This window comes from Sesamum indicum, linkage group LG2, assembly GCF_026168435.1.
Source record: "Sesamum indicum cultivar Baizhima isolate 11 linkage group LG2, ASM2616843v1, whole genome shotgun sequence".
Lineage (NCBI taxonomy): Eukaryota > Viridiplantae > Streptophyta > Magnoliopsida > Lamiales > Pedaliaceae > Sesamum > Sesamum indicum.
Genome location: NC_142658.1, coordinates 11,157,733 through 11,229,821, shown reverse-complemented (window position 1 = coordinate 11,229,821; position 72,089 = coordinate 11,157,733). Strand labels below are relative to the sequence as shown.

Here is a 72,089-nt window from a genome sequence, read left to right as displayed (position 1 = left end):
TGCAGTTTCACAGGATCGAAATTTTCCTTTCCCTACAATCGGTGAGCATTGTAATATATAAATTAAATTCCACCAACCTCTAGTTTAAGGACCAATTACGTGGCACTAGCGGTTCTCTTTATGATGATACCTTGTGACAATGCAGGTAAGTATTATTTGGTAGACGCAGATTTCGCAAACTACCAATGTTTCCTAGCTCCTTATCGAGGAACAAGGTATCACCTACCTGAGTGGAAGGGACAAGGTCGTCGATATCATACCCCACAGGACATGTTTCACCATGCACATTCAAAGTTGAGAAATGTATTGAACGATGCTTCGGTGTACTGAAGAAATATTTTCTAATACTACAGTGGGGGATGCCGAGCTACCTTCAGAACCACCAGGTCGATATAGTAATTGCCTATTGCGCCCTTCATAACTTCATCCATAAGTTTAGCAACGATGACATCATTTTCAACGAACCAGATGAAGATATTCAAACTGACATGGACTCATTCTACCATAGGAGACATCCAACCACTTATGAGATAGAAGCCCAGCGCAACCTTCGAGATAGCATGCTAATGCAAATGTGGGCAGCCAACCATCGAAACTAGCATTGAACGTAGTGGACAGTGTTGATTCATATGTAAACTATCGAAACTTTGTCTTGGAATGTTACGCTATAATATCGTTTAGTACTATTTGCATGAAGAATTATAGAGTGTGTTTGATTGTTCACAATTGTAAAACTGTTTAGATAGTAGTTTTAAACAAATTGATATTTTTTTTACATTTTTCAACTGTACACGTGGTGCGGATTTGCACAATAATTATTTTGCTGACCGTAATTCTTTGCAGTCATGGCATACCGCAGATATCTGGAGAGTGCTGGATTTCCACAGGACGACCATTGGAGTTTAAATATTGAGCAGCGCTTCATGTGGATGATACTTGATGACAACACTCAAGCGCCTATGAGAGACGATGCACTTGCGGAGGCGCAGATGGGTCACTGGGCACGTGGATTACGTAGACATTTTGGATATCCTTACACCCGAGACCAAGTCCGTGATAAATTCTACGAGTTTAAAAATTGATTTCAACAATTCCACGGCATCACTCAGATACCAGGGATTTATTATGATATTGAAACATTTATTATGGTGTTTTCAGTAGAGCTACGACCACGTGCATTACGGGTACGTCATTTTAGTTCCAATTTGATTACAGCTACTTAACAATCATCGTTTGAAAATACTATTGTAATTTTCAACGCTAAAAAATTTATAATTGGACCCTTTTTACAACGTTTTTCATTGGCTAGACGGTACTATGAGTACCCAGAGCCACATTATCCCAGCATATTAGAGGTGTGGGGGTCCATCAGGTTGTCAGGTGTTCCTATTGAGGCACAAAGCGAAGCAGGAAATAACGAAAGTGGTAACACTGTGCGTAATCTGGTGGGAGAAAGCGTGGATGCACATATTGTTATATCGGATTCTACTGCCCCATCGTTACAGTCACATACGCACATCGCCAGTTGGGATGCAGTAGACAATGTAGCTCGTGGAGATGGTGGCCCGATGCTAGCACGTAATACCTCAGTAGCTGCACGACGCAGTATCGACATGGGCTCGGAAGTGGGGGGGATTGGATCGTGGACTGATTACATTTGTCGGATTGGTGTGCAGTCTGATCGGGGTGCCCAGACATACAGTGAGGGAGACAGCAAGCGCGCTCGCCGCGACCACGAAGACTACCACCACACCGTCGTGACAGTCCTTAGGCATACAATGCCATATGGGAAACTTTCAAGTCGAATATTGATTTAATCATTAAAAAGAAAACAACTAATCGAGCAGTTTGTGAGTTTCAAATACATTCATTTCTTATATATCATGCAGTTGTGTAATTACATTTTCATCATTCCCTAAAATTTGACAGCCTTGTATGTCATGATTAAAAATAATTTTAATTATTTTGTTTTTAACTAATCAATGCTAATTGATTCAACTTTGATTGTTTACATATTTTGGAATCAATATAGTTTTCTATTTGAACGAAATTTTTTTTTCAAAATTTGAACCGTGTGGACACTGTATAATTACTGCATGCGTAAAGAAAGTACTTATTATTTGATTTATCAATTAAATATTTTCACCGCAAATATAAAGGCGGATGAAATTATTTTCAACATAATACTGTAGTGCATGTAATTATTTATTTAATTTTTAATTATTATTTAATATAAAGTAATAAACTCCACACCAAAGCAGATGAGATATAGTGAATTTTTCTAAATTATCTATATAATGTATATTATATATTATTTAATATATATGCTATATATTAAATCTAAGCAACAATTATATATAAAAATAATTTTTAACTTACAAGATATTAAAAATATTTACTATCAATGCTACTGACTAAAAATATTTTAAAATTTTCTACCTCAATAAATTACTTAGTTTTGTATATTGCGGATAATACACCAGTACTATATACGAAATTCATATTTTTTATTACTTTAATTATCTATTATAATTAATCAATCAATGTATTTTCATCACATTACTATACTTCAAATTACTAAATATTAATTACAAATTTTTTGAACTTACACTATTTTAATATTTCGAACTCAAAATTTTTAATACTTATGTGAAATATTTGAGAAATTTGAAAATTGAGAAAAATATACCAATAATACATACTTAATTAAAAATATCTATTATTCAAATGTTTATGTATTATATTTTTCCAGTCCAAATTGTAGGTGTAACAAGATCATTTTCGAGACAATACTACAGTGCAATAAATTATTCATTAAATTTGTAATTATTATTTAAAATGTTAAAAAAAAGTATTTAACAAAGATAATTACTTAATTTAAATATATATACTATATTTCACTAACAAACAAACTATTATATACATTCACAATTATATTAATAAATATATACAAAAAAGACATGATTTGACATCCAACAGTAATTTGTCTCCTATATCCCAACATCAAACATACACCACTTATTTTAAACTATTTTATTTTATATCAAAATATAAATCCAAACATACCATCTATCTCAAACACATACTTATTTATCTCTATTTTTCTCTCTCTATCTCCAAAATACAAAACCAAAACACCCACATTACAAATCCAAACACAATCTATATATTTCTGTAATTTCTGGCCCTAGCGTTAGTTTTGAGGGATTTTAATGGAAGAAACATATTTGATAGAATTTTTAAACATGAAAACTTAACATGACAAGTCTAAACTTTGATGGATTAAATTCAGATAAAAGGCGTAGTTAAGAGACCAGAAGTGATTTTTCTTATGTATATTTGTACGATTAATTGTATTTTACTCCCCTATGTACGTATATTCATATGATTAATTGTATTTTGCTCCCGTATAATAATGCTTTTGAACAAAAAAAACCCTCTATACGAAAAAAAAGGCAATCGATCCTCTCAATTTTTTAAAAGAAGTTCATTGCATCCAATGTGAAGGGATCCCGTTGCTAATTTCTTAAAAGTTCAAGGGACTATACTGCAATTTTTGCAAGAATATTTTTGACCTATTATTATTTTCCTTGTTACATTTAGCCTTATTATAAAGAAAACGATAGGGGTCATGATTATGATATGGGAGAGTGATGGATTGGTATCATTTTCAGGTACATACAGTGTGCCACTAAGTGAACTCATTATTTATTTTCTCCATCTATATATTATTTATTGGACAAAGAAAGATTGCAATATTTTGAAGTGGACATTTTCCCTTTTATAAGTTGGGGAAATTGAGTAGTGGTCGTTTACTATTTTCTTCTGTGTCATGATTATATAAATACCTCTATAAATTGAATAATATATGGGATCGAGTAATATATAAATATAAAAAATTAATTAAAAGAATTATAATAGATTCATTTAAATTAAAATAAATATTATATGCATGATGAAATTTAAATTTATAATTTCAAACTTATTCATAAGATTTCAGTTTAAGCCACTAGATTAAGATATTATAGATGGTTATCGTCACGGGCTATTGGCAATAATTAAGAATACGGCTTAATATGATTTACCCCCTGTGATATTTCTTGCACTATTGTTCATGATCGGTATTGCGGTGGTCTTGGACCTTTAAATGGCCTTTAAATGGGCCCTAATTGGGTCCTTTTATAAACCCATGCCTAGCGCAGACCAGGCCAATTCAGGTTTGAATGTGCCTATTTTTTTCTATTTTTATTTATAAAATAAAGGTTTTTTGTTGAATAATTACTTTAATTTATGGTAGTATTATGAAATAAAATAAATAAAAAATTAAATCACACAAAAAATTATACCTAGAACAATAGTAGTTAAGATTATATAATGAACTTAGATGGTAATAAATTCGAAAAGGATTTACAATAAACCTTAAAAAAAACAAATAAAATGTATTGAAGAAAAATTAAAGTACTAAAAATTTAGAAGTAAAACAATAATAATAATAATTTTTAGAGTTTCAAAAGTATAAAAAAAACTACAACAATAATTAGTTTAGAAGAATAAAATGAAATTTATATGTCATGCATTATTATAAAAAAATAGCACAACAAGCCACAGCGCAGGACCAGGTGGTCCTGGGCTACTAGAAACCTGGGATTGGCCCAGTCGCAAGAGGGTTTGGGCCAACCTAGCCCATTTTTTTATTAGTTCAATTGTTTGTGGGCGGGACTAGCCTAACTCGGCCACTACGCATATGCACTTATTAGTTGAATTGAATATATATTTATTTTAGTTTGCTTTTATTTTTCTCATCTTTTTGCTTAATCAATAAAAAAATATAATATATTGATGTATTATGTATATAAATACATATATATAATAGTGTTCGCATCAATCAATTTTTTTGATACGATTCGACTGGTCGGACTAATAACTTGATTTTGTTTGGTTCCAAAAACATTGAAACAAAGTGTTTTTTTTTAAGAGACTCATACTCCAACTAAAGCAAATAATACCTTACATTACGAGACTCCAATTGCATCTAACATCGTTTACAGTTGTTTGTGGGAACAAGGCAATGTGCTTGTTCCAAACCCCTCGATGCTGCCATGTACTCCAAATAAGGCATTTTTGTCTTAGCAATGCATTTTCAGAGATAAATGAGTGATGTTTTTTGAAAGCGAATAATACAAAGCTCATCACAAGTCACCAATGATAACACAATTGAAGTGATCCAAGTCAAACCGTAACCAATTGATAAGAAATGATCCATAAAGCAGTAGGAAAAAGGTAGGTAATTGCTCCACTATTTGATGAGCCATGTGATGGATTATATTATCCAGCTCCGAGTGATAGAAACCCATATTCCCTGGTGGCTGGTGCTCTCAAAGTCCAGTTCAGGCGTGCAGGAAAACCCCTCATCTTCTTCTTGTTGTATTCAGGAGAATGAGATGGGTCCATACCACTATACTAAGATTGGGAGATCTATAAAAGTTCAGAAAATATTGAAGTCTGAATATCCATTTAATTATTTCATAGTGGTGCTCTAAAGTTAGTTTTGATTTGGATAGACGATAGCTCCATGCAATATCCTCATTCCCCTACAATATTATTATATATATTTCACTTAAATGTCGTTATAATATGTGAGGTATTATCTGTTTTAATTGAGGTATTATTTGTTTTAATTGGAGTCGCAAGGTTTTGTCATGAAAAAATACCGCAAGGTTGTTGGGACTTATAAGACAAGTAAATTCTCTGAAAAAATACAATTTTAGTTGTGTAATTTATGGGGGGGGGGCATTTTTAGTCTTGCACGAATTGATTTTCGCAATTTAGTCCTGTAATTTTAAAGATTTGGTAAATTTCATCATTTCTCTGTCATTTTGGCTGGAAAATTGCATGTGACTTGCACATGATCCAATTAAATTGCAATTTTAGTCTTGTAACCAATGTTCTGAAACCCAGACCGTTCATCGAACCAAAAAATGAAGTGGGTGCGGGTCACTGGTTCAACCATTGGGTCAACTGTGGTTGAACCAGTGACGTCATATTAAGTAATAAATAATATTAATATACTTGATAACGTAACCCACTCTTTTTTTTTTTAATTTCACTCTTTTTCTTTGATATTAACATTTCGGTAGAATATATAATATTTTAATATATTATATATTTGAGAATTAAGGATATATATAATATAATAATATATTATATACTTGAGAGTTAGAGATGTGTTAGGTTTGTTGAAGGAATATTTGAAAATTAAGAGAGAGTGAGAAGATGGAGACGAAGGGGTCTGCGAAGAAGAGAAGCAGAGAACAAAGAGAAACAACTATAGATGATGAAAAAATTAGGGAGTTTGACATGTATTTATACTTGACTCCAACCCGCCCAGTTCATTAAACCCAATATTAGGTCAACAGGTTTAACGGTTGTACCACTAGGTTGGGCAGTTTTTGCAAAAAAAGGCAGCTTTTGAGCTCATTCGATTTTTAGGTTTTATCTGACCCATTTTGGGACACGGGTGGTGGTCCGGATGGTCCGACCGTTCGAGCTGGGTTGGGTTTCAAAATATTGCCTGTAACCAATATTTTAAAATCCAGCCCTGTTCGGACGGTCGGACTGTCCGAACCGCCACCCAACCCCCCAAAAAGGGCCGGTTCACCCTAGAAAATCGGAGGAGCCAAAAAAACTATTTTTTCTTTTTTTTGTAAAAATCGTTTGGCCTAGTGGTTCAACCGGTGAATCGTGTGACCTGGTACTGGATTGATTGAATCGGTCGATCAGGCCAACAATCAAGTGTAAATACATGATAAACTTTTTAATTTTTCTTTTAAAATGTGTATTATTTTTTGTTAAGTACCATAATTTTATGTTAATTTTGAAAAGATAATAGATTATTTCTAAAACTATGCACTATTTTTTAAATTGGGATAATTTCTGTTAAGTTAACTGTTTTATGTTATTTCCAGGGATAATTTTATTTTTTGTACCCAAAATATACCTGTTTTTTAAATTTAGTACCCCAAATTTATAAGTCATCAAACTTGGTACCCAAAGCTTTTAATTCAGCCATCTGAGTACTTTCTGCTAGGTTGACCGTCAAAACAAACGGTCAATCCAATTTCGGAGAGAAAATTAGGTGGCTCTTGTCTATATAAGCGCATGTTTGCCTATCATTTTATACAATATAAAAAAATTTCTATTTTAATTTTAATTTTATAATTGAAGACAATAATGTAAAAATAAATAAATAAACTAATTTCTACAAAAAAAATTCTAATTCAAATCGTTTTATAGAAATACCAATTCAAATATTTCCTCCCAATTAAAATTATTATGGAAATAAAATGCATGTTGAATACGGAGTAATGTAGAGATAATCGCCTAATAATAATTTAAGAAAACTAACAGAGTCTTACATGTTTAATCACCACAAGCATTGTTCGCAAAAAATAAACAGTGAAAATTGATAAGTCACTCAAAGGATGTCAATGTACTTTTGAGTCAAATAAAATTTAATATTCATACTTTGATATATTATACCGTTGTTTGTGCACAAAATAAAAATTATATTTTAATTTTTGTTTTTTACTGAGAGAATTTTATTTATATATTTTAATAAATTTTCTATTTCACTAGTAACAAAAAAAGCCAAAAAAATCATTTGTTAAAATAATTAAAAGAAAGTATGAAAAATTATAGCATAAACCCTCGATAAATAGAGTATGATAACATTTGCATTGTGGCCAAGGAAAAAGAAAGAAAAAAGTGTTTTTCCAGTAAAATTGATATTTTTTTTATAGAAATCGAATTAAATAAGTATTTTTTTAAAAAAAATTATTGTCCTTAACTATGAAATTAAAATTGAAAAGAATCAAAATAGAATTATTTTTGTGTGTCGAATAAATTGAAAGCCAAACATGCCCTTACACAGATAAATTCCCACCTAATTTTTCCTCCAAAATTAGATTGACCGTTAGTTTGAACGGTCAACTTTTTTTTCGGGTAAAGGTAAATTTCATAGATAAAAATAAAGTGAGTAAAGTACAACAGTGCTCATATGGTATGCTCTCCCTCAGCAGGCCAAGGTATACGCCACAATTTATATAGTGCATTAGTACTAACACAGCTAGACAAATTTATGCTGAGAATCCGTAGTCTAACGTCCTCTATGATTAATCTTGCTAAGATGATTGGTGTCCTAGCGGTGTGTTCGAACCGCCTCCTGTTGCGTTCCCTCCAGATGTGATAGACGTATGATACAAGTAATGCACGGTAAGCCATATTAATAATGTGTTTGCCCCTCCACTTCCTAGAAGCCCATTCTATGTCTAGCCGCCACTCTCTGTTTGGCCATAGGAATCGTATAATACGTTTGACAGCTGCCAAGCACCTTCAACTATATTGAGAGTGAAAGAACAAATGTGTGTGAGTCTCCAAGTTCTCCTCATCGCAGAGGATGCATCCTCCTAAATGTGATAGTCATTGCTTGTCCGTCGTAGCAAGCTTCTCTTGTATGGCGAGCCAGAGGATAAACATGTGCCGCGTAACTTTTAGAGGCCCAGACAGTAGTGAAGACCAACCTACTTTTGGGCCAGGGAGATCAAATAAGCGATAGAGGGCTTGTGTGGTGATAACATTGCCAAGGAAGCGCCACATAATCCAGTCATTGCCCCCGTGAATAATAGGTAATGCGTGCAAGATCTCCATATATTCAATATCAGTGATGGTAGGCCATTGCCACTGGCCCTCATGAATGTCACGAAGAACCTTCTTAATAGGAGCTAGAGAAAAAGAGGGAGATTTCTTAGTCAGGGTTATCTTCATCTAAAAATATTTTGAGATTGGAGATAGAGACATCCAGTGAGAATCAATGAAGAAAACGAGCAGTCAGGTTAAATGAATTAAAGTTAGGGTTTAGAGATTAAAAAAAAAAAAAGACACAAATCGGTTCGCGTCAATGGGTCGGCTAATAGGTCAAGCCATCCAAAGGATAGTGGGCTTAGGGGCTGTGGATCATGGGCCACAATGTCCCACCAATTGCAAATAAGGCCAATATCTTCCTCAAGGGGGACTCCTCGCAAATGTATGACTAGAATCTTTTTCCTTCCCACTTCATCTGGTTCGCTCACATACACCTTTCTTGAGAACCGGCCAGGCCGACACAGAGCTGGATCCAAGGCTTCTGGTCTATTTGTTGCAGCAATAACAACCACATTTATATCCGACTCGAAGTCATCCATTTCTGTCAGCAACTGGTTCGTCATTGAAACTTCTTCCCCGCTTTCCACCAACAGCATCAAGTTCATCAATGAAAATGATCGATGGCGCATTCTTCCTTGCAACGCTGAAAAGGTCCCTAATGCGAGCATCCCCTCTTCCGACGAATAATTCCACAAATTCACTAGCAGAAACCGAAACAAATGGAACTCGGGCTTCACCAGCAATAGCACGGGCCAATCAAGTTTATTCTCTTGAATTTATTTTTTTTAATATTGGTTTGGTTATCAGAAAAATAATTATGGAGGGGACATGCATTCATTAACACAATTATTTTATATACATTTTTCATGATATCTTTACACACTTTATAAATTTTATTTTTTAAATATGGAGGGGACATGCATTCCTTAACACGATTATTTTACATAAAATTTTCATGATATCTTTACACACTTCATAAATTTTATTTTTTAAATATGGAGGAGACATGCATTCATTAACACAATTATTTTACCTACAATTTTCATGATATCTTTATATACTTCATAAAATTTAAATCTTATTTAGAAAGGATACTAATACAAGGATCAATGATTTCATGTATTTCAAACCAAGAAAAGAAAAAAAAATTAAATAAATTGGCACAAAAATACAATTTTTGATTTTTACAATTAATTTGTCAACTCTGAAAAATCTCGACCACATATTAGACGGGGCCGCGGTGGTTCCCGCTTAATGTGGTGTGAATTCTTTAAAACTAGCAAGTCCTAAGATGTGTCAAATCTTGTAAAATATTGAAAAATATTTTATATAACTTTTTCTTTAAAGAAAAGGAGCATAGAGGGTTCAAAAATAAAATGTAAGGATCTTATGAACTCTTTATAAAAAAATAAGGAGTTCTCATCTTATTTTAAAAATCTTAATAGAGTTATTCAATATTGATTATATTAGCTACAAAATTATCATTACCAACATTATAAGTTTTATAATCTTATTAATTATTTTTAAATATTTTAAGAGTTTATTTAAAATAAAATCTAACACTTTATTATAAAATATTTTAAATAAATTTAACCAAGCACTCTCTTAATCGTTGGACCCCAATGCCCTTTGACTTCGTAATGTTTGATTTGCTGAATTGATATCCAACTTGGTCTATCCAATCATAACTATGTAGGTATGTTTACTTCACATGATTAAGTCTGAAATTATGGATATCAGGCTTAATCTCCCAGTTACTTGCACCCAGGTCGGCCCATGACAATTATGGACAAATGCCTAGTTTGTGTTCCATCCCACCAGGCCGAAGTGGGGTGGATAAGACTGAAAAAGTCCGTATTGACCTTGATCAGTCAAGAAACATGCGCATTTTATCTATTTTGCTTCATGTTACTGTAAAATTGCCACAATGAATTAAATTGCTCACTCCTTATACTGTTTGTCTTCTCCAAGATATTTCGTTCCATAGAAGTGGGCATATGAGCATGTCAAAAATTTGAGTATTGGTGTTTGATGTCTTTGTTTTCTGTTGAGTATAGAATCATCGACGAGGAGTTTTGATGGTGGGGAAAGATGGAGGCTAAATTTGCTGGAAAGGGTGAATTCAGGAGGATAATTTGGAAAATTGCTAAGTTGACTTATTTTGTTCCAAATACAAGTAAACATAAAATTAATTTTATCTAAAATTTTACAAAATAAAATAGATAATATGATATAATTTCATTCCACATTTTGTCCATTAATTTATCTCAACCTAATTCCATCCATCAAAGTAGATGAGATCTATATGTTTTTGAACGACAATATCAACGATTTCATTAAAGATTAACACACAACACACCAATTAGGATACATATGATACTAAGGTCCTGTTTATTTTGAGTATCATATTAAATGAATAGTAGGATTATTTTTTACTAAATAAATGATAGAAAAAAGTCCTGTATAATTAGTCATGTATTTATTTATATATATTATCAAAACAGAATAAATTTTATCAAGGGTTTACTTTAATATATTTCCATGCTTTTGTTAGAAAAATTAATTTGATGTATTCATTCGCATAATTGCTTCATATTATTATATTTTGAGGCGAGAAAATAAAATCAGGTGCTAATTGAATGATTGAGCTTCTATATATAATTAAATTGAATGATGTATACGGTGTGTGTATAGTAATGAAATACAAGACATAATAAATTTGAATTAAAAAATTTCAATCCATAATTTTTGAATTGTATATAATTAGATAGGCTTAAATGTATTTTTGATTCGTAATTTAGGTTATTTAGTATTTTCTTCCTTTTAACTGTCTAGTTTAAAAATGCATGGTTTCTCACGTGATATTTTAAAATTCAGAGTTTTGTTCTTATTGATCCATTTCTATCAGCATTTGACTTTTTAAGTTATATTTTGGTCCTACATCTTTTTAATTTTTACGATTTCATCATTTTTTTCGCTTGAATTTAACTTTCTCTCGGGTGAAGGTGAACACCAACGAACAAAAGGGACTAAAATTACAAAAATTAAAAAATTAGAGGACCGAAGTATTGCTTTTTAAAGTTAAAAAAACAAACAGACCAAATAACTTATATTACGGAGGCCAAAAGTACATTCATGAGGAAAGATTTCGAAGTTGAAAATTCCAATTGATTTCAACATTACCTGAATTTGCGATTAATTAGCTGTAATATTCAAAATATTATATTCATCATAAGTAAGAAATTTATATTTGCTCTCATTCAAAATTGTATATTCACCGTTGAGTTCCCAGCCGATGTGCGTCTAAGTTCTCTCACATTAGAGTTTTCCAATCCTTGGATACTTCCTTTTCTTGCGTCTTCAACTGTCTTCTTCATTTGGCCGGTGACGCCTAATGAGGTTTTGTGCTCCTTCCTAGTTGGCTACGGCTTCGCTGATCGACTGGCTTTGTGGAGACAACTTGCAGCGTTCCTCTTACTTTCTATTCTTGTTCTTTTTTCTCGTACTTTGTTCTGTTATTTTCTTTACATGAGTGTTGTTTGATTTTGTCTCTTTTCTTGATTGTGTGTAGCTTTTTTGGGCCTTTTCTCGTATTTCTTCTGCTTGTTCAGATTCATCTTTTCCCTCTTCGTTTGCTTGTCGTTTTCATTGTTGCTTTTTAGTTTATGTTGGTTCTCCGATCAGGGCGTGTTTGAGTGATGGACAAGGAGTGAGGACGGAGGCTCATCTGACTGGGTGTGCGACTCCGTTGGTCTCTGTTTTGTGGCAATCTTTAGTTCTATCACACTCGTCTTCTGGTGATAATGGAGTCGGAGTTGCATCAGTTTCGTAGTGCGACTCCGTTGGTCTCTGTTTTGTGGCAATCTTCAGTTCTATCACATTCATTTTCTGGTGATAATGGAGTCAGAGTTGCATTAGTTGCGCAGTGCCCTCTCATTGACTGAGAATGAGGATGGTGGCATGGTCATTCCGGATGAGCTTTGGCATACAGGGTCGAAGAGGCACTAGTTTTGTTTGGTGGGCCGTGTGCCAACACAAATTGTTAAGTTTGAAACTCTGAGTACTTTAGTTCGGAGAATGCTCAACCCTGTTCAAGGATTGGAAATTAAACAGTTGGAGGGGGGCCGATTTCTAGTGAAATTGAACCATACCATTGATCGAAATCGAGCCCTAAAGGGAAGTCTGTGGAGTTTCAAGAAGAATGTTTTGGTCCTTAGTGGGGTTTAGGAGAATGAGAACCCGATGAATGTAGACCTGAACTGGTTTGACTTCTTTGTAAATGTCCATGATCTTCCGCTCAATATGATGAATCTAAGGGTTGCAACTATGATCAGGAATCACCTAGGATGCTTCCGGGATTTGGAGAAGGACAAGTGGGGCTGTTCTTGGGAGTCTACATTGTGGGTTCGGGTTAGCCTTGATGTGAACCTACCGCTGAAGAGGGCGCTCAAGATCCGTTCTACGGCAGGGGAAGAACTATTAGTGCATTTTTCATATGAGAGACTCCCCAACTCCTGTTACCTTTATGGCTGCCTGGGGCATATTGCGAGATCTTGTGTGATGCAATTTGCAAAGAACTTTGTTGATCCAGGGACGAATAAGCCCTACGGGACATGGTTGAGAGCAGCGTTCCCATTACGGGTTCAGGGTTCTGCGCCTACGTCTGCCACAGTCAAGGGTGGTGCTGGGGTGTCAGCCTGCCCATATGAGCGCAGGAGGGGAGCAACAGTTTTGGGGACTTCATGTGGATTCATCCAGGTAGGTCGGTGGATAGTCCAGGGGACCCGAGGTTCAAGGTAAGGAAGATAGTGGTTGGGGGTCTTTCTTAGGAGGGTCGATGAATAGTCCAAGGGACCCAAGGTTTCAACAGTCCGGGCTCTCGTTAGCGTGGGAAGAGGGTGCTGAGGTGGAGGGACGATGGTCTGTGGCAAATTCGGAGGAGCTAATGGTGTCAGACCTTTCGAGGCAAGCTATCTCTACTAGAAGGGGAGGCCGAAGTCCGTGATTTTGGAGGAGGGGGTGGAAGAAGTGTCCCTTCGACTTTCAAGACCACTGAGGAACTGATAGTTGGACACCAGCTAGGAGAAGAGAAAACGTTAGGGTAAGTGGTTTGGTTAACCTACCGCCCATTTGTTTCCTTAAAGGACAATTGTCCATAGAGGTTCGGGACGACGGGGCCCAAGCGGGGTCCCGTGGTGCGGGGGCTACATCTAAAAAATGAGTTGGGGCTCCAATCTCATTCAGTGGTTGGAGGTGGCCCTAGTTTGAGCAAACGACGACTACATTTGGTGAACGAGGATTCAAACACTTCCATCAGGAGCCATGAAACTCATTGCTCGAAACTATCAGGGGTTAGGGTCCCATTGAACAGTTCGCTCACTTAGGGAACTGATACGACTTCACAACCGCGGCTTGATTTTAATCTTCAAAACCAAGTTAAAATCTAGGAGATAAGAGTTGATCAAGTAGCAGTTGAACTACTTTGGCCTAGGGGTGTATGCTAAGGGGAAGGGTGGAGGTCTTATTCTATTATGGAGAACAGATGTTGACGTCTGGATTCAGTCTTTCTCTGACCATCACATAGATGTTACAGTTGAGGTAGAAGGTTCTCTTAAGAGGTGGCATTTTATAGGTTTTTATGGGCATCCGATGAGTTTAAAAGAAAGGATTCCTGGCGTCTGCTTTGGCCTCTTAAGTCTATCTCAGTTCACCTGTGGCTCTGTACGGGGAACTTCAATTAGATCTTGGATAGTCACGAGAAACAGGGTGATTGGGGGTAGGGCTCATTAGCAGATGAAGGATTTTTGTAACTATCTGGATGAGTGTGGTTTGAGTGATTTGGGTTTCACAGGGTACCGCTTTACATGGTGAAATAATCATGCACACCCGACCATAGTTAGGGCAAGGTTAGATAGAGCATGTACTGATAAGCGTTGGTCAGCGCTTTTTCCAAATGCTTTAGTTGCTCACAAGGGTGTCTCTTGTTCTGATCGTGCCATGCTGGTGATGGATCTGGGTGCATTGGCGCAACGAGAGGTCCACCATCGCCGTGTTATGTTCATTTTGAGGCAGTCTGGTTCCGATTGGAGGAAGTGGCTGAGGTGGTGGGGCAAAGTTGGGGATCATCAGAAGGAGACAATCCAGGGTCGGCATTTTGCAATAAGGTGGCGGCTTGTGGTGCTCGGCTGATGAAGTGGAATCGTCTCTCCTTCAGAAACGTCATGCGGTGCATTCGTGACCTTAATTAACACCTTTCCAAACTAAAGGAGGGTCCAGTTATTGAGTCATCGAAAGAGCGGGCTAGAAAGCTACAGGGGGAATTAGAGGACTTGTTATGTAAGAAAGAAATTTTATGGAAGTAGCGGGGCAAGGCACTTTAGCTTAAAGAGGGAGATCGAAATACGTCATTCTTCATGTGCAGGCTACCGAAAATCAGCACCGGAATTCTATCAAAATTTTGAAAGATGAGGAGGGTCGTAGTTGTACCGCTCCAGTGGTAATTCAAGGATTAATAGAGGATTACTTCAATCGTATCTTTAGCTCCACACACCCCGACTCGAGTGTGATAGATGACTGTCTTGCAAGAATGGATCCCGCGGTTAGTGCAATACTCCGTAGACTAGGTCAAACTGGCTCTTAATCAAATGCATCCTCTCAAATTTCCGTGACTAGACGATATATCTCCTATTTTCTATCAAAAATTCTGGAACATTGTACGGTTTGATACGTCTAGGTGTATTCTACATATTCTTAGTGATAGGATTCTTGATCCCCAGCTAAATACTACTAACATTGTCCTTATTCCTAAATTGCCCAACAGAGTTTAGGCCTACTAGCTTGCGTAATGTTGTCTATAAAATAGCTTCTAAAGCCATTGCTAACTGCCTGAAGCCTTTCCTTGATAGTATTTTTTCGGTTTCCTAGTCGACCTTTGTGTTCTATCAGCTTATCACTGATAATGTCTTCTTGGCCCATGAGCCTAATCATTACCTCTCTCATAAGTATTGGGGATGCACGGGTCATGATTCTATTAAATTTGATATCAGCAAAGCCTACGACCGCATGGAATGGAATTTCCTTAAACAAGTGCTTCTTAGGTTAGGCTTTCATACTAGTGTGGTGTCCCTAATCATGTTATGTCTTACCACTATATCCTACTCTTTTATGCTTAATGGTAGTTGTTTCGGGGCTATCAAATCGAGAAGGGGCCTTCGTCAGGGAATCCTTTTTCCCCTATTTATTTTTGTTCTCTGCAGAGGTCCTTAGATGCATGATCCAGTAGGAGGAGCAGATAGGGCGGATTCACGGTGTATCGATCAGTAGACATAGTCCCCGCATTTCGCATAACACAGCCAAGACTGAGGAGGTAGAGGTGTTTCTTAAACTTCTGAGCCGGTACACGGATGGTTCAGGCTTACTAATCAATGCGCAGAAATTAGTGGTTATCTTCAGTAGAAATGTTTCATTGCCCTTGCGAGAGGAGCCGGCTATTATCCTTGCGGTTCCAAATGTAACAAACTCGCAAAATATCAAGGCTTCCCTCGATTCTTGGGTGGTTAAAGTGTGAGTTGTTTGAGGGTCTCAAGGATCGGGTTCATCAGAAGTTGCAAAGTTGGAAGGCCAAGAAGCTCCCACAGGCGAGACAGATGGTATTAATCAAGTAGGTAAGAAACTCTATCATTTGCCATGAGTTGCTTTAAAATCCCAGATTCAGTGATAAGTGAGGTTGAGAGTATGTCTACAAACTTCTTCTGCCACCAGGATGGTCATTGTAAGATCCACTGGCTCTCGTGGGATTCGTTGTGTCACAGTAAGAGCCATGGGGGTCTTGGTTGTAGGAACCTAAGGATTTTAATAGAATACTTATATGGTTACAAATTCGGACAGTCTGCGGCACAAAGTGTCACGTGCTCGATACTTCCCAAAGATATCTTTTTCAAGGTGGTAGGGAGAGGAAGAGGCCTTACACTTGGCGGTCTATTACGTTGGCTAGGACTTTTCTAGAGATAGGGATGCGGTGGTTTGTGGGGGATGACAGGACGATGCAAATAGTGCTCAATCCCTGGATCCCTCGATCGTGTTCGTTTTGTTTGGTTCACCCCCCACCTTCGGTACCACTGGAACTAAGGGTGTCTTTGCTACTGACTCGCGATGGGCTATGGCGAGAGGACTTCATCTGTGCAACTTTTGATGGTGTTAACACTAATTGAATTTTGCAAACAAAGTGGCAGTCGGTAGGACAGATTGGCTAGGTTGGCACTATGATCCAAAAGGGGCCTTCTCGGTCAAGAGCACCTACCTTTTTGGCTCGATCGGTGTCAAATCCATCCAGCTCAGGGTGGTCGATCGAGGATCGGTTAGCAAGAGGCATAGATGGATCTTCATTGGGGACACTAAGGCTGCTCCAAAGGTTCTGTTATTCACTTGGAAGTGCTGCCAGGAGGCTCTTCCCACCATCTCGAACTAGCGTTGTCGACGGCTGAGGTTTGATAGTGTGTGTGCCTTATGCGATCAGCAAGAAGAGGATATCATGCATGTCCTAGCAGCATGCTCCTTCGCTAAACTCAACTGGGCGTTTCTCTAGTTCCCTATCGTGTGACCTCTTGTGACTCTCTTAGTTAGATGCTTGGATGCGGCGGGCACACGAGATTCTTAGTCATAACGATTTTGCCTTCTTTTTTATCGTGTCCTAGTTGTTGTGGGTTCACTTGCTCCCCTGCGATCTCCTTTTCGACCTTACCAAAGTACCATGTCTTCCTCTAACTCTTCTAATTTTAGTTTCTTTGCCATTTCCGTGACCTCTCCATTACGTGAGGCGACCCCTCACCCTGAAGAGGGTCCTTCTAGGGCTAGGTCTAGTTCGAGGTCTAGGTCTAGATCGAACCACCCGGTAGAGTCTTCTGACGAGCAAATTCCCAAGTATGTTAAGTTTCAAATGATGTTAGATTGCAACCCCTAGACCGGCATAGTAAGTAATGTAAAACAATTAATCGACCAAATAAAGGAAAAATACTTCATCCATCATAATTTTGAGATCATTATCCCCCGTTCCTTTGATCGCATGCACATGCCTCCTAGAGGTTGTTGTTCGTTGTCGCTTGAACATTTTGAGGCTGGATTGCGATTGCCCCTAGCTCCCCCAGTAGCTAATATTCTTAAGGATCTTCTATTGAACCTAATGCAACTATCCACGAATTCGATTAGTCATATCATCCTATTTTTTGTAATAATGCAAGTCCATCGACTTGAACCCAGTTTTAATAATTTTTGATCGCTTTATTCCTTCATTACCTCTAAGAGGTCGGGAGATAGAGGTTTCTTCTATCTCTCTGCTCGAAAAGACTGTAGATTTTTAGATCCCCTCAAGTTCAATGTAGGCCCTTGGAAGGAAAAATTCATATTTGTTCGACCTTCACCTGGTTAGCGATGGCCCTTCAAACTCGACTGGAATGTAGAAAAACCCGAACCTATTATTGAGGGAGGGGGCTGGAAGGAGACCAAATAAATGGCCTCACTTCTAATTGGTATAACCCGAAGAAGCTGCTAGTCGAAGAAGTATTTTACCTCGTGCATCTCTCTCCAGCACCCCTCCAAGTTAGGGGCTCATTAGGTGATCATGATCTTCCCCATTTTACATCTTTCACACTCTTTTCTTTTTCTAACTTCTTTTGTATTTGCAAATCATTTCGCCATGCAAACCCAAATGGCTCAACATGTTCAAGCTCAATGCGAGCGAGCTGTAGGGAGGGTCACTTCTGACCAGCCTACCCGGGCGTGACCAAAACCCGACACCTCTGCTACCCCATCTGCCGAAATTCCAAAGGGCTAAGTTCCCATTGAGGTTGGTAGCGAGGACACCCAACCTTATAACCAGGTCTCACAGCCGGCAAGGAGCCCTTCGCCAAGCATTGACATTGCAGGCTCCCAGGATAACACCTTAGGTGGGAAGCTCGCAATTGTTGGTTCGAACCAGCCCATGAAACACAAGCACAGGAGTAAGTCCCCATCAGGGTCGAGGAATGGCAAGTCGAATGCTCACAGGCGATCTGAGGAGGAGGAAGCTGCAACCCAAGCTGAGGAAGAGAAAAACCTTGCTTTCCTCCAGGAGATATCAAGATGGGAAAAGGAGGCGCGAACCGATCTGCAAACTGAAAGTCACTTATCTGCCGAGCTGTATGGTGAAAGGGTGACCTCTGATTGGAAAATCTCTGATCTCAGCAATGTGCTGAACACCCAAGCGGGTCAGGATTCTTGGGAGCTCTTCAGAGCTACTTGCCAACCTCATGACCAGGCAGCTCTCCTCAAAACTCCCCATCCACGCTTGGAGGAATTTGGGGCTCATGCTTTGATGTAGGTAGTATTTCGACCCCTTCTTTTTCGACCTTGTTGCTTCTTTTTGCTAACTGCCGTTTTTGCTAGGCTGGAGCCTTCTTCTGAACCCTCTCCATTAAGTGCACCGGCACTCGCAAGTGTCAGACAACTACAAGTTAAAAGAATTGCGAACTAAGAACCTAGCTGAACGAATCACACGGCAAGGAGAAGAGCTGGGACAAAGAGTGAGCTGCCTTCGAAGCGAAAATCAAGGAACTGGAAGAATCGCGAGCTTCGGAGGTCGCCAGGGAAGAAGCCTCCGCGCGTGAGTCAGCATTGGCAGAAGGTATGGAGATTGGGTTCTCTGCAGATCGTGTTGCAGGTCAAATTCAAGGTGCGAGGAATTCCTCAACTCCGAGGAATTTGCCGACCGAGCTCGCAATCTGCGACTAAAAGGAGCTCACGACATCCTCAAGGTGCCAACTTTCTAGGGTGCATTGGAGATCAAAGGGTCGACCTACATGACTGACGGGTTCAACAAATGCAAAGCCCAAGCCAACTCCTTGCAGGCGTTAGTAGAGGGATTTGACCAGAATCGCTTTGACCCTATCCTAGATGAGAACCTCCAGCCTTATGCCCCTGAGCCACCAGTGGATACCGAGGGAGACAAGTTTGCAAGCCTGCTTGATGAGATCGAGGCTTAGGATGAATAGACTTGACTATAGATCCTGCGAACAATACTTTTTGACTTATTTTGTTAAACAGTTTGCGGTCTCTTGATGAACAGTTATTTTTTAACAATTGTAAATGGGGCCAATCCCCTTTTTTATTCAACTTATCAGCTATTACAACTCTTTAATCTCATTTATATAATATACTACTTTCGGTATTTATCTTGCAATTTTATATCTTTTTCAGATCTATGATCCTCCATAGGCCTTACAATCTTTTCAGACCGAATGATCTTTCACAAATCCTGCGATCTTTTCAGATCGAATGATCTTTCACAGATCCTGCGATCTTTCACAAATCTTAATGTCTCGTTGAGTTGAGCGATCTCTGGCACTTTGCCATCTTTTACAGATTAAGGAATACCTTACAAATCAAATTGTAAACAATTGGACACGTATCAAGAAAGTCGTTATAGCATATATATGATCTTTTCCAGATACATCAATATATTTAGCCTTTTTCAGACTCAAAATATCTTTGACCTTTCGCAGGTTCCGTGAATAAGGAAGAAATCTATCCTTAATACAATTTACATGCCATGGCCTTTTTCAGGATCAAGCATAGAATTTCTTGAGGTTCTTGATGTTCCATGGTCGAGCGAGATCTCTTCCATACATGTCTTGAAGTTGGTAGGTACCCTTTTTCTTGATCTCTGTCACTTTGTAAGGTCCCTCCCATCCTGGATCTAGTTTGCCAACATGCTTGGAGACCTCTACTTTCTTTAAAACTAGATCATGGACTTGCAATTGTCTGGGCTTGAGCTTTTGATTGTAACTTTTCAGCATCAAGCCCTTGTGATGGAGCATCTTCGCATAGGCGACATCTCTTCTTTCTTCCACCATCACCAGGTGGAAAGCTCGCTCTTTAAGATTGGTCGTCGGGTCGTAAACAACTATTCGATGGGACTCTTTGCCTATCTCTGCAGGAATGATAGCTTCAGAACCATAAACTAGGCAAACGAGGTCTCACCTGTTGAGGATCGCGGGGTCGTCCGCTAGACCCATAGCACTCCAGGTAACTCGTCTACCCATGATCCTCTCGAGCTCAATCTAGCTTTTAGGTGCTGAAGGATCATTCTATTTGTGACTTCCATTTGTCCATTTGCTTGCAGGTGACCGACTGCTGTAAAATTTTGTTGTATTTTCAACTCCTTGCACCAATCCATCACCTTTTTCCCCTAGAACTGCGTATCATTATCTGAAATTAGAGTTCTCGGAATCCCAAATTTGCATATGATGTTTTTTCAAATGAAATCGATCACCATTCCCTCTGAAATTTTTGCTACGGCCTCTACCTCTACCTATTTGGCGAAATATTCTACCGCGACAACAGTAAACTTCTTTTGAGCTCGCGCTGGGGGAAATGGTCCCAGAATATCTATTCCCCATTGATCGAACTGACAAGTGACCTTAATGGGTTCTAAAGGGGTTGCAGGTACATGAATTTGCGATACAAACTTCTGATATGCTTCACATTTCCGGACAAGTTCCTTGATGTCCTTCACCATGGGGGGCTAGAAGAACCCTTGCCTTACCACCTTTTGAGCTAGAGACCTGCCACCCGAATGATTTCCGCAGCTCCCTTCATGAATTTCCCTCATAACATACTCAACCTGTCGGCGTCTAAGCACTTTAACAATGGTCCCTCCACTGTTCGTTTGTATAATTGCGTGTCAATTATGTGAAGCGTGCTGCTTTGCTTTTTAATCTTCTCGCACGCACGGGGTCGCCTGGTAGAATCCCATCTCTCAGATATTCCACTATCTCATCTTTCCAGGTAGATGATTCTCGAATGGCATTTACTTCAGCCTCAATTGAGATCGCTGATTTATCCTTGAGCATCACCGTGATCTTGCAATCTCGAATCCTTGAGAGTGTTGCTCCAAACTTCGACAGAGAGTCTGCTCTATTGTTCTCACATCTGGGAATTTGGTGGACCTGACATCTGTTAAACCGAGCAATCAAGGACTTAGCCTTTTTTCTGATATAATATCATTGTCTTTTCCTTGGTTTTGTAGGTCCCCTCAATTTGGAAGGTTACCAGCTGCGAATCGGCATATACTTCTAGGTCTTTCGCTCCAGCTTCACTTGCTAGCTCTAGTCCCAAAATTAGAGTCTTATATTCAGCTTCATTATTGGTGGTCGGGATGGATAACCTTGTCGCCACCTTAATTTCTACTCCTGCGGGTCCTTGAGTTAATATCCCTTTTCCTCCATTGCTGGCATTAGAAGATCCGTCTACGTGCAACATCCATTTTCCTGTCTCTTGGATTGACTCGGATTCACCCGCGATCTCAATTACAAAATCCGTCAATACTTGTATTTTCTTAGTTGTCTGTGCCTAATACTCTATATCATATTTCCCCAGTTCGACCGCCCAATGGGCACTTGGTTCTGCACATATTTTCTTAGTTGTCTGGGCACTTGGTTCTGCACCCCAGCATACCTTCTCACATAATATACTGGGTTCTACACCCCCTACTTTTCTCTAACCAACACTGAACTCACTGCATTTTCGGAAACATCTAAGTATAAGTAAAGTGTTTCATTTTTCTTCGGGTTTGCCAACAATGGAGGCGAGCACAAATAACTTTTTAGATCTTGGAAAGCCTGCTTGCATTATTCAGTCCATTTAAACTCATTGGTTTTCCTTAATACCTTGAAAAAAGGAAGATTTCGATCTGACGATCTGGAAATAAAGCGATTAAGGGATGCAAGCTTACCCGTGAGCTTCTGAACCTCTTTGATTGGAGGCGATTTTAGCTTCAAGCATCTTCTCTGGATTTGCTTTGATACCTCTTTCACTGACCATATATCCCAGGAATTTGCCTCTGGCCACCCCAAAAGTGCACTTGGTTGGATTCAACTTCATCCTAAAGGTCCTCATTATTGTGAAAGTCTGTTCAAGATGCACTAGGTGGTCATGCGACCTCGAGCTCTTTACTAGCGTATCATCCACATATACCTCCATCGTCTTCCCTATCTGTTCCTTGAACATTGTATTCACAAATTTTTGATATGTGGTACCTGTATTTTTCAACCCGAAGGGCATTACATTATAGCAATATATCTCTCCTTCGGTTATAAACGACGTTTTGCTTCTGTCCTCCTCTGCCATAAAAATTTGGTGATAACCTTGGTAGGCATCCATCATGGAAAACAATTCATACCTGCGGTCAAGTCTCCTAGAGCATCAATTCTTGGCAACGAATAGGGATCTTTCGGGCAAGCCTTATTTAGATCAGTGAAATCAATGCATACTCGCCATTTACCAGACGGCTTCGGCACCACGACTACGTTTGACAGCTACTCTGTGTATTGAATTTCTGAAACATATCCGGCTTTCAATAGTCTTTCCACTTCCTCCTTCACAGTCTAATTCTTCTCTGCACTAAAATTTTTCTTTTGTTGCATTGGTCGCGCATTGGGGTGGACATTGAAATAATGTTCTATCATTTCCAGATCCACCCCTGTGAAAGTATGATAGACTCCAGGCAAATATATCAGCATTATTTTTCAACAGTGCAGTCATCATGGTCTCAAGGTGTTGTTCATCCATCTGCGATCCTATCCGGGTAGTTTTGGTTAGATCTCCCTACACCAACTCCACCATCTTATGAACTTCTATCAGTTGACTTCTTTCTTGCCTTTTGACCTCTGTCTTACTATCTTTGCTCACATCTTCTAGTTTGCGCTTCTTGTCGCTGCATTCACCTTTTTTCAAGGATAAATTGTAACACCTTCGTGCGTTCTTCTGATCGCAGACGACCTCACCTACCCCAGCTTTAGTAGAAAACTTTATTTTTAGATGATATGTTGAAACAATTGCCTGGAAAGAATTAAGCCCCAGTATTCCAAGAATGACGTTGTATGCAAAAGGCGTATCTACGACTAAAAACTTGACCATCAATGTCTTGCGTTTGGGTTCTTCCCCTAGTGATACTGACAAATTGATAGTTCCCATTGATTCTACCTCCGTACCTCCAAAACCTACCAGCGGTCTCCTCACGGGCTCTAGCTTGGCATTATCTAACCCCATCTTAACTAACACGTCTCAGAAGATAATGTCTGCGGAGCTCCCATTGTCCACTAGCACCTTATGAACAGCAAAATTAGCTATGTCCATTTTGATCGCTATCGGATCATTTTGCGACTCTTTCTACAGCATCTTTGTTTCCGGATACAATCTCTTCCTCGGGATCTACATTCATAACTAATTGGCTTCTCTGATCTATTCTTCCCTGACTTTTCCTGGTCCGTCCCGAATCACCACCTTTAGGTCCTCCTGCAATAGTATATATTACATCTTTCACAGGCGCATTGTCTCGCGTGTTAGATTCCTTTCACTCATCTTTTTCGCGACCTTAGCCCCTTTCCCTACTCCTTGATCTGCTTTTTCGACCTCCGCTTTCTACCTCACGACCACGCAAAATTAGATCCTTAAAATATCCCTACCGGATTAATCGTTCTATCTCATGTTTTAACTGGAAACAATCCTCTGTGTCATGACCCCGCTCCCTATGAAACTTGCAATATTTGCTGGAGAACTTCTTCGCAGGTGTGAATCGAGTATGACGAGGCCATTTTAAGATATCTGTTTTTTCCACCATCATTAGTGCTTTGGTCCTGATGGTATTTAGTGGAGTGTACCTATAGTGCTTTAGCTGATATGGCAGGTCTCGCCCCTTGTTAAATTTCTGCCTTTTGTCTCCTTCTACTCTCCTGCGATCACGATCTCTATTCCTGTCTCCTCCACCTAGCCACTCCCTGTCTTTCATTGCGTTCATCTCTTCTTCGTCAATATATTTTTGCGCTAGGCGCATTAGTTGTTCTACATCCGTTGGCGGATCCCTTGCTAAAGGCAGAGGCAAATGGCCCTTTCTTCAGACCATGGATTAGGATACTAACCATCATGTCTATTCTCAAGTCCTGTATGTCCAAGGTCTCGTTGTTGAACCTTCCCATAAAATTTTTCAACGTCTCATTGTCTTTCTGCCGGATAGTGAACAAGTAGCAGATCTCTTCTATTTCCTTTTGCTTGCAAAATGAAAGGTGAATTTCTGCACCAGTTGTTCATGCGACTCCATGCTACTGGGTGGTAGACTGGTAAACCACTCCTGAGCTTTTCCCGTCAACGTGGTGACAAATAAGTTCGCATTGATAGAGTTGGACTGCCCATATAAGTTCATCACTAAATCAAAGGCAACCACATGTTCTTGTGGGTCCTTTGTCCCATCATATTTCGCAAGATCGGGCATCCTGAAATTGGTGTTCACAACTTCCCTCAATATTTTGTTGCAAAATGGTGAATTTTTATTATGTGAAACTATCTCTCTCCTCTTCTTTAGTTCGTTAATTTGTTTTCCCAGCATTCGTATCTGTTTTCCTACACTATCAACTTCAGCCCGCGAGATCGCAGGTTCACGCCTCCGGCTTCCACCTCCACTACTTGAGCCTACTATTGACGAGGCGGCTATGCGTTAAGGTTCTAGTCCTCTCCTACTTATGCCTTCTGATATCCTCTCTACCTCTCTCTCCTTCATTATTCTTCTCATTGCTGTTTCTTTTTTAGCTGGCATGGTAGCTTTACGTTCATGTGCCATTATAGCATTTCTCCTCGCCTCCTCCATCATCCGCTGCAATTCAGTTTGTGTTAATTGGATCATTCTTTCCTCTACTCTCGATGCTCCCTCGATTTCTGGAACATTTTCCCCCGAATGTCCCTCCATATTAATATTTTGTTTTATCCTCAGACGTCCCGCAGACGGTGCTAATTTGTGCTGGCTCGTTTACGTGCGATCACGATCAACGACCATGATCTTACCCACGTCTCACGAGGCGCCTTCCGCAAAGCGCAACGTGTGGCTAGTAGTCCGCTGATTACTTCCGCCAATCTCAACACACACTCCCGCTCAACACTAACGCAGCGCACCGATAGGAATCACAATAGGGAGGAACAATCCAACAACAACAAATTGCACACGAGATTTCAGAAAGGAGCTTTTATTAATGCTGAAAAATGCGTATACAGTAAACAATGATGCTAGAGCAAGGAGATCGCCTTGAGGGGTACTCTAACACGTCACTATGCCAAGCTTCTTATATTTATTCCCCTCTATAATAGGCTAAAAAAATAAATCCTATTGAGAGCAATAGATATTGAAAAAGCTGAAAAATGCACCTCAGAAGACGTAACGTCTCCCTGAGCAATCTAAACAACAGAAGCAAATAACAAAGCAGTACAAGACCAACACCTATGACTCTAAGACTGCGGATGTCCAGCGTCTGTCGATGAAGGTTGATTGGTCGGTCATGTAGAACGGTTGAGTGGCAAAAGTGCACGTCAAGGGTGCCGAGTACGCGGGCGGCCCTGACATTCTCCCCCACCTGAGATAGCAACGTCCCCGGCGCTATGGAAGCATGGTACGCTTCGACAAGGGGTAGAAGCGTCTTTAGGTTCGTCACTCGCTCCCAAATGTTCTCCTTACTGCTGCATCCCCTCCATTTCAGCAAGTACTCTGTGTGGTCTCTCTTCGCGGTACTCGTCATTCAGTGATTCAGGATTATTTCAGCCACTTTCTCCTTAGTCTTCGTCAATTCAAGCTGTGGGCGGCTGGGTTGATTACGAGTGTCGTCTTTCTTATCTGCTAAATACTTTTTCAATTGGCTCACATGGAAGACGTTGTGGATCTTCCACCAGGACGGCAACTCCACCTTGTACACCACCGTCCCAATACGCCTAACGACAGGCAAAGGGCCAACACACTTCTGCATCAACCGAAGATCTCTCCCCCTTGATGACTTTGACAATCTCGGATCTGGGACCTTTACCAGCACTAGATCTACCGCATTGAGCTCGATGAAGCGGCGATTATGATCTGCATACTTCTTCATCCGCTTCTGAGCTGTCTCCAAGCAACTTCTAGTGATATCGACGTTCTTCTTCCACTCCTGGGAGAAACTTCGAGCAAGATGGGATCTCACACTTTGTGGGGTATCAAGAGTGTGAGGAAGGAGCGGTTGTTGCCCTGTAACGATTTCAAAAGCGCTCTTGTTGGTGAAAGAGCTCTTTTGAGCATTGAAACACAGTTGAGCAACATCCAGGAGCTTTAACCAATCCTTCTGTGTGCCTCGCACAAAGTACCGAAGGTAGTCCTCCAACATAGAATTAAAGCGTTCTGTCTGACCATCGGATTGTGGATGATAGCTCGAGCTCATAGAAAGTGTGGATCCGAGGAGTTTGAACAGCTCGGTCTAGAAGACGCCAGTGAAACGGGAATCTCGATCATTGACAATATCCTTTGGTACTCCCCAATATTTGACAATGTGCTTGAAGAAGAGATGAGTTGTCCCTTCCGTCGTAACATGTTTGGAAGCTGCGATAAATGTAGCATATTTCGACAAGCGGTCCACCACGACGATAATAGAGCCTAAGTCCCCGATCTTAGGCAATCTTGAGATATAATCCATGGAGACGCTCTTCCATGGTCGCTTTGGGATGGGAAGTGGTTGCAGCAAACCATCCTTCTTCTGATGGTTTGCTTTGTCCTGTTTCCATATTAAGCAAGTGCGGATATACGTCTCGACATCATCCCGCATCTGTGGCCAATAGTAGGCCCTCTGCACCAAGGCATACCTGCACTCCTGTCCGTCCCGCCCAAAAAGTATCGTGGCATTCCCAAATGAGTGATTTCCGTAGGTCCCCGCCTCTCGAAACATATACGCAATTTTCCTTGATCATCAATAATCCATCCTCGACCCAAAATTGTTGAGCCTTGCCCTGCTCGACAAGCCGAATCAGGCCCTGTGCTGCGGGATCTCTCGGTAGTAACTCCCGCGCCTGATCCTTCACAGAGATAACAACTGCGCTAGAGGAGAGCGCTGCTATCGACTCCAAATTCGCCAAATCCGCCCTGCGGCTCAAGGCGTCTGCTGCATGGTAGCTGGAGCCGGCCCGATACTCCAACACAAAATGAAACTCCGATAGTAACTCCTGCCAACGTGCCTGCCTACTTGTCAGCCTCAACTGCGACATGAAATAACTCACTGCAGTGTTGTCCGTCCTGACCACGAAGAGAGAGCTTAACAAATAATGCCGACATAGCCGAACACAATGAACTATGGCTAGCAATTCTTTCTCGTGCACTGAATAACGCCGTTCAGCATCCTTCAACTTTCTGCTCTCAAAGGCAACTGGATGGCCATCTTGCATTAGAACTCCTCTAAGGCAAAGTCTAAAGCATCTGTCTCCATCAAGAATGGTTTCGACATATCTGGTAAGGCCAACATAGGATCTGTCACCATCGCTCTCTTTAAATCATCGAAGGCAACTTGCCATTGGGGCGTCCAATTCCAAGTCTCTGTCTTCTTCATTAAGTCCGTCAAAGGTCGTGCTATTGCGGAGTAACCCTTCACAAAGCGCCGATAGTAGTTCGCTAAGCCGAGAAATGAGCGCAAGTTATGAGCATCGCTCGGCAGTCTCCACTCCTCAATAGCCTGAACTTTCTTGGGGTCCATCCGAATGATTTCTCTCTCCACAATGTGCCCTAAGAAACTGATGCTCTCCCGAGCAAACGAGCACTTCAACACCTTCACATATAGCTCGTGCTCGCGGAGTCTCGTCAGAACCTGCCTCAAATGGTCCTCGTGCTCAACCAAGATTCTACTGTACACCACGATGTCGTCTAAGTACACCACCACAAACTTATCAAGAAAATCGTGAAGTACCTAGTTCATCAGGGTGCTGAAGGTTGCGGGAGCGTTAGTCAGGCCGAAAGGCATGACAAGAAACTCGAAAGCTCCGTACCTCGTGACAACTATCGTCTTCGCCTCATCGCCCTCCTTGATACAGACCTGCCAATAGCTCGCCCTCAATTCTATCTTTGTAAAATAGTTCGCCCAACTTAAACTGTCGGAGCAGTCTGCCACCAATGGTATCGGGTACTTGTTCTTCACAGTGATCTTATTCAGCGCCCGATAGTCACAACACAAGAGTAGGGAGCCGTCGGCCTTCTTCTGGAATAGGACCGGCGCTCCATACGACGACTTAGCGCGTTTGATGATTCCGCTCTCCAGTATATCCTTCAACTGCTTACTATGCTCCACAAGCTCAGGTTGTGATATCCTGTACGGTGGAGGTCTCGTGCCAGGCACCAACTCAATCTCGTGATCTACTGACCTCTTTGACGGTAGCTTCCGAGGCAGCTCGTCTGACATCACGTCCTCAAACTCTTTCAACAGCTTCTTATATCGCCAAGGATGGGCCCTAACATCTCCTCCATCTACTCAAAATGAAGAGTGCACAAGTAGGATGGCTCATTCCGCTTGCGACCCTTCTCAAACTACATGGCCAATAAATTCTTCTCTCCTGTGCGTCCGGCCAAGGTAGGGATGACACAAGGTTTAGCTCCCATCATCATCAGCGAATCAACATGAGGTAAGATCGTTATACGTGTATCCTATAGAAATTCAAGCCCGAGGATAAGCTTGAAGTCGTCCATCACTACCACAGAAATATTGGTCTTGCCCTCATAAGCACCAACCTTAATCAGCACAGACTTGGCCACACCAGCAATGGGTTGTGCGGTCGAGTTGATCGCCTTCACACGCCAACTCCCTTCTCCAGCACGAGCCCGAGTCTCGCTACTTCGGCGCTCGCAAGGTAGTTGTGAGAGGCTCCAGTATCAATAATGGCACTGATCGACTTGCCATGAATTTTCACATCAACAAACATCAACCCTTCCTTCCTAGGATTCCGGTGCTGAACTTCTTCTTCTTTTTCCTGCTGTTTCACAGTAAGAACAGTGGCAGTCTTTCTCGCAAGGGGTGGCCCAACTCTCTTTGCCGCCACCGTGGACAATGTACTACACCATTGGGATACGGAACCCAAATTGTCCTCATCCTCCTCCGAGTCATTCTCGCCACCTACCAATGCTTGTGGCTCTACACTCTTCGAGGGCGACGCCTAGTCGGTAAAGGTCGCCAGTGCATTCAGCAATTGTTTCTTTGGACACTCCCAAAATCTATACGGACCATCGCATAGGAAGCACCCGCTGCTCTTCTACGGTGCCCCCTGCCTATTCTCCTGGAGCTTGTTCCTGCCTGAATTGCCGTAAGAGCTACTCTGCGCATGGGGCTTCTCTCCCCCACCTCTGTTGGAATTACTCTTGAACAATCTCGCCTCACCCAACTTATTCTGCACTGGACTAGGCGTCATCTGCCTATCCCTCCGAGTCTCTAGAGTAAAATCTGCCAAGCTTTCAGCCGCTGCCATAGCCGTACTCAAATCAGTCACCCGTTGGCATTGCAACTCAAGTCTCGCCCACGGTCTCAAGCCTTCCATGAAAGTGAACAGCTTGTCCTTCTCCAACATATCTCGGATGTTCAGCATCAGCGCTGAGAAAGCTTTCACATATTCCCGCACGAAACCTGTATGCTCTAGCTTTCGCAATACCCGCCTAGCATTGTACTCGAAATTCTCCGGGAAAAACTGCTCTCAGATCGCCACCCGAAGAAGAGCCCACGTATCAAGCTGCACTTAATGGGCCTATATCTCCGCATACTTGGTACGCCACCACAGCTTAGCATCACCAGTCAGGTACATGGTTGCAGTCGACACCTTCTTTGCCTCGTCCTGCACCGTTGGCCGGAAGAAAGTACTGTTTCATATCAAAAAGGAAGTTCTCGACCTCCTTCGCATCATGAGCACCACTATAGGCCTTCGGTTCAAGAATTCGAAGCCTAGCACAGGGGTCATGAGCAACAACAAGGGTGCTACTCACAGCACGTTGGAGCAAACCAATCTGAATGGACATCTGCTTCATGTCAAGCCGCATTTCGGCAAAGCCATCGCCTCCAAAGGCACCAGCCATCTCTTGAATCACTTGCCGACATTCGTTCAGTTTCGAATTCAACACCGTGTTCTCAGATTCCAGAGAAGAGACCTTTTCCTCCAATTCAGTCAACCGGGAGTGTCCGCCCTCCTGGTTCTCAACTCTCTCGCTAGGCGAGGCTGCGTGTCGCTGGCTCTCCACATCTTGCCCCGACACTCTCGCAGCAACAACATTCACTTGGGTCACCGCAACTCGCCTCGGCCCCATCTCGGCACGAGGCTCTGATACAACCTCTCACGAGGCGCCTTCCGCAAAGCGCAACGTGTGGCTAGTAGTCCGCTGACTACTTCCGCAAATCTCAACACACACTCCCGCTCGACACTAACGCAACACACTAACAAGGAATCACAATAGAGAGGAACAATCACATAACAGCAAATTGCACACGCGATTTCAGAAAGGAGCTTTTATTAATGGTGAAAAATGCGTATACAGTAAACAACGATGCTAGAGCAAGGGTATCGCCTTGAGGGGGACTCTAACACGTCACTATGCCAAGCTTCTTATATTCATTCTCCCTATAATAGGATTAAAAAAATAAATCCTATTAAGAGCATTAGTTATTGAAAAAGCTGAAAAATGCACCTCAGGAGACGTAACGTCCCCCTGAGCAATCTAAACAATAGAAAGCAAATACCAAAGCAGTAAAAGACCAACACCTAGGACTCTAAGACTGCGGATGTCCAGCGTCTGTCGGTGAATGTTGATTGGTCGGTTATGTAGAACGGTTAAATGGCCGAAGTGCACGTCAATGGTGACGGTACGCGAGCGGCCTTTGATACCACGTCACCTCCCCGAATTTGATAAAACCGAGGATAAGACAAGAAGGTGAAGCTAGTCGGGTTCATCCCGACAATGACACTTTGATGCTTAAGTCAGTTAGAGGTCGAGAGAAAATGGTGTGAACTAAGTTTGCGATTAAAGTAATAGAAGTGAAGATACCTCTCTCTAGTGCGCTTAGGGGTATTTATAGGACATTCATGGATTCCACCACTTGACATGTATTTGGTGCCACCTATCCGGGTTGATATGCAGGTCGGATCCAAACAACTTAACCCAACTGTCATGATCATAATCCGATGCGACCAGCGACCTACTCCTCGACCTCGGAATTTTGTCCTCAAGCGAAAGATTTTCCTTGCCTTTAATAAAATATTCTCCTTTTGCATTTAGCAGTAAAATCCCTATCACAACATAATTTTCTTTTTGCTGTTCTATTTTATATGGCAAATTGTTGGTCCATTCGCATTGCGTCAAGTCATTTTCATGGCTAAGTTATCATGCATGCTTGCATGTTAAAACATATGACTATCACTGAAACTTGACTTTCAATACTTATAACTTGACTTGCATGTTAAAACATATGGATATGACTGAAACTTTACTCGTTATTGATTATGTATATCAGCAATTGAAACATATTTAATATAAATAAATAATTACAATTTTGTTATATTTAATTACTAAACTAATTGAATGAAAATAAATAAAATAAATAATTAATTGAAAATACTCTAAATGTATATGATTAAGAAAGTATTGATAAAATTAATTTATAAAAGAATAATTATTAGTGAAAGAAAGAAATATAGTTAGCTATGTTTAATTTAGACGGTTGACATTTTGTCGACCATTATAATTACTGTAAGAGTTTCTCTTTAATAAATAATATATATGTACGTATACTATTGGTCCAATAATATGTTTAATGGTAAGCGAGTTGTATCCTAATATAAATTTTATCCAAGTGCTCAAAATCTTGGAGCCACACCTGTTGAGAGAGATTGAACTCATGCGCTCACTTACCGAACAGGATAATTATATTTTGCTATTCAAACTATAATTTTCATTTTGATATTTAAATTTTTTTTTAATTAATTTACAATCTCAACTTTATAAAATTTTATATTTTGCCATTTATAACTATTTTTTATTAAGATGGTGTTTGGCTAAACTTTTTTAAAATATCTTATAAGCTCCTACATCTTATAAGATGTTTCAGAAACTTATAAGATGTTGGATCGTATTCTAAAAATAAACTCCTAAAGTTTTTGGATAGAATAAGATATTGAAACTTATAAGATGATTTCGTATTATAAAAATAAACTCCTAAAGTGTTTGGATAGAATAAGATATTAAAACTTATAAGATATGAAAACATCTTATAAGATGTTAGGGTATTTGGCATAATAAGGTCTTTTATAAATGGTAAAATAACTAAATTAGGCATGGTACCATTAGAATCAAATAAGTTGTTCTTTTTCGACATATTTTTCTTTTAAAAAAAATAAAACGCTTCTGTAAATAGTGTACATTTATTCAATTCTAAATAAAAATTTAATAGATTATCTTTTTACAATAACAAAAAAAATATGATGAATTATTACCTACATTTTTTAATAAAAATAATATATATGTATATTCATGCTAGTCGAATTTTAATATAGATATATAATTGATATTTTTTTTGTTAATACAATGATTATTTCTAGTAGTATAATTTATAATGTCTTGATTTATATTTTTTAGTAAATATACTATCAATGCTAATCTTATTTTATATTTAACTAAAATAATTTATTATTTAATAATAAAATATTTTTCTTTTTCGGATGTTATAAAATTAAATAATAAAAAAATATTTTTTAAATTCTAGACAAAGAAAGAGAGAGAGAGAGAGAGAGTGTGTGTGTGTGTATGTGTGCGTGTGTGTGTGTTTGAGAGCGAGAGAGAGAGAGAGAGAGAGTGAGGAGAGTGTGTGTGGGTGACAGAGAAAGAGTGTGTCTGAATTTATAGATGGGGATATTTTTGTCTCATGATATATTAATTTCATATAATTTTATAAAAAAAAATTAAAAAAATTAACTTTTTTTTTAAAAGCTTATAAGATTCAAAACATCTTATTTTGAGATCTTATAAGCTCTTTAAGAAAGCCAAGCACTTCATTGGAGCTTGTGAGCTCTTTAACATCTTATAGGATGTTTTGAGGAGCTTATAAGCTCAGCCAAACACCCTCTAAGTCTTTTACCAAAAAAAACATCACATACAATATATATGTGATATGTAATGGTTATGTGATTTCATATTTTTCACATATACGCAACATATGATGTTTTTTGAATAGATAAATCAATAAAAAATGATTATATATGACAAAGTACAAATTTTACAAAATTAAATTAGTAAATCGACGTAAAAAAGAAGAGATGTTAAAATATAAAAATAGAAATAATTCGAATGTCAAAATATAATTTACGTTTTAAGTTATGAGCACATGCATCTGGATTACATATATAAAATACAATCCATTTCATGCACTTTTGTAACATGAAATATAAAAGTACAACGGGTGATTGAACCACAATTTCCTGAGTTTAGTTACAGAGAATTTCATGCTTCATGAAAATGTTATATTACTTATCAAATATGTCATAGAAGCACTTCTTGAAAGCATCCATATGCTCTTCCTGCAGCCATATTGCCACCTTAAACGAACCATCGCCTTCACGCCCTGGAATAATGAACGTTTTCCCGTCAAATCCCATCGGTCCAGGCCCCAGATGGATTTCATTTCCCCACCCGAAATCTGTACCGTAGAGCGGCAAAGCCGTCCAGCTTATGATTGCCAGGTTTGGATTTCCATAGAAGTCTCCCTTTGGCCTGCCATTGTTGTCCAGGGATCGAAACCGGCCCACGTCCGGCAAGCCTTTGAGGTAGTCCAGATAAGCTCGCACTGTATCATCGGTGACTTTCTCCACAGCTTCACGGATTTTCCTGGAAGCCATGCCCATGGAATTTGTCAGCAGGTTTCCTGATTTATCGGTTGCTTCTACTCGAATCAGGGCGTTCCCGAAGTAGTTTCTCGGCAGAGCTGGTTTCATTTTGTTCCGGAAATCAGCGACGAAGTGGAGGCTGGTTTGCTGCTCGGCGATGTGGCCACGGGCCTTGCTGGTGCACCGCCAGATGTGTGCGGCAACCGCCTCGAATCTGCTGTACCCACGGCTGCCTTCGTTGCCGTTTTCTTTGTAGAAATCCAGGTTTGCCTTGGCCCGGAGTTTCTCGATTTGCAGTTTGGTAAGACTGAGAAAGGCCACGGAGATTGGCTTTTTTCTCTGTTCCAGGCTGTCTTCCTGGCCTATTAACGTAGGTGGGGGACGTAGCACTGACGGATCGAATTTACAATGCACAGGCTTTTCAGTTTCCAGGGCCTTCCGATCAAGAAATGGAGGGATGACGGGCCCCACGCCACGTGCAAATTTCGTCCATTCATCGATGAAATGGAGAGCACTCGGCCCGTCAGCCATGACATGGGATATCCCCAGGCCAATGCTAAGCCCGCCGCACCTGAAACGCGTCACCTGAACTATAACCAAAGGAATCTCATCAATCGGAGTGGTGTAATCCACCGACGGAATCAGAGCCTGGATCGCCGGACTAGGGGTAAAATCACCGAAATCCTCCACCGCCCCCTCGGACTCGGCCTCAAAAATCGGGACCCCTTTTCCATTGCAGTGAAGCTCCACCCTGCTTCCCCCCTCCGCCGCCCAGTTCAGCCGGCCAGCGAGCGGGTAAAACAGCGACAGGGCTTTGCCAAGGGAGTCTTTCAGTACAGAGACAACATTCACAGCTTCCAACTTGTTGGAATGCCTGTAAAAGTAAATTGTCGGGGTGTGGGTTATGTCTTTGATTTGATCACAAGAGTTCAAGTACATAACCCCGTCCGGCGTCAGCTCCGCCGGCCGGACAATGTGAGTAGCCCTGACAACCACCACCATATGGATCTCTCTTTGAAAATTACAGCAGAAACGGAGAGGTGGAATTGTTATATTGCTGACGGGAAGGAGAATTTGTATAGATCAATAATCCAATGCAGACTTTATACTGAAAGATAAGCCTGTTAGCATTGATTGGTTACGATCCCACTTCAAGTTTGAAATATTAAATTCCAGCAAGTGGACTTTCTGAAAATTGATCCGGTAACTTCCACATGCTGAGTGCTGTCCCATTTCCTAACGCGCTTCAAGTGGAATTTAAATAATATATCTTGTGCAAGAATCCAGAAATTCTTACCCATTTTTATCGGAAGTGACTTAATTATACAATAAATATAATATTTTTAAGTATAATTAATGTATAGTTGAAAAAATATAATTTATCACATAATAAGTGTATTACACTTATTTTTTAATAGATTTAATTCAGTCAAACTTAATTTATATAAAAGTTTCCATATACTTTAGGCAAGAATGATGTATAATAATCAACTTGTTTTAAAGTTAATATCTTTAATTAATTTGCTCAGAAATTTTTAGAGTTAAAAAAAGGTGATTTTAATTTAACTATTTTCATTTTTTTTTTTACATTTTAAAGAATTAGTTAAAGACTGGCGATGTTAGATGGTCACTTTCATTGAAGAGTTATTTCGAAATATAATATTAATTATATATTTTAAAAAATAAAATTTTGTTCCTAAAACTCATGATGAATAAGGTTTGGACGAAGGCGCTAAATAATTTTGTTTCCATATACTTTAGGCAAGAATGATGTATAATAATCAACTTGTTTTAAAGTTAATATCTTTAATTAATTTGCTCAGAAATTTTTAGAGTTAAAAAAAGGTGATTTTAATTTAACTATTTTCATTTTTTTTTTTACATTTTAAAGAATTAGTTAAAGACTGGCGATGTTAGATGGTCACTTTCATTGAAGAGTTATTTCGAAATATAATATTAATTATATATTTTAAAAAATAAAATTTTGTTCCTAAAACTCATGATGAATAAGGTTTGGACGAAGGCGCTAAATAAAATCAAAACACACTGATATATGTGTATTCTATAAAAATATAAATAAACATTAAAGAAATTTTTTCTTATTTTTTTAAATATAAGAAAATTAAAACAAGGAGAGCCTTATTTCTTGTTCTTGTCTTTCTCTTCACTTGCGTCATGAGTTTGTGGAATGGAAAATTCTAATTCGGTGTGGTTTATTATGATCTAAATTAATTATATAATAAGTGTAACATATTTATTATATAATTAGAGTATAATTTAATAAAAATAATTATTTATATTACAAGTGTATCACATTAATTTAATTTAATCAAATTTAATTCAGATAATTTCTTTTTTTTGTTTTAGAACCTGTCCTAAGTACATAAGATTATTACGAAGTAATGACATTATATGGCGTGGATTGCTTGAGTTTGAGTTAGGAAGTTGGTAAGGCGTATTTCAAGCACAAAAAGGTCAAAGATGATGTCGGGAAAATAATGCAAACCACCTAACAAAGCAAACTCATCACTTCTCAGTTTACCAAATTTAATACTCCCAACTTTTTACATAAAAAAATGAAATATTATACGAGTTGCTAGACTGGTGGGATTTAGTCGAGCGCAACTATCATTTTCTTTTATTATTATTTTATAGAAATAATTTTATTAATTTATAATTTATTTACACAAATTATTTTTATCGTTTATATAATTAGAGAAATTATTTATGATAGTTTAAAGATAGAGATAGTTTATATAATGAAATTGACATTTCTATTAGGCGTATGTGTATCTTTTCGAAATGTAGTATTACTTTATGTAAATGATCGATGATGATATTTTTCATGGGTGTACTGTAATTTTTCAAAAGACATGGATGATTTATGTAAATAAATCACGCCCTTAATCTATAGTGTATTTGCACAAATCATCCTTGTCTTTTACACAATTATAGATCCATCCTTGACAGCAAAAAATATTAGTAATTTTTGTAATGATGTTGACGCTTCTAGAGTGCATGTGTAATTTTTCAAAAAAAAAAAATTATGAGTGAAAATAATATTTTAAAAGACATTAATAATTTAGGTAAATAGATGTATAATGTAATTATTCCTATTTTATAGTTCCATTTTTAATATGATATGTTGTAAATATTATATGTGCAAGTAGTAAGTGTTTGTTGGATTTATGATTGTATTTTGACCAATCAAGTGGGCAAAAAGTCTCGGGCTTAGGAAAACTTGACAGGATTTAATGTGAATCGTAGGACGATCTGTCGAGTTCCCACCAAAGCTGCTGCTTTGTTAGACCAACCCATTACAGTTCAGAAGTTATCATATGTACGGATGTCTGTAAAGAGGTTTTATTCATGTTGGATAAATATTCTTTATTAAAAAATATATTTTCTCTTATTTTATATATGAATATCATTAAAAAATTATAATAAATCAATATTATTAATTATGTTGGATTATTGTGAAATTTGAGCATGATTAGTGGATGTTTTGTTCTATTTTTTTATTATAGAGAAAATATTTATCATAATTTTTAGTTAGCTAATGTTTTGTTGAATAATTGCTATATTTTTAGGATTTGTTGGCCAGATATTTTCTAGGCTAATTATGAAACTATAAGAACATTTTTTGTTGTCAAATTTTGAGTTAATTACACTTAAATCTTTTCTAAAAAAGTAAAATTACAGTTCTTTTTAAAACAGTTCTAAAATTACACTTACACTTTTTTCGAAAATTCACTATTTGTACTTGATCCCATTTCATTAGCCTTTGGACAAACACTGCAAAAATAAAAAAGCGGGATTTGAGACGGATAGGACGACCATTTTGTATCTCGTTCCAATACCTTGGCACTTTTGAAGAACGAAAATAGGTCGTTGACGTTACGATCCTTCTTGTTTATGTTTTGTGGTTTTGGGACGGCACAACTGTTATAATTAGAAAAATATACAATAAGAATATTAAATAAGGGGCAAAAATAAAAATTTATATCATATATATATATATATTTTTTTTGCTAATATCAACATTTCTCGTCCAAACTCTTATGGAAGGTAGTCAAGTGTAAATGAGAAAATTTCGAAAGGGAGAAAATTTAATTACAATTTTTTTTTATATATTTTTAAAGAAGGTCTAAGTATATTAACCTAAATATTTCTTATTTATTTTATACTTGTTATGGTTGATATTATTTATTTTTACCATATGGACTATATGCCACACACACATGTATTTCTTGTCTTTTAATTTCGATTACTTGCTTTAATTTTTGGTGCTTAATTCAAATTACATATATGGAATGTTACAAAGAAAATTTGTTACTTAAATTCATTTTTTGTTCTCTTCTCTTTTGAAACTTGAAAAATAATGGAAAAAATGGGTGCTTTGGATCGAAACTTGAATAAGTTCTTTTCCCCTCCAAACCTCAATTCCGTCAATTTTAACGGTCTACTAACGAATATGACCAAAAATACCCAAAAAGAAGTAGCCATTTGACCATTAAAATTATAATATCAAATTGTTTGAAGATCAAAAGTGTATAAATGACTATGTTTGAAGACCAAAATTGTAATTTCATAATCATCCCCTTTAGATTCAATAGCCTCTTTGTTTTGATCATAAATGGGCTTTCATTCCTTCACTTGTCCCTGGGCTTCAACAGGGCCAGACCAGGATTGGCCCTAGAAGACTTCAAGTGAAAATGCAATTTTATTTTCTCTCAGGGGGCTAAATGCCATTTTCATCTTTCATGGGAGTCAAATGCAATTTCGGATATACAATTACACACACATCATCGTCACATTGGCCGGATTAGTTGAGCAAGCGGACAACCGCAGTGCACGCAGTCCAAAGTTCGGATTCAGCTCCCGAATTAATTCAAGTTCGCCTTCCCATTCATCTCTTCATAGAGTTCATTTGCAATCCTTGATCCGCCAAGTCCTGAAATCAAGCTTCGGCAATCGGCTTTATATCCATAGAAGAAAAGCAAATGGGCAACACGTCCTCCATGCTCACGCAGTACGACATAGAAGAGGTCCAAGAACACTGCAGTAACACATGTATGCAAACCTTCCATCTTTTCACTCTCATTTTACATCTTTTAATTAAAGTGTTTGTTGTGTGTTTGAATGTTTAGCACATTTCCAAAAGTTTGATGCTTTTAGATGCTATTGTTTGATTCTTTGAAGTATCCGCATTTTTTTTTTTTGGGATGTGATGTGGGCATGTTGTGTGAATGATAAATCCGAGATGAATACAAGAGAAAGTGTCAATTTTGTTGAACTTCAATGCTTTTCTAGTTTCCCAGCAGGAGATTGTGTCATTGTACCAGAGGTTCTGTCAGTTGGATCGTAATGGGTGTGGATTTATCTCCGCTGAAGAGTTCATGACTGTACCTGAATTCGCTGTCAATCCCCTTTCTCAGGTTGTAGATAAGACTTCTCTGTTTCTGAATCTCTCTATTCACATCTGAATATGAAGTTCCAAAAAAATTGAACCTTGTTTCATAACTAATGTTCTACTATTGCATTTTGATATTATTATTATAAACTTCTCAATATTTTAGGCAATTCAATAAAGAGTCTGTATTGCATTTAAAATAATAGTCAACTTGGAAACCAACTATGTATGAAATTCTGGAGGGAGGCAGCATTGCCTTTTATTTTATGATATACTCAGACTAACACTGGAAGTGTAAGTAATTAATTGGGGTATGGATATGTTGACACTGATGATGTTAGTGATGCTAGTAGTGAGGAACCATGATACCAATTGGGCTCAGTTTGATTGGAATTATATGATTTTTATGTGTTTCCTAGTCTATCAGAGTGGGCCTCTGTATGGTGTTCTGTACGCTAATGTTTGTGTTGCCTAAATCAAGACTTAGTAAGACAGAGATATTTACAGTACGAACATTTGAGAGTTATCTGTGTGTTTCTAAATGCTAGAACTGCGACAGTCTGTGAGGGTAGTCCATAGCTAAAATATTCAGCTATTGATGACAGGAGAGACTAGTTGAGACACTGGCCATGTTCGTTAAAGATAGTTTAACAGTCCAACCACCACATTTGATCTTCTGAACATGAAGTATGAGCGAAATCTGGAGGTCATGGCACATTGCTCAACTGGCCTTCTCGCAACTTATTTATAAATATACAAAATTTTCTTGTTCTTTCGTATACTCAAGATTTATTATAGATTATGCTTAGTTACGGATTTGTTATGGAGTGAGTGGAAACTGTTATGGTACCAACCCAGTTATCAATTCATCCAAGCAGAATGCTTTGTTTAATTTGCTCATGAAATATTTATTACCCCATGAGTAGTGATAGTTGTGCGGGCTTACATGTGAAGCATCCGCATTGAATGCTTCAAGATGGTACTATTGCTTATGTAGCAACTAGCAAGTTAGAACAACCGCCTAACAAAGGAAAATAGGAAATAAAATAAAAAGTACAAACTAGAACATTGTACCTATTATTTCGGTAAAGGGAATTGCTTTCTATGCATAAGGTCCTGACTGTTATCTCTTATTGTCTTCTCTCAATGTTTTTCATTGGTTTTCTAGAGATTGTTTAGGATGCTGGATGGCCTAAACTTCAAAGAGTTTGTAGCATTCCTATCTGCTTTCAGTTCTCGGGCAAGCTTGCAGCAGAAAGTTGAATGTAAGGCTTACAATAGATCAAGTGTTTTTCTATTCTTGGTATCACTTATTTGCTACCAACACTTCCAGTTTCCCAGTTGGCTGATGTGGTATGCAATTCCCTCTACCCAGTTATTTTTAAGGTTTATGACACCGACGGTAATGGGAAGGTTACTTTCAATGAAATGCTGGACATATTGCGGGACTTGACGGGTCAATTTATATCTGAACAGCAGAGAGAGGTTGAAATTCCTGACAGTTTTGTCCTTTTCCTTTGAAATTCCTTTAAATGTTTTCACTTTTGTTTTTTCAGAATTCAGTCACTTGCATTTGTTTTTTGTTATAGAAATTATGCAAAAAAGTGAATACTACTATGTCCCTAAATATTGAAAATCGGCACATGCTTATTGCATAAATGGAAAATAAGTTTATTCTTTTCCCATTATTAATTTGTACCTGCAGATTTTTCTTTTGCCTCTTGATTGGGTAAGTCAAGTGGTAAAACTATAGTGTAATTTTGCAATGGAATCCTGTCCTGTAGCTTCAATTTTTTTTTTTGGCATATCCAATTGGTGGATGATGGAGAGGGACTAATTCACATTTTGATGGTGTAATTTCCAAATAGAAAGTTCTTTCCCATGTTCTTGAGGAAGCGGGCTATACAAAGGACTCTCTGTTAGTTCAAGCTGACTTCGTCAAGGTAATTGCAACTTCTATCCTTTAAAACTATTTAGAGGCACTTTAATATTGCAATCAACTGAAGTTAAGAGGTCATTTTACTTTGATGAGATTGAAAACATGCTTCTTTCTTTCTTCTTATCGCTCCTGTTTCTTTACTTAGGCCCAGTATATGTACTTGCAGTCTGGAAAAAGGCCATTTGAGATTTGGTTTTAACTTCTCTTAATAAACTTTAAGATGATACTTTAAGAGTACATGTGAATGCATGGAGATCGTGAATAGCATCGGACCTCTTATGACCCAGAATCACGGAATTGTTAAGCCTCTGATTTCATATCTTATTGAAGTGTACAAGAATCTATGGTAACCTTTTCTTGGGCTGCTTTTTGTTGCTTGGAATTAAGAAACTGAAGCTAAGTATATTTGCAGATTTCTCTGACCCTCTTTATTCTGTGCAATTGATGATGATCATAAAAACAGTATCCTTTTCTGGTCTTGAAGTTCAATAGATGGAATGATGTGGAACAGCCTTTGCAAACTTATTGTTCTGATCCAACTAGGACGGTACTAGGAAAATGGTTTTTCAGTTAACACTTGAGTACTTATGACTTGCTGTGAGTCGATAGCGCCTCCGTGCTTGTTATGCTTCTCTAGAGAACTTTATCTTTAATATTATGGAATTTGGGTATAGCTAGATGCGTGATCATATTTATGAGTTTTTCGAAGATGAAATTTCATGAGAATGAATTGAGGCAAGTTGCAACCATTTTATGATGTCCATTAGATGCACTGTATCGATAGTTGGCAGTATGGACTGATAAACAAGTGAAGAGGTAGAGCTAAAATCACACAGAATTAACCCTTAAAGGCAGCTCAGCACTAGAACCTATACCCACCCACAACCCATGGAGAATTTCAAATCAGGAACCATTATAAGAATCCAAATGCCAGCTGATGTCAAACTGCCAAAAGAATCACACAATTTTCAAGGTTGGTAGATGCAAAGCTATTTAGTTCAAATAATCACTCAAAATTGTGAAAACTGTCTGACCAAATGGTTAGATCATCAGTACAGATGGGAAACTTTTACACTTAAGGTACTGGTTTACTCAAGTACAACCATATTAAAGGCGGTAAACACGAGCTCCCTCTTTTGGGAATTCATGTAAGTCGTTACCTGCATGTACGTTTTTCTTACCTCATTTCTACAAGACAACCAACAAGTCCAACCTGTTCAATCATCTGAAATTTATCATAATTAAGAATTAATTTCTTTAAATTATGAACTGCTTTTGCTACTTGTATTTTTGCCTATCTTTTGTGGAACTGCTTCTTTATGGACCTTGTAAGATGTGGAGAGTTGATTATCTGTTCACTTGAACGTGGTTATTTGAGGAAACTGAAGAAACCTAAAAAGTGCTTGTAATTAATGGACTATTTCCGGAAATATCTTTTCCATGCTGAGATTCTCGCTCCAAATATTTCTTTCTGTGGTTAATTTCTTTGTGCATTTCATGCAAAGACACGTGGTATAGATAGGTGGGGGGGAAAAGGACAATAAAAGGATTAGTTAGAATAAAGTCTCCTAGAAGTTAATTAGTGTTATTACTGACTATCCCTTTTGATCTTCCCAAAATCTTTGAAAAAAGAAAACACGAAGTACGGATATGAGAATAAAACACACCCAATATTTGTTTTTGTGTTTTTACACCTTATCTGTGTGTCTTTTGGTTTTTCAACTTTCTATATATAATATATATAATATAAAAGAGATATGATTTGACAATAAACAATAATTTTTGTCTCCAAAAAATACAATATTTATATATACACATATTTATATATAAAAATATATATAAAAGAGATATGATTTGACAATGAACAGTGATTTTTGTCTCCCAAATCTCAATATCAAACATACACCACTTGTTTTAAAATATTTTAAATTACCTCAAAACACAAATCGAAATATACCATTTATCTTCAAGATACACTTACTAATCTTTATTTTTCTCTCTCTATCTCCAAAACACAAAATAAAATACTCAAAATATAAATCCAAACATTATGTATCTCTTTTGTAATGTTCGTCCAATTACTCTTTGAATTCTTAGTTTTAAGTTTTCCCCGTCTTCACATGTTGCACTTTATCATTGTGTTAATCCTCACAGAAATATATACTCTTTAAGTTGAGCTTGCTAGTATAACAGACCTTCCCGTGATGTTCCTTACAGATTCTTGGCAATGGGTTGAAGATGGAAGTTGAAGTTCCAGTAGACTAGAGTACACCCCACCGGGATCAATCTCCTGTGATTATAATTCTTAACTTATTACATCCATATCTATGATTCCATGTTTGTACGACTAATAGTTTGGCTTCACCGGTGAGGTTGACAGAACAATTGATTCTTCAACTGCGGATTTTCCTTGAGAAATCTAACAGAAAGTAACTGAAATCAAGTTAGTGCAAACATTTATTTATCATAGAAATGCATTCTGTCTTCTTGAGATGTGCAGACGTCACTTTGCTTACATAGACATTATACACCAAAAAAGATGCAAAGGTTGCTTACACCTTCTGCCATGATCTCCTTGAATGTTATAATCTTCAACTGTTCTACGTAGGGATGCCCTCCGTTTTGAAGTTCTATATGTGTGGATGTTTATGTGATTCCATGTATTTGTTTAGTAAGTAAATCTTGGTGTATTATTATTTGTTGTAATCGATTGATTGTCGATGTTTGTAAAAACTTTCAGCTAGATATTTGAATTATATATGTTTAGAGAACAGCTAACTTTCGTGAGGTCTGGGTGAAAGAGAAACAAATAGCATTGCAATTGTGTAACAATCATCTTGATTCTTTTAATTCTGAGGGTGAATTTTGTTTTATTTATTGCAAGAACTAGGTCTGCCAGACGAGTCGAGCCGGCTCGCGAGCCTCACTTTTGAGCTCGAGCTCAATTCTCTCTGTTCATCAGCTCACAAGCCCTTTTTTATTTTTTTATTAAATTTTTATATATTTAATTTTATATTCAATGCTTTATCAATTTTATTCTCAAAATTGACTATATATTAAAATTATTAATGAATATCATATATTTTATTATAATAAATTGTGGTACTTTTATTTATATATTTAATCTTTACAAAATAAACTTAATCAACAACTTAGTAAATTATAATTTTTTTATAATTAAAATTATTATTTAATATGACAGATATAAACTTTATGTTATATTTTAATATATATTTATATTGTGTTATACTTTTTTAAAATTGATAAGTAATTCACTTGTGGTCTTTTTTATCTATTTCTGAATTTTATATTTATATCAAGATATATATTATACATTATGCAATCTATTTTATTACTTATAAATTTATGTTGAAATTTAGTGATTCCTATGAATTTAAAAATAATGATAATGATAATAATGGTGATGGTTAAACAATTTTAATTATTTTTATTATTATTTTATTATATATATAATAAGATCAAAAAGTTTAATCAACAATTAAGATATCGTAAAATTCGGGCACTCGATTCATATCACAATTTAAATATATATATGCAAGACTGTGTTCATTAAATCATATCAGACGGTCTGATTTAAAATCATATGGCCTGATTCAACGATACACCGACTTGAATGATTACTCTTATGTTTTGAGTACGACATCTTGACATCCGTATATCCAATAAATTTAAACCTTTATCAAATGTATTTTTCTGTGAGTTTGATCACATCTAACGGTTCGATTTGAATTTTGATAGTTCGATTAATTCATGTTGTTCAACAATGTAAGATGATAGTTACATCAATGTAATACTAATATTTATAATATATAAATTTATTGCAGATTGTGAACATATATTAATTTAAACTATAAAATATTTTTATTTCAATTGCATTATTTCAAATAATGGATACTTTTCTATGATTTTAAATTGTTTAGTATGATTTTTTTTGTATATTTTTACTAATTATATTACTACTAAATTAATCAGTAGTTTATATTTTATAACAATAAATTAAACTTTCATACTATATTTTAGTTTATTTATAATATAGTATACATTATGCAATCTATTTTATTACTTATAAATTTATTTAAAAATTTGGTGATTCATATGATTTAATCTAATAATAATAATAAAAAAAATCAACTTGAGTTCAAGCTCGAGCCAGAAAATTCAAAATCGAACTAGAGCTCGAGCTCGCCAGAAAAAATCGAGCCCGACTCGTTTATACCCCTAATAAAAACGGTATGACACCAAAATAAAAGTCGTTAAATCTTACCGATCAAGCAAAATATCATTGTCCATACAGGGAGGTTAACAAGGTTACATATGTTTGAACCAAGAATGTAGTTTATCAAGTTTTGTAAAGAAAATCTAGTATACATGTCCAAATTTCATGGATAATACCTTCTCTTGATGTAATCCAGTTTGTTTGCATTGTAAATGTAAATGTAAACATCGGATTGTGCTGAATTGGATTGGAAAATCCACAAAGCAAACGAGGCCTAATGGAATAAATAAATTCACCCGACTTGTGAAAATAATACATGTAAGAGTTCATAGGATTTCACAACATTTTTTTAGAAATGATTAAGTGGATTGGATAGGATTTGAGTTGGGCCTAAATTGGTTGGGGCCAATATGAGTTTATGTGTTCACAAAAAGATTAAGTTAAAAATGGATTGGATCGGGTATGATGGGATTCGTACATAAATTATTTTTCTTAGAATTGTTGTCGTTCTTGTACAGTAGTTTTCAACAAGTTATGCTTGTTCTTACGATGTCAAATATATTATGAAGGTAAATATCATTTTTAGTCCCTCAATTATACTACTTATTTAAATTTGGTCCTTCATATTTTTTTCTCATCAAATTTAGTTCTTTGAATTTATAGATTCCATTAATTTTGACCTCTTTCATTATCCATCCGTATTTTAACGAATTTGTAAAAAAAATAAAAATAAAAATGACATTTTCACTTCAAAAAGAACTAGAAATCATGACCACCTATAAATAGATGGGTGGCCTAACCACTCCAACAATTACACAACTTGATTAATATAGCTAAATTAATTATTATTTACATAACTGTAAAATAAAAAGTCATGTTATATCACAAATTCATGCCCAATCGTCATCATCTTATATATCGTGATACCAAAAAATTAAATTATAATCAACCAAAATAATAAAAGTATCAAACAATATAATAAATCACAACACATAAAGATACATTAGAAAAAGACATGAAAGTCATAAACAAATAAATGAAAGTAATGTCATCAAATACATAAATACATTTATTATCGAGATTGTTTATATGTATTTGATAACATGACTTTTATATCTTTTGTTATATGTTGTGATTTATTACATTATTTGGTATTTGTGTTATTTTGGTTGGTTATATGTTTGATGCGTGTAATTTTAGCATGGGTTTAAAGTTTTTCGATCTTGATATCGGATTTGGGCTAATTGAGTGAAAGCTCTTGAGAAAGATGACCTGCTAAATAACACGTTAGCACTCCAATACTTAAGTTAGTCCCAGATTTAAGAATAAATAAATATAAAGATAAATTGTAATGAGAAATTGTGAGAGAAATAAGAATTTCGTAAGTAAGAATACGAATTTTAGAATGACAGAGTAGCAATGAGAGAGTTTTCCGAAGGTGGAAGCAGGCTTCTGTTGAGGGGTGCCCCCCATATTTATAGACGATGAGCCCCTCTTTGCAGGGACTCTAGGGAGCTGCGTGCCTGGCAAGGAAAGCAGGATTTTGGTGGATAAGGCTGCACCCTTATCTGCTCCTTGATCAGCAAGTCTTCGGATGAAAAAGGACTCCTCTTTTGAAAAGACTCCTGCCTGGTGGGGAATCCTCTTAGGCTGAAGAGTCCACTCCCTTGAGGGCACCTTCTTTCCCTCGAGCTGGCTTTGGGGAGATGCAGTAGGCCTTCGTACTTGGCTTCTTTCCTGGTCTAATTTTGATGGAGCGGGCTTCCTTCTTGGACAGGTCCTGGTGTAGCGAGCTCCTTCTTGGGCTGAACCATATTGTAGGGTGCTTCCTTCCTAGGCTAAGCACAACGCCCTTGGGCGGACTGCCTCTCTTCTAGGCTGGTGGGCCTGATTTGGGCTTAGCATTTCTTTTTGGGCCAATCGTTCTTTGCCATACCCAACATTCAGTCCCTCCACCTCTACTCTAAGGAGGAAGGATGCCTCCTAAATTCTTAGAGTAGGAGTCCTTGTATCACCGAAAGAAGGTACCCGTTTGGCTTTATAAGGAAGGAGGGTGTCTCCTAACTCTCTGGATGAGGGGTCCCTGTAATTTGGGAATGAAGGACTTACCTTAGTCAGTTTGGCGTCCGCCTTTCTGATTGCCTGTTGTAGCCTTAGCTTATTAGGAAGCGAATTTTAGCTTTTTGGCATGCTGATTTGAAGGCCGTAATTATGGTAGGAGAGGCGCGTTCCTTAGATAACCAGAACACGCACGTTTGGTAACCTTCCTCTCACGTGCGTGGTAACCGTCCTTGGTGCAGCAGTTATTAGGGTTGTGGATTAAAAACTCCTCCATTACCAGCCTTTTGATTTCTTCTCTCCTCCTTCTCAAAAAGTCTTCTTCAAAGTACCCAGATTTCCTTTCAGCCCTCATCCTCGTCTGTAAGTATTTTCTCTTCTTTTTTTCAGATTCTTTCCTTCAAAAATATGTTTCCTTCTAGTGAGCCGTCCGCTTTCTCAAGAATCCCTCGTAGGCAACTTGTAAGAGGGCGGACCCTATCCTGCCTCATTTTGGAAGGGGCCAGAGGAGAAGTTTGAGGTAGGCTGCTGTTGTTGCCGCCCGTCGTTTAATAGATGAGGATATGAACGAGAAAGAGGGAGAGAATGAAGGTGAGGGTTTTTCTCTTGAGGAGGAGAGAGTAAGGTCTCTGCCTGAGGAGGCAGGGACGCCGGAGTCCTCCTCTACAGATGGTCATTTGGGTCTTCTTTGGGAGAAGGAGAGGGGGCAATCCCTCAAGTGGAGGAGAGAGTCCCTCAATCACCAACAGACTGGGGGCCTTCCACCCTGTGGACCTCCTCCATAAACCAGTTCCTCCAAGAGTGCCATGTTCCGTCTGCTTTTGTTGTATATACCCCTTCCCCAGTAAATCGTTATTTCTTTCCTCCCTCTAATTGTTTATGCTTCTTTGTTGCACAACTGAGGTCAGGTCCCTATTTTCCTGTTCCCCTTTTTTATTTTGAGGTTGCACATATTTTTCAAGTCTTTTAAATCAATTGGTTCTCAATTCTTTTAAAATTTTGGCCGGATTTTCATAGTCCTTCGTTGTCATGGTCATCTGTGATTGTCCACCTTTTTGCCAAGTATTATTACCTCAAGAAACCTGAGAAGGAGTTCTTCTGCTTTGTTCCCCGTCAAGTGGTATCCTTCTTGCATCCTCCCACCCTCCAAAATTTTGGAAGAACAATTATTTCTTTGTCCTCCCTCCTCATGCTTGGTCTTTTCCAAGATAATGGATCTTCGAGACCTCTCTTCTTGCGCATGTAGGACCAAGGATGGCAGCCTTGTCCTCTTTGCTAAAAAAGTTGAATGCCCCCCCTATGATTGCCGGTCTTTACTTGATGAGAGGTTGTTGGGGCATTTCGAGCTGGTCACTGTAACAGAGCCCTTGGGGGATTCCTTGAATATTTTATTTCTTTTTAGTTTTTATCTGCCATTGTCTTTCATTCTTTATGTTTCCTTGGAATGTTGATCCTTCTTGTCTGTCTATGCGCAGAGAACATAATGTTCAGCAAGTTGATGCGGGATCATGTGATGGGGGGCCGTTTTAGAGGGACCCCTACTCCCAAGTCTTCTAAGAAGGCCCCTGCCTCCAGCGATTCAAGGGGCAAATGCCTTTCTTCCTCCTTGTCTCCCGGTCCAGCGATTGGGAGCTCCTCCAAGAAACCTCGCAGGCGCTCCATGGGGGCACTTCCTTCCCGCACTTTCGCCATGCCTCTTCTGACTCCTCCTTCCAAGGAGGAAATAGACACCCCTCCCAGGTCTTCCCGAGCACCTTCTGCCTACCTTCATAGCTGCCACTTGTTTGATCAGGATAAGGAGAAGTTCTCCTTGGTGGTAGATTTGAGGATAGGGACTTTATCACCTAGAGACAAGCAACTTTTCTCTCAAAGGAAGAACTAGAAGGGATGGGAGCTCTCTATATCCTCAAGGTACCTTCCTGCATATATCTTGTGTCTCTGCTTGTGTACCTTCTTCTGATAGTTTTTTCTTTTCATATGTCGCCTTGGTTTATGAAGAACTCTTCTAGGTCTCTAGAGACTCCTCCTATCCCCTTGAATGATACCAAAAAGCAAAAATTGGAGAATAGGATAGAGCGCCTGAAAAACGAGAATGCCAAACTGATGGAGACCAAGAAGGAGGTGATGGGCCGCTGCCAACAGTTAGAGAGGGAGATGAGGCAACTGAACAAGGAGGTCGCCAGCCATGAGATCACATTGAAGAAGGCAGTGATGGATTGTCCCCACTCTAAAGAGGGCAAGAATTACTTGGAAGCTTACTTGGAGAGCCGTTTCAAAGAGTTCAAGGGGTCTATGGAGTATCAGTAAAAGGTGGCCAAAATAGCGGGGCCCTTCTTTGAGCATGGTTTCACAGCCTGCAAAGAATAATTCCAAGCTCAAGGGTACCTCCTGTAGGAGAGGAGACTTCCTTCCTCGATCTTGCCACAGCCTAATCCCTTTGCCGAACCCTCATCCAAGGAGAGCGAGTCCTCCCCCCAAATTTAGGTTGGTTTATTTCTTGACCTTCCACCCATACTTCTTTTCAACTTTGTACTGATCTTTGTAAATTTGTTTACAGAAGAAGATTCGGATAACTTGTTGGGGGAGGCTGAGGTGGAAGTAAGGAATTTCCCAGACGAAGCCGCAGTTGATGCCACAATGGGGCACTTCTAGGGAGAAGGTGCCTTAGAAGGGAAGGAAAAGGGACCTCATCTGGCTACTGATGCAGCTCGTCCTGCCATCCCAATGTCTAATCTCCTCTACAAAAAGTGACGGAAGACCCCGCCTGTGGGGAAAAGTTTAATAATGTAATGTGACTGCCGGTTGGATGAAAATTTTTTTCTTTTCTTATTTTGCCTGTTTTTCCCCCCATTAAAAATGGGGATGAGACAATTTTAATTTTCTACTCTATCGGGATGCTTGTTTTTCTGTACGCCCCTGGCCATAGTTTTAGGCCAGGTGCTTGAGATGCGATACTTCTGGTCTTCTTTTCATACTTGATGTCTATCTTTAGATGGGTGCTTGTTCCATTAACACTTTGAAGCCTTCAAGCTTGTTTGTGATGAAGAGTTCCCTTCAACTTTCTGGAAGGAGGCCTTCTCAAACCTTCTTTGGATCGTTTCTCAAAGATGTCTCCTAGGATTTCTAGGCAGGCGGGTTCCCTTCAACTCCCTTGAAGGATGCTTCCTTGAACTTCCTAGGTAGGCAGATTTCCTTCACTTCTCCTTTAGGATGCCTCCTTAGAACTTCTAAGTATGCAGGCTCCCTTCAATTTTTCTTGCGGGATGCCTCCTTAACTTTTCTCGCATGTGAGCATTTGAACAGTATATCATAAAATATATATTTTTATGAGAAATAATGAAATATATAGCAAACGAGGGCTTAGAATGGGAGTCTTGGAGGTCTCTTTGATGATGGAAGCCTGTATGAGTTTTGGCAAGGTTTACTCTTATACAGTTTTTATGCCTCGCTTTAATAAATGTAATACATCATATATTTTTTAGAAGGATGTTTGTAAAGGTAGACTTGGTAAAGGGAGCCCTGCAAGAGACTTGTTGAGGGGTGTCCTTCACGAGGACAATTTCAAAAGGTGTCCTTTAGGAGGACTTATTGGAGGATGCTTGCGGAAGGACATTTTTAGAGGGAGACCTTCGAAGGACTTATTGGAGGAAACCCTGTGGCGGGAGGATATTTTTAGAGGGAGTCCTTCAGGAGGACTTATTGGAGGATGCCCTACGGGAGGACATTTTTAGAGGAAGTCCTTTAGGAGGACTTATTGGAGGATGCTCTGTGGGAGGATATTTTTAGAGGGAGTCCTTTAGGAGGACCTATTGGAGGGTGCCCTTCGTATGATGGGGGCACCCTTCTTCATGCATAGTACCTTTTGAGGTTGTGAATATTCCAGGGGCGTGATAGCGACAGTCTTTCAAAATCTTCAAGCTCATAAGCCCCTCGTCCTATTACTATCGTGGCGTTGAAGGGTCCTTTCCAAGTAGGGTCCAGCTTTTCCACTGGTTTCAGTGTGTCGACTCTTCATAATATAATGTCACCTACTTCAAAACTCCACGTCTTTACCCTTCTATTATGGGCGTTGAACATGGTACTCTTGTATCTTTGGATATGAATGAAGGCTCTTTTCCTTAATTCTTTGATGAGGTCCAAGTTTTCTTTCAACAACTCCGTATTATTTTCTTCAGATAAATGTAGTATTTTGTGGGAGGGTACCCCAACTCTGCTGGGACAATTGTCTCAGTCCCATAAACCATAGTGGAGGGGCTTTCTCTTGGGATCTTCGAGGGGTTGTGCGATATATCGAAAGGACACTTGTTAACTCTTCCGTCCAATTTCCACTGATACGTTATAATCGTTTTTTGATTCCTTGGACAAAGATTCGGTTGGTGACCTCTTGTCCATTGGCATAGGGATGTGCTACTGATGTAAATCTCTGCCCAATACACAAACACTTACACCAGTCTTGTATTTTATAACCTTGGAATTGCTGGCCATTGTCTGAGATTATTTTGCGAGGGACCCCAAAGCGAAAGTGATGTTTTTCCATATAAATTTCATTGCCTTTGTTTCTGTGATGCGGCGAGTGGCTCAGCTTCCACCTATTTGGTGAAGTAATCGGTAGCTACCAGAAGGAATTTTCTTTGACCATGTGCCAGAGGGAATGACCCCATGATGTCTATCCCCTACTGTGCAAAAAGACAGGGTGATAGAATGGTTGTAAGGGGCTCCGCAGGCTGATGTATGATGCAGGAATGCTTTTGACATTTCTCGCATTTGATCACCAACTGCTTTGCATCTTGTTTCATGGAAAGCCATAAGTATCCTGCTGGCAATGCCTTGTTGGCGAGCACCCAGGTGCCCACATGTGCTTCATAGCAGCCACTATGTATTTCTTTTAGGATATGCATCCCGTCTGAGTGGGATAAACATCGGAGTAGAAGATGTGTAAAAAATTTCTTATATAGGATCCCTACTTGTAGTTGAAAATGGGTAGCTTGGGCTTTAAGCCTAGCAGTCTCCCATCTATCATTTGGAAAGCGTCCCTCTTCCAATCATTAGATGACGGGGGTCCTCTAATGTTTTGAGGAGTATATGACTTGAATACAAATTGGAGCTCTTGGTTGAGGGAGGTATTGTATGGGGATGTGCCTTATTTTGCAATCTTCTAGAGCGCTAGCTAATTTGGACAGGCAGTTGGCTTTGATGTTTTTTTCTCTTAGAATTTGAACAACTTGCAAGCTCTCGAATCCTATTTTGAGCTCTGCTATTTGCTTTAGATATTGAATCATGTTTCCCTCTATGGCTTCGTAGGAGCCTTCCACTTGCTTCACTACCAATTGGGAGTCTGAATAAGCTATCACATGTCTACCTCCCACATCATGCGCCATCTTGAGTCCTATTACGAGTGCCTCATATTCAGCCTTGTTGTTGGAGGCTTTCGATCTAAATTCAACAACGAACTCCAAGTCTTCTCCTTGAGGTGAGGTGAGGATTATGCCTGCACTACTATCGTTGATGGTGGACAACCCGTCTACATGCAACAGCCATTTTTCAGCTTGAGGGGTGCCTTCTTCAGATGTTCCTACCGTCTTAGAGAGGAAATAGGCTAGGGCTTGGGGTTTGATGGTAGTTCGAGGCAAATAAGAGATATCATTCTCGCTTAATTCTATCACCCACTTCACCAATCATCTTGAGGTGTCTGGTTTACCTAGCATTTGTTTCAAAGGTAGGTTGATCTTCATAGATCAAGACGCAGCTGATTGCTTGAGGGGTGGCTGACAAGTAGACATAGAGAGTGTCCCCTGGGGAGGGCTTCACCAATAGAGGGAGCCTTACTAGATATTCTTTGAGCCCCTTAAACGTCTATTGGCAGGAGTCATCCTAATTGAAATTTTTCACCTTTCGGAGAACTTTGAAGAAAGGCAAGTTTTTTTCTGCCAATTTAGATATGAATCGGCTTAGTGCTGCCACCTTCCCTATTAGCCTTTGAACTTCGTTGATGTTGGAGGGTGTTTTCATGTTTAGGATGGATTTGATCTTCAGGGGGTAAGTCCCAATCCCTTTTTGGGTAACCATAAATTCCAGGAACCGTCCTCTTTTCATTCCAAATGCGCATTTGACCACCTACCAGCGCTTGAAACTCGGTTGAAACTCAACCCTGGAAAATGCACGTTTGGAGTAAAAGGAAGATGCTTTCTGAGATTCATGGTTACCCAAAGAGGGATTGAAACCAACCCCCTCAAAATCAAAGTCATCCTTGACATAAAGGCACCCTCCAACATTAACGAAGTACAAAGACTAACAGGGAGGGAAACAACGCTAAGTTGTTTTATCTCCAAGTCGGCAAAAAAGAGTCTGCCCTTCTCCAAAATTCTTCCAAAGGCGAAAAATTTCAATTGGGATGACTTTTGCCAAAGCTTTCGAAGGACTCAAACTGTATCTAGCGGGGCTCCCCCTACTAGTGAAACCTTCTCCGGGGGACACCTCCTACGTCTACCTATTAGCTACCCCTTAAGCGATTAGCTTAGTCTTAATTCGCGAGGAGGAGGAGATACAAATGCTGATCTACTATGTTAGCAAGGTCCTTAATGGAGCAGAGGGACGATACGCTCTCTTAAAAAAGATGGCCCTCGCGTTGGTCACCATCGGTAGAAGGCTGCTCCTATACTTCCTTTCACACCCTATTGGGGTGAAGACCAACCTACCTTTAAAGCAAACACTGGGCAAGGCAGACACCTTAAGACAGTTAGTAAAGTGGGAGGTAGAATTAAGCGAGTATGATATCTCTTATCTACCTTAAACTACTATCAAAGCACAAGCCCTATCTGATTTCGTTTCTAAGACCATGAGAATGCCTGAAGGAGGCACCCCTCAAGCGGAGAAATGGCTACTTCATGTAGATGGGTCATCCACCATCCACAGTAGTGGTACGGGCATAGTCATCACTTCACCCTAAGGAGAAGACTTAGAGTTCGCCGTTAAGTTTGGGTTAAAAGCCACCAATAACGAAACCGAGTACGAAGCACTCATAATAGGACTAAGAATGGCTCACAAAGTAGGAGCTAGGCACATAATAGCCTACATGAATTCCCAACTGATAATCAAGCAAGTAGAGGGTCCATACGAAATAAAGAAGAAAATATGATCCAATACCTACGGCAAATAGCGGAACTTAAGTTAGATTTGAAAGCTTTCAAATCGTACAAATTCCAAGGCTGATTACCTCTCCAAACTAGCCAGCAGTCTGGAAGATTGTAGAATGAGGCATGTCACTATATAGTACCTCCCTAAACCAGAACTTCGATTTACATCCAACCCATATTTTCCGCGGAGGATTGGAGGTTTTCTGTTATTCAGTGGCTCGAAGATGGACACCTTCCAGACAACAGATGGGAGACTGCCAGACTCAAGGCTCGGGACCGCCCGTTTCTTACTGCACGGGGGAAATCTTTACAAAAAATCCTTTACGCATCTTCTATTCCGATGTCTATCCCAATTAGAAGGGATGCATATCTTAAAAGAGATACACAGTGGCTGTTGTGGAGCACATGCGGGAACTTGGATCCTCACTAATAAAGAAAGATGCAAAACAGCTAGTAATCAAATGCGAGAAATGTCAGAAGTATTCCTCCCTCATACATCAACCAGCAGAGCCCCTTACAACAATGCTATCACCATGTCTTTTTGCACAATGGGGGATAGATATCGTAAGTCCTTTTCCTCTAGGTCCCGGCAGAAGAAATTCCTTCTAGTGGCCATTGATTATGTTACCAAGTGGGTGGAAATTGAGCCACTTGACCGCATCACAAAGATGGAGGTCATGAAATTCATATGGAAGAGCTTCATTTGCCGTTTTGGACTTCACGTGAAATAATCTCTGACAACGGTCGACAGTTTCAGGGTCATAGAATACACGACTGGTGTAAGGGATTGCATATCAAATAGAGATTCACATCTGTTGTACACCCAAAGCCAATGGACAAGTAGAAGTTACCATCCGGATCCTTGTTCAAAGAATAAAATGACGATTAGAAAGGGTTGGTAGAAATTGGACAGAAGAGTTAACCAATGTCTTATGGCATATCGGACAACCCCTCGATGGTCTATAGGAGAAAGTCCCTTCACTATAGTATATGGGACAGAGGCAATCATCCCAGCCTAATTAGGAGCACCCTCCCATAGGTCCTACATTTCTCTGAAGAAAACAATACAAAGTTTTTAAAAGAAAATTTAGACCTTATTAAAGAATTGAGGGAAAAAGCTTTTATTCTCATTCAAAAGATACAAGAACACCATGGTCAGTGTCCACAACCAAAGAGTAAAAAAAAGAAGCTTTCAGGCAAGGGACTTCATGCTAAGAAGAGTGGATGTATAGAAACCAGTGAGAGCACATGAGCCTGAAGACCATGAAGGGCGCCCGTTATCACTCCTTTGGAATATCCATAACCTCAAGAAATATTATGCTTAAAGAAAACTCCCTTTAACAGCGTCCTCCTAAAGGACACCTGCAATAAGTCCTCCTGAGAGACTCTTTCTAACGACTTCCTCCCCAAAGACATCCCTCAATAAGTCCTCCTGAATGACTCCTTTTAACAACGTCCTCCAGAAGGACATTCGTCAATAAGTCCTCCTGAAGAAATCTTTTTCACAACATCCTCCTGATGGACATCCCTCCATAAAGCCCTCCTGAAGGATTCCTTCTAACAATGTCCTCCTATAGGATATCCTTCCTAAAGTCCCCATTCATTTTTATTCATATTTTCATGATGAAGTGTTTGAGTATCTAACAGTAAAAGGAATTAAGGAAACACCCTTCAAGATTGGTGAAGAAGTACCTCAGAAGATTGGTGAAAATATCTTCTAGAAATCTAAAGGGAACCCCTCACATCGACAAGAGCTGAAGGATCCATCATATCAAGGAAAACAACACTGTTTCTCATAACAAGTGCAGAAGAAAAGACCGAAAGCATGACTCCTCAAACCCCTAGCACAGAATCATGGTCAGAAGTAAAGTCAGAAACATTAGAGGACAACTTCAATTGCAGAAAAAACAAGAATCCATTGCAAGCATGTCAAAAAAGAGCTCGGCCTAAAAATGTGGTTAGGCCCGAGAAAAAGCATTTAACAATTTGTTTCATCTCCCTATTGTAGGGAGGAAATAATAGGAGCAATGAAATTAAAATATGTTTTAAAGGGGAGCGATCTAGTTATAGTTTTTCTTTTTCTAGCCCACAAGTGAGGTCTTTATTTTTTTCCTCAGGGGCAACAACAGCAGTAGCAGCAGAAGCTTCAAGGGGGTAGGCACCAGCATCCTTGGGGGTGTCCCTTTCTTTTTGCTTCAAGGCTGCATCTCCTAAGAGGTCCCCCGCTATAGAGTCAATTGTTGCTTCAAAGGGGACCCCTCACTTCGATTTCGACCTCCCATAATATATTGTCTATGGCTTTCTCAGCAGAAGGAGAATACCTCGTCATGGGGAATTAAGATGAAAGAACATTATCAGATTAAGGGGGGTCAATCCAGAAAACAAATTTGATTCAGGAGGGAGGTCTCTACCAACAGGAGTGGGAACGTCTGAAAAAAGATTTGGAGCATTTTCCATGGCATTGGAAATATCCAAGAATGAAGGCTCCTCCCCTCCTGGAGGATACCCATGTTCTTTGAACTATTCCTTGCATGGCACGAAGCCGTGTTCGAAGTATGGCCCCGCTATCCCAACCAATTCCCTTTGATAAGCTTCTGACTTCTTGAACTGTTCAAGGCAGCTAGCCCAGTACGCTTCCAAGTAGTGCTTCCTGTCAGTTATTTAGGAAATTCGAGGGTTGTCATCTCCATAGCCTGCTTGAGGGCCTCCTTATAGCCCTCAGCTTCTTTCTCATTGTTTTCATTTCCTTCTCAATTGCTGCAAACGACCCACCGCTTCCTTCTTATCCTCCTTGAGCTTGATGTTCTCAGCCCCTAGACGCTCCAACTTCTCCTCCAGCTTCCTCCTTTAGGTGTCATGTTGAGTGTTGGGAGGACGAGAAAAGAGTTACTCGCAAATAGAAATAGACTAACAAAAGGAAGAAAAAATTAGGGACCCATCTTTTGAAAGAAAAGAGAAAATGGAAGGAACTGTATCTTGAGCATATAAGAGGAGATTATCCCTTCCAGTTCCTCCTTCGTCAAGGAGGACAACAAAGGCTTATCCCTTGCAGACAACACCCCCTTCATGAGCTACCAACGATGCATTACTCCCCCTCTCCTGGTCTAGGGAGTGACGAGTATGTAGATAGGTGGAGTAGGACTGGGAATACTTAAGACATACACCTTTCTCATCCTTGAGAGAGGGTGGTGGAGGAGGCCCAGAAGGCGATCTCACATAATTGACAAGAGATGCCCTAATCGAACTTAGCTTTGCCCTCTTGGAGGAGCCCCTTGGGGTAACGCCGGGAGTAGGGAGGGCAGTGTGTTTTTCCTTAGATTCGCTGGAAGAAGGAATCCCTCTAGGAGATCGAGAAAGAGGAGCCACTCCAGCTTGAACACCCGAAGCGCAGTCTCGCATCAACTTGCTGAACATGATGTTTTCTGAATCAATGAAAAATAACCCACATCATAATCTAAGGTAAGCACGAATAAAGGGAAGACGGAAAACACTAATAAAAATACCCAGGGAATCCCCCAAGGGTTCCACCCGGGGACTTAACCAAAGTTACCTAGAAGTCTTTCATCGATGAGGGACCATCAATCATAAGGGTTGTTGTTCAGAATATCCAGCAGGGAGGTTAGGAAAATGGACCTCTCCCCAACTTGAAGAGGAGGGGGAGCTTCCTGGATCCATCGGTCAGGGAAGGACCAAGGGTGAGAAGGCAAAACAAAAAAGAAACTCCTCTTCCAGTTTTTTGGGGGATGGGGGGATGGGGGGAAGGCGAGAAGGATACCCCAGGACACGGGATGAACACAAATAGACCTGTCTCCGCCTTCTTCAGACAATAACACTGTGAAAAAGTACTGGCAAAAATGAGGAATTGATGAAAGAAAAAAGCCATAATGAAGCTAGCTAGAAGCCTAAAATAATTGGGGACTCACTGGTCCAGAGGGACACTAAAAAGACGAGCTATGTCGGAATATAAGGAGGGAATGGGGAAACGTATATTTGATTTCAACTGAGCAGAAAATAAGGTCAAGCAGTTGGGAGGAAGGTGGTAAAGACAGCTCTTAGGGGAGGGGATATAAATGACAAAGGCCATAGAGATGTGATACTCTCGTATCAACTGCTCTATCTCCATGACTTTGAGGACAGAAGATCCCCACTCCAAAGTCGAAGAAGAGACCCCCCTCTCCTCTTCCCCAGGGGAAGAGCTAGCTCCCTCCTTCCCTTCCTCTTCAAGATCCACGTCCTCCTCGTTGATCAAATGGCGGGCCGCCGCTACCGCTTGGCGGAGACTCCTCCTCCGGCCTCGAGGGAAACTAAGCGAAAAATCGCTTATCTCCCTCGAAGTGGCCTCTGAGGGATCATCTTCGGCAAAGGTATTGTCCATGAAACAGATCGACTCATCGGAAGAAGACATATTCTGTACAAAAAATACTTAGAAAAATTTCAGAGGAGGAGAAACAAGATACTTACAGAGTTTTCTAAAAGTAAAGGCTGTGATGCTTCAAGAAAAAGAAAAGAGGAAGAAATAAGGAGTTACCTGTTTAAAAAACATGGGGAGGAAGTTGAAGGCACGCTCTTGTAACCGCCTATGACAGAACGAGCTCGTAACTATCCTTGCACGTGGTAGAGGTAGCTATCACCACTCGACAATCGAGAAAGTTAGGCTTAGGCCTAACCATCATTCCTTAGTAGTGGCAGAACATAATACTCGAATGAAGGCAGTCGAAAGGATGCGTATGGGTGGGAAAAACTAAGCGATGAAGGAGGTTGCTTCAGGGAAATCCCTCTCCAGTTGGCAGAAAGATCCCCTCTTGATTGAAGAAGATAGGGATTCCTACTCTAAGAAAGTTCCTCCTTAGAGTTGGGGGGACTAAATGATGGCTATAGCCCACTAGATCATGGCCCAAGAACGAAGTAGGAGGCCCAATACTCTACCTCTTCGCCCCAATTCTCACAAGGGAGGAAGCCCGCCTCGTGGAACCTAATGATAGCGGCCTAAGTACCAACAGTCTGCCCTACTTTCGTTTACACGTCACTCTCTAACCCACGTGGCATGCAATCAGACCCCCCACGTATGACCCCTTCTAACTAGCTTGGAATACGCATGGCATGAAGGCTGCCCTTAAGAATCTAGACTCCTCACCCCAAGAGGACTCCTGGCAAAACAGGAGTCTTCACGAAGGAGGAGTCCTTCCTCATCCAAAGATTTGCTGGTCAAGGAGCGGAAAGTGTGCAACATTATCCACCATAATCCTCCCTTCCTTGCCAGACACGCAACTCCCTAGAGTCCCTGCGGAGATGGGCTCTTCCTCTATAAATATAGAGGGCACCCCTCAACAGATCCTCCTTTCCACATTCGGAAAGCTCTCTCACTGCTATTCTGTCATTCTAATATTTATGTTCTTGCTTATAAAATTGTTATTCCTCTCACAATTTTTCGTTACAATTTATCTTTATATTTAGTTATTCTTATATCCGGAACTAACCTTAAACATCGGAGTGCTAACGCGTTGTTTTGCAGGTCCTCTTTCTCAAGAGCTTTCACTCAATTAGCTCAAATCCAACATCAAATCCAAGAACTTTTGGACACGTGTAAAAATCACACGCATCAATAGTATTCACCTCATAACATATATAGGAATTAAAAGAAGTACCAAAATAATGACTAGTTTTATATTCATAAACCACTACTTTTTTCCAGTGACTTATAATTCAAGAATAATGTTTTATTATAATTACACTATTTTGACTTCAAATATGTGTATATATATTACATTTACTTTCTTATTATTATTATTATTATTATTATTATTATTATTATTATTATTATTATTTTAAAGTAAAATTGATAAATTATAATTATTTTTAATATTAATTAATTACAATCATCAATATAAAGAATCTATATCTAACAACTAATGATAATTATAACAATTATATACTAATCATTAATATCAGATAACCATATCTAATCAATAACTATTATAACAATAGAACTACACCTATTATTAAAATGAAATTAACATTTCAGAAGTTAATAAATTTTGAACCATAATTTTATAATTACGAAACTTCAATTTCACAAATAGAAGTATGCCTCATTGACAATATTGCGACAAGTCCATATTTTCAATAGAATTATTTAAATTAAAATTTCCATTTGACTAATGAATGATGGCACGAACACCTAACTGGTCCAAGCACCTTATGTATAACAAAATTGAATTCCTTTTTTCTTAAAAAAAAATATTATTATTATTATTTATTTATAAATAGGGTGAATTACAAAAGGCTCTTTTAAAGCTTATAATAATTATAAATTCTTTTCATTATTTAAAAAATAATAAATATTTTTTAAAATCAAGTGGTTTTCTAATAAATACTTACAATGAATTATTATGATAAAATATTTATTAAATAATTATTAATTTTTAAAAAATATTTATTATTTTTAAATAATAAAAAAATATTTATAATTATAATAAATTTCAGCACAGAATAGTGTAATTTATCATTATAATATTAAGTGATTTGCTTTGCGTAAGACCTGATTTCTTGGGTCTCTGTCTGAATGGAAATTCTTGAGGAGGCGATTATTTAATTTGAAGGAGGCGTGGTCGGCGGAAGATGGGCCCACACCGGTGGGTCAGGTCAATATAGCCGTTGAATTAGCCCATAACGACATTTTAAAAATTTAAGAGGGACATGTTAAGTTGAACATGCTCTTTTATTATAATTTCTCCGTAATGATTGCCACGTGTAATTATTTGAGTCAATAATATTTTATTATAAAAAAAATAATTATCCTTTGCCCTAAGATTGAATATAATTATGTGTAGATTTCTTATAATTTAAAAAAATTACATCTAGAGTCCCTAACATTCATTTAATGCATTGTTATAATAGAAAAATTGAATAAATTTAATATTTACTCTCGATTGACTTAACATTGATTTATTGTAGGTCGAACAAATCTTTTATAACTAAATTATCGTTATAAAAGTAAAAACATACCTCTCACATGCATTAATTTATGAAGACAATAAAGATAATTTGGTAAATAAAAGTTATTTGATATGCAATAAATTAATAATAAGTTATATGAATTTTGACAAGGGAATATATTCGTTAGATTAAAATAAATTTAGAGATGATAGATATATAGGGACGTTATATTTATATTCTTTATCCATGGTTTACGTATATAAATTATATATATATTTTTAAAAATTATACATACATCTACAATTAACGTTGATATCATTTACATAAAACCACTATTTTCTTTTGAAAATATATAGATTATTATACAAACTAGCCTTGCATTTTGACTGCCAGAAGTAATTTTTGTTAATATGCAAAAAATATTAATAATTTATTATAAATAATCTCAATCAAGGAGTATAAATATAATTATTCATTACATATAAATGTTAGAAGTTTATAAACCGTTTTAAAAGAAAATTAGAAGTTTATAGGCTGTGTTTGGATTCGTGTCTTTGCATTTTTCGATACAAGATAAAACACACTCAATGTTTGTTTTTATGTTTTTACACCTTATCTGCATGTTTTTCAACTTTTTTTATATATAACATATATATATATATAATATAAAATAAATATGATTTGACAATAAATAGTAATTTTTGTCTCCAAAAAATATAACATTAAACATAAAATATTTATATATATACATATTTATATATAAAAATATATATGATTTGATAATAAACAGTAATTTTTGGCTCCCAAATCTCATCATCAAACCTACACCACTTGTTTTAAAATATTTTAAATTACCCCAAAACATAAATCTAAATATATCATCTATTTTCAACACACTTATTTATCTTTATTTTTCTCTCTCTATCTCTAAAATACAAAACAAAATACTCAAATTACAAATCCAAACGCAATGTAGGAGTTCCAGATATATTTCTTATATTTTTGTTCAGTTCGAATCTGTACTAAAATTACAGAAATTGATAAATGCCATTTTGTTTTATTAGCATTTCCACCAATTATTTCATTAGTACATATCCAAATATGTATTTATATTAAATTCTATCGCAGATAAATACACAAAGAGTTCTATGAAAATACATACGAAATAATGATTTCAGTTGTTGTCTCGACGTATATATCTGAATTGTATGATAATAATCAAAATATTATATAAGATATTAATGAATATATCACATACAATTATATCTAAGAATTTTCTTTTTATCTGATCTATTTATGTCGCAAACACGATCAATAGTTAAAAAGAATAAAAGGATAATTATATCTATACCCTTGATACATGATTTATTTATTCAAATTATTTTTGTTTTCTGCGTAATTATAGGAACCACTCATCACAATAAAAAAAATAAGAATTGTTTGTGCAATTATGTCGAGATCCTTTGGGGATCTGTATATATTTTTTTTAAAAATAAAGACGATTTGAGTAAATAAATCATAAATCATGTCATATAAATGCAATTATTCCCAAAAAAGAATTGCAAACGATGATATGTGCTATACAAAGATTTATTTTCTTATCAAAATTTTCACAAACTATATTTGTGAATTTTAGATAAAATTTTCTAAATTACAAACTAACTCTTTTAACATTCTTTTATTTAAATAAATTATTTCAATAAAAGTTTTCCATCAATTACCAAACAATATATTCATATAGTAATAAAATTACAATGCGGTAATTACCTTAGAAAATGCCTAACCTCGTCCAGAAAAAAACCAGCGGCTCTAATCAAATGTACTGTAAGAAAAGAAAGTACTGAAATGGAAACAGATAAAGATGAAAAAAAAGGAACTTGTTTTAGATTAGAATAAATAGGTCGATGCTGATTTTGGCAGGAAGGAGTTTAGGGTTCTAAAATTTTTAAATTCTTAACATATTTCGATTTTTATTAAAGGCAAATTCCTCATGCCAAAATCTGCTGCATGGCTCTGTAGATATCACCCTTTTAATTTATATTCGCCTGTATAAAAATCATGTCAAATCAAACGAAAACTGAGTCCACTTCCACTTTCTTGTTGTAGAAGACAAGATAAGAAGCTCATCATTTGATCATTTCTCTTCCGATTTCCATCTCCGTTTCAAGTTTTCAAATTGTGGGATTCTTCTTTTCCAGCGTTTTGCTTTGATTATTCAACCTCAAGTATCTGAAAATCTGGCATTTGACTTTTGCCATATTCATATATTCTTCATTCTTACAGGATACATTTTCTTGATTTGCGGGTTTTTGTGTATGTTGGGGATTTGGGTGTGAAATTTGCCTACCCTTTTCGTTGTTTTGTTTGGTTTTGAGGAAATCTTGTGTTTCTTGGAGAGAGGATTTGGGTTGGTTTGAATCTTGTTCAGGCGGGAGAAGTTCTTCAAGTGTTTGTTTAAAGGTCTAGCTGTGTTGGAATGGTTCAGATCTTTTCTGTAAAGAAGTAGGTATGGATTTATTTGTTTTTATATCTATATTCTGGGTAAAATTTTCATATGTTAAGCATTCAGAATTGTTATGCTTACATAATCACCATTACGAGAAGGATTTGAGCTTCTTGAAATAGAATTGATTTGATCAGAATTCAGTGGTGTGATGAATCTCCTTTCTCCTTTTCTTTCTCATTGGATTGGATTTGAGATTACCTACTAAAAGCATTTGTATGATCATACATGTTTCTCGATGTTGAATTATGCAACAGTGATTGAGATTGTTTGAAGTTTTCGAATCTTTTTTATTTGCTGGCACAATTTGCAAACCATCCTCATCATTTCATGAGAAGAGAAAGAATTTCAGAGTATTGTAGTGAATTTCTCGGGATACATTGAATCTTTGATGGTTGGTATTGCTCGAGTCTTAGTATTTATATGTTAATGTGTGTTTTCCTTTCAATCCCCAGATACAGGTAGTCGTGTTTATGCCGGAGTCCAGTATGTGATGGCTGAACATAGCATGGTAATGTCCCAAGCCGAAATTACGGCTCTAAAGGAGACACTTTGTGCTCAGCAAAAGCTTCTCCAGAAACTTTACAATGAGTTGGATGCAGAACGAGAAGCCTCCGCCTCTGCAGCTAGTGAAGCTTTATCTGTGATATTACGTCTACAAGGAGAGAAGGCTGCTGTGCAAATGGAAGCAGAGCAGTATAAGAGATTGGCGGAGGAGAAAATCTGCCATGCCGAGGAATCTTTTGCAATAATCGAAGATATTATCTATCAGAAAGAAATGGAGGTGGCTGCTTTAGATTACCAAGTCCAATCCTACAGGTATAAATTAATAAGCATGGGTTGTGCCGATCCCGGTGTCGGCGAGTTAAAATATCCCGAAAACCTTTTGCAAAGAAATGAAACTTTAGGGGGAGATGCAAGCCTTCAAAATATGGGGAGGAGGAATTCCGCACCTATTACGCTGAAATATAAGAAGTTCATTGAAAGAGAGAACTCTACTAGCCCAGAAATGGATTTGACTTCTAAGGCTGTTGAGGAGCTGACAGGTGAAGAAATAAATGATGTTGCCTCGGATTCAGAGAAAAAGGCTGATACTTCTACTCATGGAGGAATGATTTCTTACGGGGAGCAGATAAGGAAATTAGATATGCGGGTAAAAGAGATAGCAGGAGCTAGCTACACAAGCTCCAGGAACGAGATCCGTTCTCCTTCATGCCTTTCTTCTCGGCCAAGTGCAGGAAATTTATCTTTACTGTCTTACTCTGCTAACCAGCCACAAGAAACACGGCCTCCCTCGCCACAGCTTGACCTCAGTAAAGTAGCCATTGTGAATGAAATTGACCAGACTAAGCATGCAGCTAATCCACTGAAAAAAGGTGTAGCTGTTGATAATCCTTGTTCTCCGGGTGTCCATGATGTTTTTGAAGTTCCTGTTCCAGAAGCTGAGAGCTCCCGACCTTATGAATCATCGACTAAAGACAAGAAAAAGACGGTGTGTAAAGATAGTGAGCTTGAAAGCAAAGATCTTGTTCACCCCGATGCGGTTAAGCTGTATGCTAAAGATGAACCAGACTGGCTGAAGAAACTGTTGCAATCTACTAATCATGAGAAGCATTTGTGTAAACCAAGTGATATTGCTGCTCTCGATCGTGCTGTTGTCCAACCTACCACGAGTGTTGCTGAATCGCAGCCGAGTTTGAATCAAACTAACAGGACTTCAGGGATAAGTGAAGTTGAAAGGATACCGGACTCCGCAAACAGAGAGGAAGAACTGAAATTATTAAAAGAGATCAAAGAGAAACTAAATTCACTGCATGATGAGATCAGGAGTCAGACAGCGAATAAATCCGCCACGAGTGAGAAGCCATCATCCCTATGTCATCTCCCAGAGGTACTTATCATATAACCCTTTCTCTGAGTCATTCCTCAGCTAATAAACTCAACATTGCATTGAGAAAATTTCCAATTTTCACCTCCAAATTTTGTTAGCGTGATGACTTATTAGTAGTTCAGTTCTGTTATGAAGTGTCATAATGCCAATTTTACCTTCAATGCAGGCCATGCTTTCCTTTTGGCTTTGATCGAACAGAAAAATTCCAAGAAATTTGACGGTAAAAAACAGTTACTCAGGTTGTCTCTATGTTACAGAAAGCATGCACTATCCAGTACACATTGTATATTCCACCTCATCACACCTGATTTGTTCCAAAGAAATTTCTGCATTTCATACTGACTGTCGTGACGGAGTTGACTGATTTTCTTTGCCATGCCAAGGAGTATCTATACACTGTTCCTTTGTACAGATTGAATATCTTCGATTGGAATATGTCTTCATCCGGTCATATTTCTCAACCTTTCTTTGCTTGGAAAGAAGAAAGATTTTCACACTTTCTAATGTACACTATTACTTCATATGAAAAATATCCGAAAATCAAAGTTTCGTCTACTTGTCAGACAAGATATTCAGTTATAATATTATTCATTATTTTTACTCTCTTTAATCTTGTTGCTGATTCAAAACACCATCGTTCTATTTCGTCCATTCCTTGTGGGAGTTGTAAGATAGTTGCATCAGCTTGGGCTTGCATTGCACTCAGTTGCCAAGTTCAGTCGAGTATTCAACCAACATCTATATCTGTTCTTTGAATGAACTTTACAAGATGATCTAATTCTGAATGTTTCACGAAATGCATACGATCTGAAAAACATGTCAAAGGCCGAGCACAATTTCCTTGCCAAAATCTTCAACCCCACGGTCTCTGTTAGTAGCTTTCACCGTATTTCCTCTGGTACAAACATTTTGTTTTCTTGAAAGTTTCGATATCAGGTTCATATGATGAAATTAAAATTCTCTTGCAGTCAGATATATAAGAACAGGGATCCAAGATAGATGTTATGGTTCAATTGAGAGAATCTTGTGGCAGATACTGATATCTGGAAGAAAACAGTTCTGAATGTATAAGAAAGTGTAGGCGATACTCAGCAATTCCAGTTTATTTCTGAATCTTGTTTCAGAATTTGATATGTATGGATTCATATTCAGATTCTTTAATCTATTTTTGGATGGTAAGCATTGGGAAATTCAATTCTGTAAAATTTGAACCAATTATATGATAGTGTATTTATATTTGTCGTATGCTTATTGTACAGTTACAGAATAGTGACCAGTCATATAAAAATTGTATTACACTTATTGTGTGATTAGTCAACCTCAGGTTTAATTAGGTTGTCTTTGATGGATTGCGGGTTCGATTCTTTCAGTTGACATAAGGGTTGTGTTGGGAATAATTTGTACACGATCCATGATCTTTGTATATTTTAGTTCATGTCGGTGATCGAAGTAAGAAAAAAAGAAGAAGAATAGCGAAGTGAGGTGGACCACTCATAAGAAAAGAAAGGATTATGTATAGCTAAAAGATGCAAAAAGTGGTTTACATTGTTGTAAGGGGGATTCGTCAATGCTGCGTTGGGATATTACCGGACAAAAAGTTGGCTAAACCATCAGTAGCGCTGCTTTCAAATCCGGATAGGATTGATCGGTTCCATGGATTCGATCGAGAATCGATTATGTGTTCGATTGAATCATAGTCACAAATCGGTGCCAATCAATTTTAGTGCAGACCGGTCAAACTTGACCAAAATCAATCGTCTGAAACCAGTCCAACTGATTTTGTTATTTTTATAAAAAAATTAATAATATAATAAGATATATATTTTCACTAACAAATATAGTGAAATATGTGAAATGAGAGAAAAATAAATATCAGAGAAAATAGATAGGCAAGTGCTTCTTGAATAATTTCTAAATAAATTATCACATCTTTATAGTGTAAATAGTTTAGGAATAATTACATTTACACCCCTTGATCGCCTACTTACACAAATTACCCCCATTTTTAAATAATTACACATACACCTATCGAAATATCATTATCACTTACCCAAATCACCCCTTACTTTTTCAAAAAAATTACACACCCACTAGAAATGTTAGTATCATAACACAAACTATCCTTATTTTTTGGCTACCAGGAGTAGTTTTTGTAATTATGCAATAAATAGAGGTGATTTGGATAAATAGACCAAGGTCAAGGGGTGTAAACATAATTATCCAAATAGTGTAAGTTTGCTTTATGCTTTTTCAATGTGAGACAAATGAGAAAGTGCATAATCTTGGCTAACACTTTTCCATTGCCAGACAATGAGAGAGTACTTAAATTTGGACTTTTCCAATGTGGGACAATGAGTACTTCTAATGATTAATAGAATTTTTTGTTTCTTTGTAATCTATTTATTTCTCATTTTCTCCATGCTTCTCCAATCTTTTTATTTTTAAAAAAAATTATAAAAAGGCAACGATTGCTAAAATATTGTTATATATAATGTATTTGGGGTGTTTTCGATTTTAAATTTTTGTTAATTTCAATTTCAATTTAATTTGCTTCCTCCAAGAGGTTTGTGGTTTCATTTATAAATTATACCGTTTCATAAAATATTGTTATAAATTGTCTTTATGTAAACTATTGATATATAATGTATGATATTTTATCTATATATATGTATATAATGTTGGGAGAGATGAGGGATGTGCGAGATTTGTATACTATGAAGTTGAACAAGAGTTAAGACTTTTTATCTTTAACACAATTACTGTCCCACTCTAATACTAACAGAAATGACAATTTGTCTACCAAGATACAATGATTTAAAATCTAAAAGTAGTAGCACTACAAACTTTGAGAACAACGAACCAAAAAATATTTTTGAACTCTCTTACTAAAACTATATTTGCAAAATGCTTTTATTGCTTAAGAATGTTATGAAAATAAATTTAATGAATGAAATAAAATGGGAGGACCTATGCATAGAAGTTGGAAAGGTATAACTGAATGGACATGCCCGATTAGAAAAGATGCCTTGGAAAGGTTACGACTTTTCGTTTGAATAGACACATTATTTCACCAAAAGGATAATACCATCTCACTCGAATGGCATTGTTTCATTCAAAAAGTTTTACCTAATGGACACATCATTTCAATAAAAGGACACAACTATCCGATTGATTAATTACGGTTGGATGATGATTGGGCGCAATGAATCATTATTCATGTGTCATGAGCTTGTTATGCATTGCATGTCGTAACCAATTACTTGTTACGACTTAATTAGATCAAATAATTTTATTATTTAATTTGTCATTCACCATTTTCCAGCAATCCCCCACATGCGAAGGGCACCATGAGGAGCTAGTGGATCTGCCCGGGAACGCGTAAGCGGAAGCGGTTAAAATAAATTGTGTAAAATAAAATAAAATCGCAATGAAACCATGATTTCAAGGGGTGTACCCATGGAGCTCCCGGGCATTCGATGTAGTTAATAAAATTAAACGACAATAAAGTTAACGGGGCTATTGGTATAATGAAAAACGAGAGGAATAAAAACGTAAATCAAGAATTATCTTTTCTTGATTTATTTCGAACCTCCTTCGTTAAATCGTTCATCCAAGGCCTCAACATAGAGACCCTCTAAAGTCACGTCCACACCACACCGGAACTTGAAATTCCTCAATTCAATTTGCTAGAAAAGAATTAAGGAGAAGAATACACCAAGTCCGCACAAGAGGGGGGTTCGGCCGAGTAGAAAAATTGGGAGGAGAGGATATTATTTTTTTTGGTGTATTCATTCATTAATTATTCCAAATAACTAATATATTTACCTTGAATGAATGTATTAAAATATATCTAGGTTCATTTAACCATCCATAAGGTAATAATCCTTTATGCCAAACAAAGGATGACTAACATGGCATTTTTCAAAAATAATTTTATTAGTCAATAATTTTCACCAACTTAACTAATGGGCTTGGGCCGATTTTAATTAATTAAAATACTAGGCCCAAAGAATTAAATCTAATTTAATTAAAGCCCACTTAATTAAGTCCTTCATATATTTAATCCAATTAAATATATGAACCCAATAAGCTTTTATTAAATAATAAGTCCAATTTATTAAATAATAAGGGCAAGCCCAATAGAAATTAATCCAATCAATTTATAATTGAGCTTATCCATCCAATGGATCCTTCACGTATATAAGTAATTCAATTACTTACGGAATTAATTATCAATTAATTCCTCGTTCCTTCTCGGTGATTTGTGTGACTCTTTAGGTTCACCTTTAAGCTAGACTTGGGCTAGTATCCAATACTATTATTAATCAAATCCAACTTAATTAATAATTCTTGATCAACCATTGATCAAGAAAGTCCGTGACCATGGGATGGCACTAGAGACTAGGCGAATTTCGATGTGAACTTTTAGGCTCCCGAGTCCATACGGGTACAGTCCTTCCGTCTATCGTCCCCCGATCGTAGTCTAGGACATGGAATTGGACATCGATTCCCATCCTGGACTAGGCGTCTATACTTAATACTTGAGATCGCATTACGCCACATTGCTCGACATGGGAGCCTCCTCTTCCTATTCGACCAATGACTGTGGCCACAGCTTTATAGAGCATAGATGCATCTCCAAGTGCATAGAAGATACCTCTGTCACGTTTTGACAGGGGACGGATCTTCTTTTTGGAACTCACCATCCTTGCTACATACTTTGAATGCACTAGACAAGGCTTATGATGAACATGTATGAGACACGATTACCTCTTTACAAATCTAAGATACAGTCATCGCATGAACGTGACTGTTGTGATTCCTTAAGTTTGAGGACTGCTCCCATACTATCGGAGCCGGGGATTCAAGTCATGCCGACCAAGCCTCCAAGGCTTCCATATGACGATCGCCGCTAGTCAGTTTAGTCGATTCGACACCTACTCAATCGACCCATTAAGATCGCATAGACATCCCAAGTTTTTCGCTGATGAAACATGATACTCCTCAAATGAATGCGACTCTTAATGCAAGTCTCCATAGGACACTTCGATGCCCAATCTCATGGTTCTTGACTTGGAACATTTCAGACCCAATCCTAAACAGTTGGTTTCATGACGCCATCTAATGCGTAGTCCAACTGTTGTACGGTTGTTCAAGGTGGTCTGTGAGCTTTGTTGTGATGTTTGACAAAAACACAAACATATATGTAGTGAGCACAACAAATGAAATGCCAATAGCGAATACTCATTTTATTCACTAAATAATATTACATTAAAATTGAGTTATTGCCAGAATAGATTACAAGCATGCCAATCCAATTGGCTTCTCAGGTCACCTATTCTAACAACATGAATGAAAATTAATGCATATGAACTTGCAGACACTTAAGAGAGTTTCAAACGAGAAGTCATTGTATCATAAAAGGTAACTTGTGGTTTTAAACCTTCCTCAAAGGAATACCGTCGAATTTACTTGGTTAATAAGTGAACATGATGTTTAGCGTTTGGTGTCAACAAAGAAAATAGTACCCCCATAATGCCTTCTCTAATATCTTTAGTTCTCAGGATTTGGT

General features: G+C 38.0%; 3 protein-coding genes across 8 annotated transcripts; 2 read left to right on the top strand and 1 right to left on the bottom strand.

Annotated features, from left to right (window-relative positions):
• Window positions 1-33,863: 33,863 nt before the first annotated feature.
• On the bottom strand, window positions 33,864-35,495 carry LOC105155477 (spermidine hydroxycinnamoyl transferase). The gene has a single exon (XM_011071356.3). The coding sequence runs from the start codon at window positions 35,407-35,409 to the stop codon at window positions 34,048-34,050; it is 1,362 nt and encodes a 453-aa protein (XP_011069658.1). The 5' UTR covers window positions 35,410-35,495; the 3' UTR covers window positions 33,864-34,047.
• Window positions 35,496-39,196: 3,701 nt separating this feature from the next.
• On the top strand, window positions 39,197-44,252 carry LOC105155476 (uncharacterized). Of its 4 annotated transcripts, none has more exons than XM_088877994.1 (6): window positions 39,197-39,480; window positions 39,721-39,845; window positions 40,989-41,085; window positions 41,154-41,305; window positions 41,693-41,763; window positions 43,977-44,252. In XM_088877994.1, exons 1-5 carry the CDS (start codon window positions 39,411-39,413, stop codon window positions 41,741-41,743), a joined length of 495 nt encoding a protein of 164 aa, XP_088734120.1. In that variant the 5' UTR covers window positions 39,197-39,410; the 3' UTR covers window positions 41,744-41,763; window positions 43,977-44,252. The 4 variants fall into 4 exon arrangements, with proteins under 4 accessions (XP_088734120.1, XP_011069657.1, XP_088734119.1 ...); XM_011071355.3 differs by having other exon boundaries at window positions 39,207-39,480; window positions 41,196-41,305; XM_088877993.1 differs by having other exon boundaries at window positions 39,208-39,480; window positions 41,689-41,763.
• Window positions 44,253-63,927: 19,675 nt separating this feature from the next.
• Window positions 63,928-67,762, top strand: LOC105155475 (uncharacterized). Of its 3 annotated transcripts, XM_011071353.3 has the most exons (4): window positions 63,928-64,629; window positions 65,082-66,517; window positions 66,684-66,737; window positions 67,486-67,762. In XM_011071353.3, the coding sequence occupies exons 2-3, from the start codon at window positions 65,120-65,122 to the stop codon at window positions 66,705-66,707; spliced, it is 1,422 nt and encodes a 473-aa protein (XP_011069655.1). In that variant the 5' UTR covers window positions 63,928-64,629; window positions 65,082-65,119; the 3' UTR covers window positions 66,708-66,737; window positions 67,486-67,762. The 3 variants fall into 3 exon arrangements, with proteins under 3 accessions (XP_011069655.1, XP_011069654.1, XP_011069653.1); XM_011071352.3 differs by having other exon boundaries at window positions 63,928-64,625; window positions 66,684-67,762; XM_011071351.3 differs by having other exon boundaries at window positions 63,929-64,629; window positions 66,684-67,762.
• Window positions 67,763-72,089: the final 4,327 nt, after the last annotated feature.

Excerpts from the sequence above, each read along its gene's own strand:
- LOC105155475 (XM_011071352.3), top strand. The coding sequence starts at position 65,120 with ATGGCTGAACATAGCATGGTAATGTCCCAAGCCGAAATTACGGCTCTA. Across the intron at positions 66,518-66,683 it reads CCCTATGTCATCTCCCAGAG|GCCATGCTTTCCTTTTGGCT; the intron begins GTACTTATCATA and ends CCTTCAATGCAG.
- LOC105155476 (XM_088877993.1), top strand. The coding sequence starts at position 39,411 with ATGGGCAACACGTCCTCCATGCTCACGCAGTACGACATAGAAGAGGTC. Across the intron at positions 39,481-39,720 it reads AGAACACTGCAGTAACACAT|TTTCCCAGCAGGAGATTGTG; the intron begins GTATGCAAACCT and ends ATGCTTTTCTAG. Across the intron at positions 41,086-41,153 it reads CTTGCAGCAGAAAGTTGAAT|TTTCCCAGTTGGCTGATGTG; the intron begins GTAAGGCTTACA and ends CAACACTTCCAG.
- LOC105155477 (XM_011071356.3), bottom strand. The coding sequence starts at position 35,409 with ATGGTGGTGGTTGTCAGGGCTACTCACATTGTCCGGCCGGCGGAGCTG.